This window comes from Canis lupus, assembly GCF_048164855.1.
Source record: "Canis lupus baileyi chromosome 16 unlocalized genomic scaffold, mCanLup2.hap1 SUPER_16_unloc_1, whole genome shotgun sequence".
Lineage (NCBI taxonomy): Eukaryota > Metazoa > Chordata > Mammalia > Carnivora > Canidae > Canis > Canis lupus.
In genome coordinates this window covers 2056254-2128342 of record NW_027326424.1, presented here as the reverse complement: position 1 = coordinate 2128342, position 72089 = coordinate 2056254, and the positions used below count along the sequence as shown (strand labels likewise).

At 36.0% G+C, this 72089-nt stretch overlaps 1 long non-coding RNA gene across 2 annotated transcripts; it reads left to right on the top strand.

Moving 5' to 3' along the window:
* Window positions 1-32714: 32714 nt before the first annotated feature.
* On the top strand, window positions 32715-59081 carry LOC140629536 (uncharacterized). Of its 2 annotated transcripts, XR_012027395.1 has the most exons (4): window positions 32715-33449; window positions 36335-36476; window positions 50945-51209; window positions 58549-59081. It is a non-coding gene; the product is annotated as an uncharacterized lncRNA (long non-coding RNA). The 2 variants fall into 2 exon arrangements; XR_012027396.1 differs by lacking the exons at window positions 50945-51209; window positions 58549-59081 and adding an exon at window positions 46607-46895.
* Window positions 59082-72089: the final 13008 nt, after the last annotated feature.

Below are 72089 nucleotides of genomic sequence, written 5' to 3'. Positions count from 1 at the left end.
TAGAAGTTCAGAAAGGGAATAAATTGTTCAGGGTACCCTATGAACCCCAAGTAATAAGGGTCCAGTGGGCAATCTAGCCAGGCTTTGGCTTCATTTAGAAGGCTACTATCCTCTTTGAGATTTGAATATGTACACCAATTGATATACAGGGTAAAGGCTTCATCCATTTCCCACTAAGTTTAGGAGAGACTATGACAGCCTTTAGAGAAAGAGGGACTGAGATAGGAGAAAGTGACACATTCCTTCTATATAACGACATAATAATTTACAGTGTAACATTGGGTCTAAAGTAGAAACCTCCATATCTCATTAAGCTCTATTGATTTTTTTTTTTTAAATCCAAACCTAGGACATAAGCCTGGAAAATATTTCAATTATACCAGCAAGAACTGCTATATAAAGTCCATAAATTATCAGCCAAACTACAATTTCATTATTAGACTTCATACTCTGGTAGGCTTTGTCCATTGGGTATTGTTTCCCACTCTTTAGAATCCTTGTTGCGATGATTGGTTAAGTTCTTATATAGTACTCTTAGTCACTCTGAATACAAAATCTATCTAGAGTTGGTTTTATATGTCTGTGCAACAAGTTAAACTGATTTGTCCCACTTAATTCCTGTACATCTACTTTTCCCTCCCCCCCCCCTTTTTTTTGCAAATCCTTATCATAGTGCAAGGGGGTGGTATGCACAAATATTTACCCACTAAAGTGGCCCAGGCTGGTAAATCACAACTGTGCCTGGGGTGCTGAAGCAGGTATTGGTATTGTTGCTGCTGGTAGGTGGGGAACCCTGAGAAGTCTTGGAGGAGGGAATGTTGGTGTGGCTAGAGTGATGGGACCCTTGTGAGTTTCAGGCAACTGGTTGTGTCTATATAGCCAGTATGACATGTTTCAGTATTGCAACACGCATGACTGTACTGCAGAGTCCTGACTAATGTTCCTCTGGCACCTTCTGATGAGCTCCTTAGAGCCATCCACCTTCCCTGGAACGTACAAGTCAGACACCAAAGAGGAGAGAGGCCACAGAGAGGTCATTATTTCAATTAACATTTAAATTTTAAAAAGATTTATGTATTTATGTATGTAAGTATGTATGTATGTATTTATTTATTTATTTATTTATTTATTTGAGAAAGAGAGCGAGAGAGAGGGAGAGAGGAGACACATTCACAGGGCAGGGGGCACAGAAGGAGAGAGAATCTCAAGCAGGCTCCCGCTGAGCATGAAGCCTGACTCAGGGCTCCATCTCAGGATTCTGAAATTATGAGTTAAACTGAAATCAAGGATTGATGCTTAACTAACTGAGCCACCCAGGCGCCCCTCAGTTAACATTTTATTTTATTTTATTTATTTATTTATTTATTTATTTTTTTTATTGGTGTTCAATTTACTAACATACAGAATAACCCCCAGTGCCCGTCACCCATTCACTCCCACCCCCCACCCTCCTCCCCTTCCAACACCCCTAGTTCGTTTCCCAGAGTTAGCAGTCTTTACGTTCTGTCTCCCTTTCTGATATTTCCCACATATTTCTTCCCCCTTCCCTTATATTCCCTTTCACTATTATTTATAGTCCCCAAATGAATGAGAACATATAATGTTTGTCCTTCTCCGACTGGCTTACTTCACTCAGCATAATACCCTCCAGTTCCATCCACGTTGAAGCAAATGGTGGGTATTTGTCATTTCTAATAGCTGAGTAATATTCCATTGTATACATAAACCACATCTTCTTTATCCATTCATCTTTCGTTGGACACCGAGGTTCCTTCCACAGTTTGGCTATCGTGGCCCTTGCTGCTATAAACATCGGGGTGCAGGTGTCCCGGCGTTTCACTGCATCTGTATCTTTGGGGTAAATCCCCAGCAGTGCAATTGCTGGGTCGTAGGGCAGGTATATTTTTAACTGTTTGAGGAACCTCCACACAGTTTTCCAGAGTGGCTGCACCAGTTCACATTCCCACCAACAGTGTAAGAGGGTTCCCTTTTCTCCACATCCTCTCCAACATTTGTTGTTTCCTGCCTTGTTAATTTTCCCCATTCTCACTGGTGTGAGGTGGTATCTCATTGTGGTTTTGATGGCAAGTGATGCAGAGCATTTTCTCATGTGCATGTTGGCCATGTCTATGTCTTCCTCTGTGAGATTTCTGTTCATGTCTTTTGCCCATTTCATGATTGGATTGTTTGTTTCTTTGGTGTTGAGTTTAATAAGTTCTTTACAGATCTTGGAAACTAGCCCTTTATCTGATATGTCATTTGCAAATATCTTCTCCCATTCTGTAGGTTGTCTTTGAGTTTTGTTGACTGTATCCTTTGCTGTGCAAAAGCTTCTTATCTTGATGAAGTCCCAATAGTTCATTTTTGCTTTTGTTTCTTTTGCCTTCGTGGATGTATCTTGCAAGAAGTTACTATGGCCGAGTTCAAAAAGGGTGTTGCCTGTGTTCTTCTCTAGGATTTTGATGGAATCTTGTCTCACATTTAGATCTTTCATCCATTTTGAGTTTATCTTTGTGTATGGTGAAAGAGAGTGGTCTAGTTTCATTCTTCTGCATGTGGATGTCCAATTTTCCCAGCACCATTTATTGAAGAGACTGTCTTTCTTCCAATGGATAGTCTTTCCTCCTTTATCGAATATTAGTTGACCATAAAGTTCAGGGTCCACTTCTGGATTCTCTATTCTGTTCCACTGATCTATGTGTCTGTTTTTGTGCCAGTACCACACTGTCTTGATGACCACAGCTTTGTAGTACAACCTGAAATCTGGCATTGTGATGCCCCCAGATATGGTTTTCTTTTTTAAAATTCCCCTGGCTATTCGGGGTCTTTTCTGATTCCACACAAATCTTAAAATAATTTGTTCTAACTCTCTGAAGAAAGTCCATGGTATTTTGATAGGGATTGCATTAAACGTGTATATTGCCCTGGGTAACATTGACATTTTCACAATATTAATTCTGCCAATCCATGAGCATGGAATATTTTTCCATCTCTTTGTGTCTTCCTCAATTTCTTTCAGAAGTGTTCTATAGTTTTCAGGGTATAGATCCTTTACATTTTTGGTTAGGTTTATTCCTAGGTATCTTATGCTTTTGGGTGCAATTGTAAATGGGATCCTTAATTTCTCTTTCTTCAGTCTCATTGTTAGTGTATAGAAATGCCACTGACTTCTGGGCATTGATTTTGTATCCTGCCACGCTACCAAATTGCTGTATGAGTTCTAGCAATCTTGGGGTAGAGACTTTTGGGTTTTCTATGTAGAGTATCATGTCATCGGCGAAGAGGGAGAGTTTGACTTCTTCTTTGCCAATTTGAATGCCTTTAATGTCTTTTTGTTGTCTGATTGCTGAGGCTAGGACTTCCAGTACTATGTTGAACAGCAGTGGTGAGAGTGGACATCCCTGTCTTATTCCTGATCTTAGGGGAAAGGCTCCCAGTGCTTCCCCATTGAGAATGATATTTGCTGTGGGCTTTTCATAGATGGCTTTTAAGATGTCGAGGAATGTTCCCTCTATCCCTACACTCTGAAGAGTTTTGATCAGGAATGGATGCTGTATTTTGTCAAATGCTTTCTCTGCATCTAATGAGAGGATCATTTGGTTCTTGGTTTTTCTCTTGCTGATATGATGAATCACATTGATTGTTTTACGGGTGTTGAACCACCCTTGTGTCCCAGGGATAAATCCTACTTGGTCATGGTGAATAATTTTTTTAATGTACTGTTGGATCCTATTGGCCAGTATCTTGTTGAGAATTTTTGCATCCATGTTCATCAGGGATATTGGTCTGTAATTCTCCTTTTTGGTGGGGTCTTTGTCTGGTTTTGGAATTAAGGTGATGCTGGCCTCATAGAACGAATTTGGAAGTACTCCATCTCTTTCTATCTTTCCAAACAGCTTTAGGAGAATAGGTATGATTTCTTCTTTAAATGTTTGATAGAATTCCCCTGGGAAGCCATCTGGCCCTGGACTCTTGTGTCTTGGGAGGTTTTTGATGACTGCTTCAATTTCCTCCCTGGTTATTGGCCTGTTCAGGTTTTCTATTTCTTCCTGTTCCAGTTTTGGTAGTTTGTGGCTTTCCAGGAATGCGTCCATTTCTTCTAGATTGCCTAATTTATTGGCGTATAGCTGTTCATAATATGTTTTTAAAATCGTTTGTATTTCCTTGGTGTTGGTAGTGATCTCTCCTTTCTCATTCATGATTTTATTAATTTGAGTCTTCTCTCTCTTCTTTTTAATAAGGCTGGCTAATGGTTTGTCTATCTTGTTAATTCTTTCAAAGAACCTACTCCTGGTTTTGTTGATCTGTTCCACAGTTCTTCTGGTCTCGATTTCGTTGAGTTCTGCTCGAATCTTTATTAACTCCCTTCTTCTCTTGGGTGTAGGATCTATTTGCTGTTTTTTCTCTAGCTCCTTTATGTGTAAGGTGAGCTTTTGTATTTGAGTTCTTTCCAGTTTTTGAATGGATGCTTGTATTGCGATGTATTTCCCCCTTAGGACTGCTTTTGCTGCATCCCAAAGATTTTGAACGGTTGTATCTTCATTCTCATTAGTTTCCATGAATCTTTTTAATTCTTCCTTAATTTCCTGGTTGACCCTTTCATCTTTTAGCAGGATGGTCCTTAACCTCCACGTGTTTGAGGTCCTTCCAAATTTCTTGTTGTGATTTAGTTCTAATTTCAAGGCATTATGGTCCGAGAATATGCAGGGGACAATCCCAATCTTTTGGTATCGGTTCAGACCCGATTTGTGACCCAATATGTGGTCTATTCTGGAGAAAGTTCCATGTGCGCTTGAGAAGAATGTGTATTCAGTTGAGTTTGGATGTAAAGTTCTGTAGATATCTGTGAAATCCATCTGGTCCAGTGTATCATTTAAAGCTCTCGTTTCTTTGGAGATGTTGTGCTTAGAAGACCTATCGAGTATAGAAAGAGCTAGATTGAAGTCACCAAGTATAAGTGTATTATTATCTAAGTATTTCTTCACTTTGGTTAATAATTGATTGATATATTTGGCAGCTCCCACATTCGGGGCATATATATTGAGGATTGTTAAGTCCTCTTGTTGAATAGATCCTTTAAGTATGATATAGTGTCCCTCTTCATCTCTCACTACAGTCTTTGGGGTAAATTTTAGTTTATCTGATATAAGGATGGCTACCCCTGCTTTCTTTTGAGGACCATTCGAATGGTAAATGGCTCTCCAACCTTTTATTTTCAGGCTGTAGGTGTCCTTCTGTCTAAAATGAGTCTCTTGTAGACAGCAAATAGATGGGTCCTGCTTTTTTATCCAGTCTGAAACCCTGCGCCTTTTGATGGGGTCATTAAGCCCGTTCACATTCAGAGTTACTATTGAGAGATATGAGTTTAGTGTCATCATGTTATCTATTCAGTCCTTGTTTTTGTGGACTGTTCCACTGAACTTCTTCTTAAAGGGGAATTTTAAGAGGCCCCCTTAAAATTTCTTGCAGAGCTGGTTTGGAGGTCACATATTCTTTTAGTTGCTGCCTGTCTTGGAAGCTCTTTATCTCTCCTTCCATTTTGAATGAGAGCCTTGCTGGATAAAGTATTCTTGGTTGCATGTTCTTTTCATTTAGGACCCTGAATATATCCTGCCAGCCCTTTCTGGCCTGCCAGGTCTCTGTGGAGAGGTCTGCTGTTACCCTAATACTCCTCCCCATAAAAGTCAGGGATTTCTTGTCTCTTGCTGCTTTAAGGATCTTCTCTTTATCTTTGGAATTTGCAAGCTTCACTATTAAATGTCGAGGTGTTGAACGGTTTTAATTGATTTTAGGGGGGGATCTCTCTATTTCCTGGATCTGAATGCCTGTTTCCCTTCCCAGATTAGGAAAGTTTTCAGCTAGAATTTGTTCAAATACATATTCTGGCCCTCTGTCCCTTTCGGCGCCCTCGGGAACCCCAATTAAACGTAGGTTTTTCTTCCTCAGGCTGTCGTTTATTTCCCTTAATCTATCTTCATGGTCTTTTAATTGTTTGTCTCTTTTTTCCTCAGTTTCCCTCTTTGCTATCAACTTGTCTTCTATGTCACTCACTCGTTCTTCCACCTCGTTAACCCTCGTCGTTAGGACTTCTAGTTTGGATTGCATCTCATTCAATTGATTTTTAATTTCTGCCTGATTAGCTCTAAATTCTGCAGTCATGAAGTCTCTTGAGTCCTTTATGCTTTTTTCTAGAGCCACCAGTAGCTGTATAATAGTGCTTCTGAATTGGCTTTCTGACATTGAATTGTAATCCAGATTTTGTAACTCTGTGGGAGAGAGGACTGTTTCTGATTCTTTCTTTTGAGGTGAGGTTTTCCTTCTAGTCATTTTGCTCAGTGCAGAGTGGCCAAAAGCAAATTGTATTGGGAAAAAGAGAAAAAGAGAGGAGAGAAAGAAGGAAATAAAAGAGAAAGAGAAAAAAAAGGGAAGAAAAGAAAAAAAAAACGAGAAAAAAGAAAAAAAAAAGAAGAAAAAGAGAACAAAAAAGAAAGGAGAAAAAAAGGGGGTGGGGGAAGGAAACAAATCAAAAAGCAAAACAAAACAAAACAAAACAAAACAAAACAAAACAAAAAAAAGAAGAACCACCGGGGAGTATCTTCTGATTCTGTGTACTTTAAGTCCCTTGGCTTCTCCTGGAGGTTGTCAGTCTAGCTGGTCTTCTGGGGGAGGGGCCTGTTGTGCTGGTTTTCAGGTGTTAGCAGTTGGGGGAGCTGCTGTGCCCCTGCCTGGTGCAGGGCTCAGTGGGGGTTGTTCACCCCGTGAGGCCGCAGGAGGAACAGCCCCAGTGGCGGGGCAGCTCTGGAAACCTGGATTCAGCTCCGGCAGGAACTCCGTCTGCAGGGCCTGGAGGCTCCGGGGCGGGGCCGCTGATCTGCTCAGCTGGGGCAGGAGCGTCCTCGCTGTCCTGGGCCCTCCCGGCCTCTGCCTGTCCCGGGGGAGGCCGGATCCTGGGCTGTGTCCCGGCGCCCTGTGCTCCGGAGCCTGCGCTGGTGGATTCGCACTCCCGGGCCGCGCAGCCCCCTCCGCGGAGCCGCCGCCCGAGCCCCTCCGAGCTGCTCCTGGAACCGCGCAGCCCCCTCCGCACGGAGCCTCTTCCTCTGCCCGAGCCCCTCCGAGCTGCTCCGGTCCCGCCGGGTCCCGCCGTGCGCGCTGCAGCCCTTAGGGAGCTCGGCGCACTCTCCTGGGGCGCAGGTGTCTGTTACTGCCCCAGGGAACCCGAGGGCATCCCCGCCCTCCTGGGTCCTGCTCCACCTCCCCGCGAGCCCCTTTCCCCCGGGAAGGTCGGTGCAGCTCCTGCTCCTCCGGGACGGGGCTCTCCTGTCCTGGGGACACTCGCCCCGGCCTCAGCCCGGCTCCTCGCGGGGCCCCTCCCCCTCGGAGGCCTTTGTTCCTTTACTTCTTTTTCCCCGTCTTCCTACCTTGATAGAAGCGCGAACTCTTCTCACTGTAGCATTCCAGCTGATCTCTCTTTAATTCTCAGGCCGAATTCATAGATTTTCAGGATGATTGGAAGGTTTTCTAGGTAATTTGGTGGAGACAGGTGATTTGGAGACCCTGCTCTTCCGCCGTCTTGCTCCTCCCCCCCTCAGTTAACATTTTAAAACAAACACCTTTTAAATACTGAAATTTTCTTCTGAAATCTTATAGTGATGTATGTACATTTCTTACCTTCATTGTATAGCAGAATAAATTATTTTAATTGCTAAAATGAGGTCAAAGAGTCACATATGTTTTTAAGTACTTTATTTATTCATAAGAGATACCGAGAGAGACAGAGAAAGAGAGAGAGAGAGAGGGAGAGAGAGAGAGAGGCAAAGGGAGAAGCAGGCTCCCTGCAGGGATCCTGATGCAGACTCCATCCAGAACCTGAGGATCACAACTTGAGCCAAAGGCAGATGCCCATCTGCTGAGCCACCCAAGTGCCCCAAAGAGTCACACATTTTTTTAAAGGATGTTATAATTTCCCTGCAAATTTTATCCATACTGGTGATTATTTTCACAACTGAACTTTAAAAGGAAGAGTCCATTTGGTGCATATGAATTGGTAACATTTTTAGGTTGTCATTACCTACAGAAAGAGTGAACCAATGTCTCAACATGAATGAGTGGTAAGTGGCCTTTAAAAATGTTTTTCAGAGCAAGACTTTCTTTATTTCTTCTGCTATTTTTAAATAAAGTAAATCTGGATTAGAAATAGGATAAACCCTAACTAACTAAAGTTGCTCAAAATATTCTCAGAAGTGAAAAAAGTCAATCATTTTCTCTTACATATCCCTTAGGGAAAGAAATGTTAAAATTAGTAGTTAACATGTAAATTGTATTTGTGATTTCTGGCTAAGAAAGAAAAAAAGTACTAAATATGTGTTTTCATCTTGTATTCAACTGACATTCATTGAATACTTGACATTTATGCCATATAGTCTTTAAAGTATTTTTGGAAATATAAAAAATATATAAAATCGAATTTCTTTCTCAAGCAAATTTTTATTAGAGCTGATAAAATGCATAACTATAAATCATTTCATGGTAATTGTAAAGACAATTGGAAATAAAGTAGTTCAGGTGGCTATTTTTCATTTTCCTCTTCAGACTCACCCTCTACCATTCTTCACTCTGCTGTGTTACCCTGCAATCTGATTTGTAGGAGAGACATTTAGAAGCTTTGGTTTTCATTGAGTGTGACCAATGTGGGGCACTGGCATGCCCTCACAAGAGAGAGCTGTGAGACTAAAATTGGAGTATTTAGGGCATAGTCTTTTAGCCTCTTCCTTATGATGTCCAAGTAGGCTTGGATGTATCCCTGAGCCAAGGACTCAATACTTGTCAAAGTGTCTTCTTCCTCTCAGTGTCTGGATCCTGCTAACTAATCTCTTTCAGGTCTGGAGATGGTAACTGGTAGAAGGACCATGGAAGGACCCCAGGATTCTGCAAATCCCTGCCTAATACCCAAAGTTGAGTATATCATCTGCTTCCTATCAGAATTCCAAAATGAAAGTTTTTGAGAAAAAAAATCAGTTCTAATTTGGAATAATTCTGTTATATTTGATTATACAGTAAGTATACAGTCAGTATATATATAGTTATATATATAGTTATATGTTTGATTTGATTTGGAGGGAAAATGAAAGTTTTTTTTCTCTCTACTCTTTTTTTCTCTGCTCCATAGCCAAAAATTCTTTCATTTACTATGAAAAAAAAAAAAGTAATGCCTCTTATTTTTAAAAATTCAAATATTAAATTTATGACTCCTGGACAATAGGGCCATGACTATTTATTCTTTCTTCCTTCCTTCCTCCCTTTCTTTCTTTCTTTCTTTCTCTTTCTTTCTTTCTTTCTTTCTTTCTTTCTTTCTTCTTTCTTTCTTTTTCTTTCTTTCTTTCTTTCCTTTCTTTCAGAAATTTTATTTATTTAACAGAGAGATAGAGAATAAGCAGGTGGAGTGGCAGGCAGAGGGAGAGGGAGAAGCAGGCTCCCCACTGAGCAGGGAGACTGATGCAAGGCTCAATCCCAGGACAGTGAGATCATGACCTTAGCCAAAGGCAGACACTTAACCACCTGAGCCACCCAGGTGCCCCTTACCACAACTTTCTATGCTTTTTAAAAATTGAGATATAATTAGCATACCATAAAATATATCCTCTTAAAGTGTACAGTTCAGTAATTTTTTAATCTATTTCCAACTTTGGACAACCAACACCCCTATATAATTCTAGAGCACTTTGGCCCCTATATAATTCTAGAGCACTTTGGCTCCTATATAATTCTAGAACACTTCCATCATTCTAAATTGAAATCTGACACCTCCTAGTTTTCTCACCTTATCTTCCTTAGCACTAGGCATCCATCAATCTACTTTATATCTCAATAGAGCTACTTATTCTATAAATTTTGCACAAATGGAATCATATAATCTGTGGACTTTTGTGTGTGGCTTCTTTCATTTAGAAAAATGTTTTCAAGGTTCATCTATGTTGTAGCATGTTTCAGTTTTTCATTACTTTTTATCACCAAATAGTATTCCATTTTATGGATATACCGCATTGTATTTATCATGAGGAGATGGACATTTGGCATATTTCACTTTTAGGCTATTTGAACATTTGCATACACATTTTTATGTGGACATATGTTTTTATTTCTCTTAGGTATATACTTAGAAGTGAATTGCTGGTTATATAAGTAACTCTGTGTTTAACTTTTTGAGGAAGCACCTGGTTACTTTCCAAAAACAACTGCCCCATTTTACCTTGTCAGCACTGTATAAGGGGTGCAGTTTCTCTTAATCCTCACCAAAACTTGTTATTAGAATGATTTTTTTATTATAGTCATGATGGTGGGTGTGAAGTGGCATCTTATGGTAGTTTCTTCACTGCTTTTTAAATTTATGAATAAAAGTGATTATATAATTCTCTAAGAGTGGTCAGTTAGCAAACTGATATAGCATGCAGCATGTGAAGATGAGTTGGTTTAATCCTGTGAGAAGAGGAAGTGGCAATACATTTGATTCTTCAAACTGGCATCCAAGGCTTTGACTAAAAAAGAAAGTATTATTCTCCCACAGTCAGAAACACCAGAAATACTTCCCTCAGGAAATTAATCTTTTCCCTGTGAAAAGCATATGGGGTTGCTGAGGATGCTCCCAAATCATAGATGTGTAACAAGAAAAAAAAAAGGAAAGAAAGACAGACAAGATTTAGCTTATAATTTCTCATACTCAGGAAGGAAAGGTTAGTATGGGTTCTAAGGGTGAAAGGATGGAAGTAGCAGGAGGAAAATGTGAAACCATCTCCTCAATAAAGCAGGAAAATGGAGTTTGGGTAAGAGCCCTTTCCGCAGGGAAACGTAGGTCTTTTGGTAAGTCTTGTAGGCAGCAAGGGCCATTTTCATAGCAGACTGTCTCATTGGAGTACTGGGGAAGGTGGAAGTTAGAAAATGGGGAGGACAGGAAATAGCAGGCAGGTACCTTGGAGGGTGGGCACCAGCACAGTCCTCACCTTTAAAAGAATAATGTGTCAGTAAACATGTCATAAAGACACCTGGATCCTTGTGTAGTCTTAAGGAGGGAAAGACTTCCATCAAAATCATTGAAATTTAATTTCTCACTATCAGGCAAAAAGGTGATTCAGTCCAATTTATTCTAATTTGGAAAAAATAAAGTAACATGGCATTCTTATAGGTAAGTATGTTGGAGCTAATTTCAAATGAACTACTTCCTGAAATTAAATTAAGACTCCTGTGGCAAAACCAATCACACGCTGTACAAGACAGGGGAATGTCATAGATTTAATATTGCCCTTGATTCAGAGCACTTTCTACTAAGTTTTCTTTATGACCATGACTCTGGCATTTTGGAGGTCCCTGGATGTAGATATTGTAAAAGATTCTCTTGGCTTGTAAAAATCATCTAATAAAAGTGGAACAAAATTCTTCTTTCATGCTTATAAAATCCTGTTCAGTGCTAGGTTGGAAGGCTGTCAAACTAATCACATACTTTGAAGGTAATATTTTGTGAAATGCTCCATGCTATTCAAAATAGTAGTTAATGTAAATACATTTTTGTCTTTTAAAAGATATAATAAGAAATATTTATAATTCCATTTTATTTGCAGGAATAAATTTCCTATGACCAGAAGACAAATATTTATTAGTCTGAGCCATATAGGGGAAACTATAATTGCTTTTTGGGGAAAGTATTGGTTATTGGTCAGCTTGGCTACTCTTTACCTAGCCATATAATTGACTTCTTTCCACAATACAGAGTACCCATAGATCTTGATTTTTCCCTTTATCTTGGTTTCAGTGTTAATAAGAAATCATTCCAATATAGCAAGAGAATAAGCAATGGGTAATGCATAGAACTTTCTTTCTTTTGGTAGCCATCCTATCAGCAGAAGCTAGTGTTTTTAATAGATACACTGGCGACTAATTCCTTTAGCATGCAATCGACATAAGTTCAGAAGCAGGATACATTTCCAGTATAATGCAAATGAACTCCATTTGCCCACCTCCACCCTCACCTTCTTTACAGAAGAAAACAACAACAACAACAACAACAACACCAATAACTGAGGCCCATGGAAGTCAAGGAACTTGTCTAAAGACATTAAATAAGTTAGTGAGAAAGTTGGAAATTGAACTGAATTTTTTGAACTTTTAGTCCAGTCTTGCCTGGCATGCCAGACTTCACTGTATATTATCACACACTATCAGAATATTCCAACGTTATCCACCCCCCTCAATGGAATTAAATTAAGATAAATTTCTTAAAATTTGAGATTTTATTTTTAAATTGTACATCTAGTTATTATTAATACTTACTGATTGAGAAGAATTGAGTAGAGAAGTTCAGATGAATAAAAATTAGAAGTAAGAATAAATAATTTATACAACCATAAAGCTATTTCAATGTACTACTTCCCACATTTAAGTGATAATATCTCTTCCTTTGGAACTATCACATTTGGTTTTCATCTCAATTATTTCCATATAAATGAATGAATGAAGAGATCGCTATTAATATATGTATCAAAGTGGGGCACCTGGTTGGCTCAGTTGGTTAAATGGCCAAATCTTGATTTCAGCTCAGGTCATGATCTCAGGATATGGGATCAACCTCTGTGTCTGGCTCTGTGCCCAGTGGGGAGTCTGCTGGAGATTCTCTCTCTCTCCCTCTGCCCCTCTCCACCAAGCAAGCAAACAAACAAACAAACAAACAAACAAACAAATCTTTTGAAATAAATATATCAAAGTGATTATTTTGGTATTTTTCAGATTCTAGTGCCTAAGCTTACATGACAATGTCCTCATTACTCTTTCTCAACTTCCTAAATGCTTTACCTTCAAGCACTTAAGGCACTAAGTCTCTCATGCTGAGGCTCATGAAATCATTTGACAGGCATAAAGGAATATCTCATTCTGATTTTAATTTGTATTTCCCTTATGATGAGTGATGTTGAGCATCTTTTCATGTGTCTGTTGGCCTTCTGTATGTCTTCTTTGGAAAAATATCTTTTCAGGTCCTCAGTTTTTTTCTTCAACACAATTAAATATTTCTTTAGCTTTGGTGGCATGTTGGCTAATATTTTAAATTTTAGAATATGCTTTTAACTTAAGTACTATCAAGGAATTCAAGTAAAAAGCAATTCAGTATTGTAGACTGAATTTTGTGATTTTTAAGAATGCTTCATTTTATGTTACTGCTTCCTTGATTTCTTACAAGAAGAATGACTGCTATTTTCTCTGAAATCTAAAATATGTTCCATTTAAAGTGTTTCACTAGTAAAGTGGCATTTGGAAACATCGCCAGGATAAGAATTCAACATCTCAATACTAGCCATTGGAAAAAAACAAAACAAAACAAGAAATTCCCAATTACTTCATAATGCAGGCTTTTAGCTGGGCACAAGCCCTTTTTCTTTTTTCTTTCTTTCTTTCTTTTCTTTTTTTTTTTTTTTTTTAATAATTTACCCGTTACATAACTTAGGTTTCCATAACAAGTTGACTCTCCTCATGGATCTTCATAGCATTCATTTTTTCCAAAAAACTTGACCTTTGAGTTATGAATAGGTAACACTTGCTATATGAGGTTGTTCCAAATAATGATCTGTGACAGATCTAGTCAATTAAATTGACATGTCCAGCTTTATTTTAAATATACTGTAAAGTCATTCCCAAGGGTGATGGAGATGTACATAAATCATAATAAGCAGACATGAATTTTAAAAACTTGAACATTGGGTATATTTGATAGTTACCACCTTTCTCATAGAATCATCTAATCTGGATTGGGTTAATTGGAGGCTGAATTTTTGTGAAATAGGGTAAACAATTCCTAAACATAACTGGTATATCAGCTGCTTAGTCCAATTCACCAAGTCATTTACTTTCTTCTTCCATTTTTTCTCTCCAGAAATTATGAGTTTAAAAAATTGTTAAAAATTCATATACTTGTACATGTGCCTGATTGTAAATTATGAAATTAAATTATGTAAATTAAATATCTTAGTGATAGGTACTGTTAGAGTAATAGAATTTGCTCACTTCCAAATGTTGGCCATCTATATTTAAATGTACATATACATTTTTTTCTGATGTAGTACATGAACACTCCAAAATATATTGAATGCTATTTTTTTCTTTTTAAAGTGTTACTCCAGGAAGACTAGAAGTAAAATGATAAAAAGAAGTAATCAGAGTCACAATACAAACAGAGTCACTTTATATATGGGAAGCACTTTACATATGGGAAGCAGATTCTAAGAAGTTATATAATATTTGTGTAAACTCTATGTTATTTTCTAATACTTAATGGTTTTAGCCACATTATTAGCACCCCTTGTCTTAGGTGGATATACTTGAAAAAATCATCTGAGATTCTTTTTGTACAAAATTGAAAAGGAAAAGAAAGCGGGGAAGGGAATAATATAGAAAAGGAGATGGAGAAGTGATGGAATAGGAGGAGAGGATGGAAAAGAATGAAGAAGATAAAGGCATTAAAAGAAAGAAAACAAAGGTGGAGACTAGAAAAATGACACATATATGACTCATAGTATATTACAGTATACTATATATTATATTAAATATACTATATTACTATATACTGTAGTATACTATACTATATATACCATATTATATACTATGTATACTATTATATGCTATAACATAATATATTATATTATATATGCTATACACTGTAGTATAGTATATGATATATATAGTATACATTTATATATGCTATGTATATATCATATACTACAATAGAACTTTAAAGTTTAAATGAAAATGATTAAAATAAGAAATGTAGGGGATCCTGGTTGGCTCAGCGGTTTAGTGCCTGCCTTTGGCCCAGGGCATGATCCTGGAGTCCCGGGATTGAGTCCCATGTCGGGCTCCCTACATGGAGCCTGCTTCTCCCTCTGCCTGTGTCTCTGTCTCTCTCTCTCTCTCTCTCTCTCTTTCTGTGTCTTTCATGAATGAATAAATAAATAAAATCTTTAAAAAATAAAAAATAAAATAAGAAATGTAGAACAGACATGCTGAACAGACATGTCTAACATGACTTTTTGGAAACAGTAGGCTAGCTACTTTAGTGCATTCAACTTTAGTTAAATTTTGTTTACTTTAAAATCATGGTAATGCTAAACATAATAACTATGTTGTACAGATATTCATTTTTCTCAGAATGGCCAAATAATTAAGAATGTGATGTTATAATACAGTTTAGAGTCAACTTAAGTCTACAAACCTATTATCTTTTCACTGACAAAGAAAATGGAATAGACAAAAATAGTCTAGAAAGTCTAGTCTAAGAAACTCTATAGCACTTTAACTAGTTTGTGCCATAATTACCAAAGATGTCATTAACTCTGAACACTTTTCTTTTATTGCTGCTATAATTTTATATACCAGCTACTGTCTTTCAATTCCAGAATAAACTGTTGGCTTCTCAAAAGTTTAATTAGTGACTTTAAGTTGTGATTCCATTTGTTTCAGTCACTGTATGTTAGAAAATATTTTTATGTGTTCATAACATTTTAAGTATACATATCCATTCAAATTGGTTCCATAATGTTTACTCTATGGGAATTGTCTAATATAAAATAGTCCAGGATACCTTTCAACATATAATATACTGATAGTACTGATGCTTTATAGTTTAATTTTGTGTCAATTTCATTCAGTTAAATATTTAAGTACATAATTGCTTTTCTAAAAAAAAGTACTTTCAAGTGAATAGTCTTATATTGTATGTTGTGTATGATGAAGCCATGTAGTGCTTCTCAAACTTTATTTTATTTATTTATTTATTTATTTATTTATTTATTTATTTCTCAAACTTTAGTGAATATTAGAGACACTTAGAGTGCTGGTTAAAATCCAGATTCCTTGATCCCCCCCCTCAGAGAATCTGATTCAGCAAGTCTGAAGGGGCCTATGAATGTGCATTCCTAGAAAGCTCCTGGGTGACACTGATACTGTCTGCTGACCACACTTTGAGTAGAGTCTAGAGTATGATTCAATCTTTAGAGAATTTTTTTCAGCTGCTAATATTTAGTTTATTCTTTAGGAGCAAATAGTGAGATGCTCTATGTTCAAGTAAGCCAATGCAGGGAAACCTGGGTGGCTGAGTGGTTAAGTGCATCTGCCTTCGGCTCAGGGAGTGATCCTAGAGTAGCAGGATTAAGTCCCACATCGGGCTCCCTGCTTCGAGCCTGCTTCTTCCTCTGCGTGTGTCTCTGTCTCTCTCTTTCTGTGTCTCTCATGAATAAATAAAATCTTAAAAAAAAAAAAAAAAAAAAAACGCCAAGGCAGTTTCTCTTCTGGTCTTCTGTGTTCTCTAATTTGTAAATGAGTGTTACCAGCATTGGAGAACAGAGGCTTACGGAGCAGTTCACTTGTCAGTATCGTTTAGTGGGAAAGAACATGAGATTTAGAAACTTTTAACATTTATTAGCTGTGTGCCCTTGGGCAAATCACTAAAACTTTCTGAATCTCATTTTTAACATTTGTACAGAAAAAATAATAAGATCTATGTGAAAGTGTTATTGTAAGCACTTAACAAATTAACCTATGCGAATACATTATGAAATCTGTCAAGCACTTCACCATATCCTTTGAGATCTCGCTCCATTCATTATGCCCTACATTTCCAACTTCTTCATTTTTACTGGCTCTATCTCCAAGACAAAAGGCAAACTTTTCCCTCCAATTTGAAAATAATCCTCTATGACCCTACATAACTGCTGACTTCTCTCCTCAGTCTCTCTTACAATCAACCTTTGAGAAAATTACCTATCTATGCTCACTGTGTCTAGTTTGATATTAACTTAGCCCTTCATCTTACCATTATATTTGCAATTTTGCCTCCACTCCTAAAATGAAATTGCCATCTTAATGATTATATTGACTTGCAAGTGTCCAATCAGCACCTATCATGAGCAATGTCTCTCAGGTGTGTGGCCTCTAGCCCTAAGTGCTTAGCATAGTTCACCACTCACAGGCCCTGCAAGCTCTCCTCCACCTTGGCTCTAGCAACACCTTTCTATCTTGATTTCCTTTTATCCCTGCCTTTGTTGATTCCTCTTCCAAGGTTTGCCCCTATTTTCCCTCAGTTTACATGCTCTCTCCAGGAGATCTCATCCTTACTCACTCTTGCAATTCCCATCTTTGTACTTTGACACTCCCCAACCCACACACCCAGTACAGACCTCTCCCAAGTTACAGGGCCATTCAGCTTCCAACTGAATATCACTATCTTGAAGTCCAAATTTAAATTCCACAAAACCAAACATGTAAGACATGCCCAGCATTTGCACCTGTATTTCCTGTATTCCCCATGGGAATGAGTGGCTTTCCATGAACCTAGCCCAAATGGCTATCTGGAAGAACTCTTTCTGCATGGAACATTTTCTACCCTTTCTTCATCTGGAAAACATTCATTCATCCTTTGGGTTAAAGCCTAGACATTAGTTTCTCAGGAATCCTTCTCTGACCACCCCAGTAACTCCTATGTATTTCTCTAGAACCCCATATCTCACCTACACAGGGTTCCTGGCCAGTTCCCATATTACACTCTCAACCTCATGGAGGAAGACACTACTCTGTCTCTTTAACTAATGAACCTTCAGCACACAGCTGACCTCATGGCACATGAAAGGTGCTTATTATTTTTTTTTTTTTTTCATGAAAGGTGCTTAAAAATGATGTTTGCTTCCCATTTTTGAAAATATTCAGTCATTAAACCTATGAACGCTGGCCACCACTTCTGTGTGTGGTGAGTAAACCACAGTGAGCAGAATAAACAAAACTCCCTCCTCGGGTGTCAGAGGGTCAGAGACAGACAATAAACAAGACAGACAAGTAATAAATAATCACAAAATTGCAAGCATTATGAAGAGAATTCACTGAGAAGGAGAACAGGGGAAAATCTGTATAAATAGAGAAGTAACAGAGTTGGGAGTTGTTTTTTAAACAGAATGAGCGGAATATGTCCTTGTGAAGAGCACACTGCATGAGCAAAGGCCCCTGGTTTGCTTTCATTTTGGGGAGGTCATCTCCTCCTTGCCTGAAAGGAGACGCTCAGCGAGTGAAGGGAACGACTGTGTAAGAAGAGGCTGAAGAATTCAGCGAAGTCCATTCTTTGCAGAGACTTGCTGTCAAATAATAATTTACTCCTCTAACTCAAAATAATAATAATAATAACAATAATAATAATAATAATAATTTACCCCTCTAACTCATGTTCAGTAAGTTTCAATCTTCTAGTTATGGTTCACAATCAGATTCTTACTGTGCATTATTTTTTATTCAGTCGTTTTAATTCCATATAGTAAACATTTTTAAGTCATACTTTAGTAGTGCTTTTATCTTTTCTAAAAATAAATTTTTATATACTTTGCTAGTCAGTATGTTTGTCCTTTGTTTAACACAACAAAAGAGCCTTGAAGATAGAGCCACATTTTTCATTAGATGATATATAAGAATAGCTCTGTGAATATAATTTCCATATAAAATCTCTCATAGATGTGTAATAAATCGGATTCATGTCATTACCTTAATTAAAAAAACCCTATACTCTTATAGTATCAATGAGAAACTGAAGTACAGAAGTGTTATTTTCCAGAAGTAATTTATTCCAGAAGAGATTTTTCATTAAACAATACTGAATGCCAAATTCTTGAGTCTATTTTGTTTAATCATAGAAACTTTAAAGAACACCGGCTCTAATCTTAGTATCATGTATTTACTTAACTTCAAAGTTTATAATATGAAGTTATCATATACATAGGTATCAACCTTAGGTTTAAAACTACATTTTAAAATTCTGAATCTAAGAAAAGTTTTTAAATATTTAATGATTTGCCCATTTAAGGCATCTAAGTTAATGAAATGTTTGATCGTTTTCTATATCAGGGTTTCTCAACCTTGGTATATTTTGAGCTCAGTAACCCTTTACTGTAGGGGACTATCCTATGAATTATAGGCTACTGAGTTGTATCCTTGGTCCCTATCCACTAGAAGCCATTTGCAACTCCTAGTCCCCCAAGCTGTGATAACCAAAAGTTAGGTTGAGAATCACTAGTGGATATATTTTAGCAACATGAGGCTCTAGGTTTGGAAAATAACGTTCCATCCTTTGCTACACAATTGGATATTGCTATTTTATGTCATTAATATCCAAAATAGTCCTTAGTAAATCTGTTATCTGTGTACATCTGGATGCTAGAGTTGGTTGACACTTTCATGAAAATGACACGGGTTTTGCTAAGTTGACTATTCTGACAACACGCAAAAAAGGATCAATTTAAGTTGTAGTTTTTGGGACGCCTGAGTGGCTCAGTGGTTGAGTGTCTGCCTTTGGCTCAGAGCGTGATTCCGGGGTCCTGGGATTGAGTCCCACATCAGGCTCCCGATAGGGAGTCTGCTTCTCCCTCTGCCTATGACTCTGCCTCTCTCTGTCTTTCTGAATCTCTCATAAATAAATTTAAAAAATCTTTAAAAAATATAGTTTTTTCTAATTATATCTGTGATTCATAATAATTGTATACATTTTAGAAATTGTTAAAATTTAGAAAACTAAAGCACACTGGAGAATGTAAAAGCTACTAAGGATAACTACTTAACATTTTGAAATATTTATGTTGTTTGCATATATACTTATATTTTATAAAATTGGGAAAATGCTGCTACACAATTTCATCTTTATAGAGTGTGATGCTCTGTTATATTCAATATCAATATATCAATATGATAATATGTGATTTGTATGTTATTAAATATTCTTTGGAAACATTAATTTATTATATTTGTATGTACTGTAATTAAAGAAAGATAATTTATTATTCTACCCTTCTTAGGTGATTTTCCAGTTTTGTTTTAAGGACTAAAATCTATAGCATAAAGAAAACAGTTTAATACACAGCAATCTAATGTTGTCTTTGAATGGCTATTTCTATGTGTGTTTTTCTTTTTATTTTAAAGATTTTATTTATGTATTTGACAGTGGAGAGCAGGAACACAAGCAAGAGGAGCAGGAAAGGGAAAAGCAGGCTCCTCGTTCAGCAGGGAGCCATGCAGAGCTTGATCCCAGATCCCTGGGATCATGACCTGAGCTGCAGGCAGACACTTAAATGATTGAGCCCACCCAGGTATCCCTCTATGGGTGAGTTTTTTCTTTTTTTAATTTTTTTTTCCCATGTAAGAGATACAGATTTTCAGGTAACTTTCTTGTCTTACACTTGATCTTTGATCATTTTCTTCCTGGTTAACAATGACCACAGATACATGAAAAAATATATATATATATACATAAGGTGATTGAAAGGACTAAAAGAAAATCTACACACAGACATACAATCACACACTGATCTAATTTCAAAATATTTTCTGTCTTTACAAGTGAAACAGGTTGGAAATAAGTTTTTCAGGTGCCTATTCACATATCCTGAAGAGGTGACTCAAGGGGCTATTGTCTCTCTAATGAAATGATGAGTTCATTATACTTTTCAAATAATTATATAAATATTGAAAGATAATTTGGTTAGTTTTCCATTTAAAACTAGTGTAGAAGAACAATCCATCTATTCGCTCCTTGGTATATACCCAAGAGAATAGAACACATATGTCCACAAAAATTTGCACATGAATTCTCACAGCAGCATGATTCATAATAGCCAAAAAGGTGAAAACAACCTGAATGATGAATCATCTGATGATTCAATCAGTCAACTGACGAATGTATAAAGAAGATAGAGTGTATTATTACTACAACAGGATACAATTCAATTGTAAAAGAGATTAAAGCACTGATATGTGCTATAACACGGATGAATCTTGAAAACATTTAATGAAAAGCTGATAGAAAGAAACAGTCACAAATAGCCACATAGCATATGACTTCATTTACATGGAAAGTCTACAACAGTCAAACTCATATTTAAAGTAGATTTGTGATTTCCAGGATAGAGGAGTGGATGGAATGACAAGTGACTGTTAATGGGTTCAGGATTTGTTTCGAGGATGATGATGACATTCTGGAATTAGAAACTGGTGATGGTTGCACAACATTGTAAATATAGTAAAACCCCTGGATTGCACACTCTAAAGGAATGGACTTATAGTATACAAATTATAGCTCAATAAAAATAAACATATAAAAACAATAAGCCTTCTACAATCCATTCTGCAATAGACCACATACATGTAGTACCTATGATGAGCAAAGGAGGAAAAAAATATAGATGGTATCACCAAGAAAGGAGAAAATGCTAGTGGGTAAAAAATTTGAAACCAATTCTTCAGTTAAGAAAATAAATTTTAAAAAATGGTCTGAGTTTTAGTTTTCCCTGCTTTAGAGTATAGAGCTTAGTAGAATATCTAAGGTGCCTCTCTGTATCTTCACTAGCAAGAAACATCTATTTCCCTGGAAACTCAAGTGTTTTAACCATAAACTGAAGTCTGGCATAAAATTATCTCAGGAGCATCACCTCCCATTTCCTAAGAGAAGAGATTTCTATCAAGAGTGAGTCTGGGAAAGTCAAATGATCACTATCTTGTGAACACAATAAGAAAGCAGTAGTTTAATATTTGAATTTTACAAATTACTAATTTACTGGGCCACCTGCTGAAATAATTCTGGTTGCTCTGGGTCAGGATCTGAACCTCTCTCTGTTACCAAGATTTATCTCCATTTTAAAGAAAGGAACAGGGCAGCCCAGGTGGCTCGGCGGTTTAGCGCTGCCTTCAGCCCAGAGCCTGATCCTGGAGACCCGAGATCGAGTCCCACATCGGGCTCCCTGAATGGAGCCTGTTTCTCCCTTTGTTTGTATCTGTGTCTCTCTCTCTCTCTCTGAGTCTCTCATGAATAAATAAATAAAATCTTAAAAAAAAAAAAAGAAAGAAACAATGGTAGTTCTATCATTTTAATAAATTGTGAGGGAGAGGAGTTCAGTTATAGACACATAGCATAATAATTAATATCCCTTCTCAACCTATGGCTTTAAGATGATATAAAGTTATTTCAGTTTTTAAATCATTCTAATATACTGTTGAACAATCCCCTAAGGATTTAAAGGCTGTAAGAGAAAAAGTAACAGTATAACTTTTAAAGGATGCAAAATAAAACATAAGGCCTATTTCTGTCAACTACCCATATGGGAAATCACTGTGAATATCTGGAGAAAAATATCATACTAATATGACATGTCAGAGGAAACAAATAGAAAAATCTTTGATCAACATTTTTTTTACGTACAGAGTGTAAATATCTTTCCCAGAGCCTATTGCTGACCTATTCTTTGGTTATGACTCCTCACACTGCAATACGTACAATGTCCATACAGGAAAAAAACTAAGTTGGTAAAGCATTTTAGCTGACATTTAAGAATGGATCAGGTCAGAGTGGAGGGTGACCTCATTTGAGGGTGTACAGGAGGGCAGTGTGGAAAATGAGACATAGAAAGAGATTATGGAAAAGCAACAAAACTTGGCAAAGATACTTCCGCAAGTAAAATTTCAGGTAAAATCCTCCGTGTTATGAACGATGCGAATATCACCGAATTGTTAACAACAAATATTATTTAACATTCAGTACTTTTTAGGCTTTTGAAGTTCTGGAAAACAATGATCTTTAATACAATATGCCATTTTGACAGGTACCACTATGTGTTTTCATTTGCAATACTATGCCCCAGTGAACATGGGGAAGTAATGTCAATCAGACCATGAAAAGGAAAAAGTTTGAAGAAAGAACAAATGCACTATTAACCATACAATCTGGAAAAAAAATTGGAGACAAGCTGTGAACAAATATTACTTTTTCAAAATGGACAAAATTTAGTTTTACTTCCACATCATTTCTTAGGCTTAATCCACTGCATTTTTTAATACACTGTTCATGTGTTCTAATCATGTCAGATGTGTGGGCGTCCAGCAAGTCTTTATGAGAAATATAGAATGCAAATAGTGTAGCTGTCTTCACGCTCACAGTTGGCTGCACTCTGTTGGTTTCCAATTTATCAGCTTTTAATTTTAACAGATAATGTTTATTGCTCTAGGAATGGTTTATCTTGTGAAGATAACATTGATGTTACCAAGAGAACATGGTAAAAAGCACTTGACCAATTACTAGGCTCTAAGACATTCTTCTTTGGCAGTGATAGTTTTCTATAATTCATTCAGCTTATTTGTCATAGTACTACTGTTTATTAAACTGCCACCTGGAACTACTGATAACTCTGCAAAAATAAATCAGTAGTTTGGACATAATTTACAATAGAGTTTCTCGAACATTCTTTACTTCAATGATAGGGAATATTTCTATTAATGGTGGCTCAGGAAAGTAAAGGAGCTCAATGGGGTGAAGTGGTGTAGCTCTTTCCAAGTGCATATATTAATATCCATCTTTTCTTTTGCTAGTAGGAGAGGAGAGGAGTTGGAAAGTCTAAGTAAAGCTCCCCAGGGGAGCCTTAGTCAAACTCCCAGCCCCCTAATTCCTCAAGAATCTTTATTCAGAATTTTTTTTGGGATACTTCTTCTTTATTGATGGTTAATATTACTATCAATTAACATAGACTAAAAGTTGTAAAAAAAAAACGTTTTTTTTCAAACAATGGTAACCCTCTGTATAACTCTGTTTAAAAGAATTAAAAATAAAATTAAAATATAATCGGCTACTTAAAGACCTCTCATAATTTAATAGTTAATTCATTTACTGAATAGTTACTATGTGTTAGGTGATATCTAGATGTCTTAGGGATATAGTATGGTTTAGACATGGATTCTTTTTTTGTGAAGATTATAATATAAGAAGAAAGCTTATAAATGCACATAAATAAGTACTATGTAAACTATAATGGTTAGTCTTGGAAGGAATATGGGTAAAACAAAAATTCATAAGAAGGAGAGATCATCAGTTAATAAAGGATTATTCCACAGGGTGAACCTTAATTCATATATATGTAAAATTATCTGCTACTGTTGTTAGCCTTTATCAAAGTCTACTGATGAACTGACCTCATATTAAGACAAAATGTGTCAAATATGCCACTGATAACTCCAGCAAAAGCCAACTTTTTGGTAATAATCTAAGATATGAGCATGACGTTATCTTTTCTTTTGCTGAGTAGTTAGAGGATCTTGTACTAGAGATAAATATAGACCATTAGAAATATCTGTGATCTATGTCTTTGTACATCAGGACTTTCCTGATCACCCTATCTAGAAAGCTTGCTGTGGCATTCTCTAACCCTTCTCACTTTCTTGAGCGTGCAGGCATTATTATTATTATTTCTATAGGCATTATTTTTTATATTTGGTTATTTATTTCCTTACTAACTTCCTCAAGATAATCTAAGCACTTTGAAGATAGAAGATTTTGTCTTATTCACTGTTATTTCACCGGTATCTGGCATATGGTAAGCATTCAATAACTATTACTGAATTGCAGAATAATTTGCTAACTTACCAATAAAATAAGTGCAGGTTCTAGGATCTTAAAGTACTGGGTAGTAAAAAGATTGTACACACACAATTTCATCCAATCTTTTGCCTTTAAATGGCATTTAGAGGAAGACAACTCCCAAATGACTATTTAGAGGACTGACTTTTCCCCTTGAAGTCTGTTTTGACATCTCTCCTGTGTTAACAAAAATCCCAAATTTAATATGTCAAAAAAGGAAGTTTTGATAGTCATTTGGGGCTATTCTTCAAGTATTCTCCATTTTGGTTAATGCTATTATCATCTAATAGTTTCAGCCCCAAACCATTCTTGGTTTTTCTTGTTCTTTTACCCCTCACATCTGATCCGTCCCCTGCCCAGGAATATTACATATTCCTCTACTTTTGTCCATCTCCAGTGCCCCTATCCTGAACTAGCTTCATTTCTTGATTCTTTATTTTGCCCTACCTTTGCCTTCCTACAATGCTTTCTCTACATAGCAACCAAATATATTTTCGAAGATATAATCAGATTGTTCCCCTAAAACCTGAAAGGCATCCCCCTGCACTTAGAATAAAATCCAAACTCTGATATGGATCATTCTTCATGATCTCCTTCTACTAATTTCTTTGACTTCCTTGCTTGGAACTTTGTTTCCTTCTACTCTAGTCTAGCACCATTGATTTTTTCTTTTTGTTCAATTCTAGGTTTAGTAGTCCCACTTCAGGCCCTCTTCTCAGCTGTTCTGGAGTTGAAGTCTGTTGTTTCTGACCTTCACTATTTTCAACACTAAAGTCTCAGCTAAGATCTCTTTTCCTCAGAGGGCTTCCCCATCACCTTTTATAATGTTGTCATCTCCTACCCCCAGCCCTGTTTATTCTTTTCTTATTTCTTATCACAGCCTGGAATTACCTGATATTTTTATTTATTTGTTTACATTACAATAGAAACTCCATGAAAAAAGGACTCCTCTGCCTTACAAATGTCAGAATGCTTTGCAAATAGCTAATCACTAAATATTTGTTGAACCAATTAATGAAGTAATCAATTAATCACCAGTCAATTGGTCATAAAATTGCCTTTTATGCAAATTCTAAATCGATTTAATTTTGAAGAATCTTCAAACACTATTCTAATTTAGTTTCATTAATATTTATTGTGCATCTCTTATAGGCAAGAGACTGAGATAAGGTCTGAATATATAAAATGAATAGGACATGAACTCAGCTTTTTAGAGCTGGTTGGTTACCTGGAGAAATATAAAGATAAATAATGGCAACATTGATGATAATTGTGACGATAGAATACAAAAATAGACAAGAAGATAAAAAGCATAGCAAAACAAAACATCATGATAAAGAGAAATATAAAATCCAAGTGTTCACAAATGTATAGGTAAGCCCAGCTGCAATTCAAACAGAGTGAATGACGTGGAAGTAAATACATCATGGCTATAGAAGTAACACAAGTTCAGTTTGGATTTGGAATGTTAGAGCTTTCTCGAAGTGATTGTTAAATAAATTATTAGAGTGGAAGGCAGATCTAGACCTATCCCATATTAAGGAGTTTAAAAGCCATTGCTCAAGATAAGAAACAAATGAAGAGACTTCCTTAAAACATCCCCAAATGTCTAGTACTACCAATTATGAAAATGGAAGGAAACCTCTCTAAAGGTGATTTTTTTTAAGACTTTATTTATTTATTCATGAGAGACACAAAGAGAGAGGCAGAGACACAGACAGAGGGAGAAGCAGGCTCCATGCAGGGAGCCCGATGTGAGACTCGATCCCAGGACCCCAGGATCACTCCCTGGCCCGAAGGCAGACACTGAACCTCTGAGCCACCCAGGGATCCTCTCTAAAGGTGATTTCTGATTTAAAGATGGATATACAAGGCAGCCCGGGTGGCTCAGCGGTTTAGTGCTGCCTTCAGCCCAGGGCATGATCCTGGAGACCTGGGATCGAGTCCCAAGTCAGGTTCCCTGCATGGAGCCTGCTTTCCCTCTGCCTGTGTCTCTGCCTTTCTCTCTGTGTCTCTCATGAATAAATAAAATCTTAAAAAAAAAAGATTGATAATTCACTAAACAATGACTCATAGATGAATCATGGTATTTTTAGTTTTTCTTTTCTTGTTTTTTAAGTAGCTTCTACACCCAATGTGGGGCTTGAACTCACAACCTTGAGATCAGATGTTGCACGCTCCACTGACTGAGCCAGTCAGGTGCCCCTAGAGTTTTTCTTTTAATCTTTTCCCATAAACATGGTATAAAACTCTCCTTAAGAAAATTTCACTTCTGGGCAGCCCAGGTGGCTCAGCAGTTTAGCACTGCCTTCAGCCCAGGGTGTGATCCTGGAGACCTGGGATCAAGTCCCAAGTCGGGCTCCCTGCATGGAGCCTGCTTCTCCCTCTGCCTCTCTCTCTCTCTGTCTTTCATGAATAAATAAATAAAATATTTTTTTAAGAAAATTTCATTTCTAATGAAAAACAATATTTTTGTGTCAAAATTCAGCACTAAATAGGTTCTATTGACTTGAACTATAGGAAACTGCACATTATCAGATTTTATTCATGTTTATCAGATTTTATTCTGACTTATAGAAGATCCTCAACAAATACTTGCTGAATCATGATCAACAATTAAATTTAATTGCTTACTATGATTTCCTAACTATACAAGAAATTAAGGGGTTTTTGGTTAACAGATTCACTAAAATTTCAGAGGAGTTGGTAATGTTACTGCAAGTATTGGCTGAATATCATAATACTGCTTATTGTAACATCTGTGTCAAGCAGTGTTATGGCACATCGTCTGTGCAGTTTGACAGATGATGAAAGAGAGGCTTAAAGAAGTTATGTAACTTGCCCAAGATTGCATAGGTAGTGATGCAGGGAGCAAAAAGTCAAATGGAAGGTTTAGTCCAGAATCCTTGCTTTTTAACCACTGCTATAATGTAGTCTTTCTTTGTTTCAGAAGAAAATTATAAGATCCTGGTTAAATATAGCAGAGATATACTCCACTAAGAAGACTTTAGATGGTGGTGCAGTTATTACAATTAAGGAGGAAGACACAGTTTTACATTTGGTTTTCTCCAAGAGCTTTGCTAAACCTAGCAGTTAACATCTAGTTATCTCTATTATGGAAAGAAAGGGACTACTTTCTATCCTTTCAATGACACACATTTCCCATTACAAATTCATCTTTCAAGGTAGCCTAGATGTTTTCATCCATATTTCCTCACAATTTTGAATTTTTTTCTGTTTTTTTTTCTTTTCTGGATAATCATGTAGGTTCATCAGCTCTACCCCCCATCTCATGAAATACATACTAGGAATTATATCCTGAAAGCTGGTTTTTGAGTGAATCCATGCCCCTCTTCCCTGTGTAAAGTAAGTATGTCTGCACTGTTGTCTTCCATGTTCCTGAGATATAATCCAAGGCACTGACCAAATTTAATTCTTAATTTTTCACTGCTGAAGAAGGATGATTTCAAGCCAACAGGAACAAGTCTAAGAACAAACATATTGGATAAGTTGAACTTCAATTAATTTTTCCTAAGTGAGAGTTTTTTTAGAGACAAAATAACCTGTTTCATTTTTAAACACAGAATGAGCATAACATAGCTAGAAATCTTTTTTTAATCGTTTCATAGGACACAGCAATACTATTGCTTTACATGAAACTTTAAAAATTATGCTTTAATGTTTACTTTATCATCTCCTTATAGTTATGGCTAAGTGCTTTATAATCTATTATTTTGTCTTAGAGAAAGCAAGAATAATCCAGTAAAACTAGAAATTATAATAATAAAACAGTGTGGTTACATTTTCTTTATTTAGAAATGATCTCCCAATAGGATTTTCTTGCTACCTTCACTTTTCTCATCATTAGTTTATTTAACAAACAAATTGTAACCATAAAGAATAAGATCTATGCTAGGAGATGTGGGTTTTAAGACTAGGACAATATTAAATTATGTCAAGAGGCTCCCTTCCCCCCTGATGTGCTGTAAGGAGTATAGCGTTCTTTGGGAACCTAGAGAAAGAATAATTCTCAGACTGAAATATATAACATAAATGTGGATATTAAACATAACAGTGAACAAAGAGGGTAACGTTACCACTCATTTTGGAAAAGACTAGTTTCAAAAAAAAAAAAAAAAAAAGACTAGTTCCCATGGCAATAGCAACTCCTGGCATATTCTTCTGTGCTTACCCTCAAGGCTTGTTTCTTTTCTTTCTTTCTTTCTTTCTTTCTTTCTTTCTTTCTTTCTTTCTTTCTTTCTTTCTTTTTCTTTTTTAAGATTTTATTTATTTATTGATGAGAGGCACAAAGAGAGAGGCAGAGACACAGGCAGAGGGAGAAGCAGCCTCCCTGCAGGGAGCCCGATGCAGGACTCGATCCCAATACTCCAGGATCATGCCCTGGGCCAAAGGCAGACGCTCAACCGCTGAGCCACCCAGGTACCCCTCAAGGCTTGTTTCTAAATCCCCTAGCCAAAAAAATAAAAAAAATAAAAAAAAAATAAATCCCCTAGCCTTTTAACACTGTATTCAGGTATGTATGTATTTCATCTATGTCTGCATGTAAATAAATATTGTTTAATTGTGCTTTTTTTTTAATCCTTATAAAAATTGTATTGCATGGTAGGGGGTCTTTTGATACTGTTTTTTGCATTAAATGCAATGCATGGGATTCATCCAGGTTGATGTCTGCAGTTAGAGTTCCTTCTATTATTTATTTTTTTTTTTGGTCCTCTGCTATTGCAGACAACGTGGTTATGTAAACATGTTCATGCATGCCTACGGTACAGATGTGCAAATTTCCCCATGACCTGTTATCTGTGCATTTTACACGAACATAAAAAAAAATAGTTTCCAAATTGTCTGTGCCAATATACACTCTTACCCAGTAGTGTATGAATTCTAATAGTCTTACATCTTTACAGATACTTTATATTGCCGCCTTTTTAATATTGTCAATGTAATTAAGGTAAAGTGTTTATATTATTGGAGTCTTAATTTACATTCCTCTTATTACTTATGAGGTTGAACATCTTTTCATAGTTTAATTGCCCAGTTGTGTTTTCATTCAGTGAAATGCCTATTCATTTTTTTCACCTACATTCAGATTGGGTTAGGAGTTTTTTGCATTATCATGGGTACCAATCTTGTCAACTATGTGTGTGACAAATACCTTCTCTAGCTTCATAAGAATGGCTTCTTTCTTTCTTTTTTCTTTTTAATGAACAAGAGGCCTCAAATAGGATACTTTTTCTACGTCTTACTTGTGAATTGTTTCCAGACACCAAGGTCACAGAAATAATCTTCTATGCAGTCTCCTAAGAATGTAAAATATTAATCTTTCTCTTTTAAGAATTTGATTCACCATGAATTGATGCTTGCATGTGCTCTAAAGAAGAGATTTTAATTTTTTCCATACATATAGTCACTTGTCTAATTGCTACTTATCGAAGAGCCCATCCTTTACAAACTAATCTGCAAAACCATCTCTAGCAAATATTACATTTCCCTATATATGTAGTAAATTTGTTCAATTTGTTCTCCTAGAGATTGGAGACTCTAAATGGATGGGCTTTGCTTACCCAAGCCTTTTAATGCAATATTGGATACGTAAAGAGCACTTAGCTGTAATTTGGGGAAGGGATAATGGGTAAAGAGTTCAATGGCTCTGCTTAAGAAATTAGAGGCATTCAGTGTTGGAGGATGGCAACTTGAAAAGATAGCAACATTGACTTGGGTTGAAAGCCAGTCCCAAGAAAATGGAGAGATAGGGCCAAGAGAAAATTCCTCTGGAGGCAAGACTGATTGATTTTTATAGAATAGTGGTGTATAATATTCAATTCCAAGTTGCTGTTCAAATGATCTGCTCAGTTTTCAAAGCCTTCAGTAAATGTCAGACGCACATTAATGGCTTGGAATTTGAGTAGTTTCCAGTGAGGAACACAGCAACACAAAGGAAAGGACAGTCACCTTTTTTTTTTTTTTCATTTTTAAAGATGTATTTACTTATTTGAGAGAGAGAGAGAGAGAGACAGAGATGAGGGATGCGGAAGGAGCAAAGGGACAGCATCCTCAGGCAGACTCCCTGTTGCGCATAGAGCCTGATGCCCACCCCTATCCAATGACACTGAGGTCATGATCTGAACTGAAACCAAGAGTTGGATACTTAACCAACTGAGCCACCAAGGCGCCCCTAGGACAATCATTTTAGATGCAAAGATACAGAGTTGGGGTCAAGAATTCAGCAGGATCAGGATATTAGATCAGGAATTGATGAGAGTAATATAAGCCTTCTCTTCCTTGGAAACAGTAGGGGAAGGAAAGGTGACTGCTACAGGATTTTTCCTCCTATGTAGGTCCAGATCATCTTATTGCACTGATAAAGGAAAGGTTATGTTGTTCCCCACAAGCACAATCTTATTGCTCCTGTAGTTCAGAAGCTTCTACATAGAAAGCTTTATGAGCTTTTTATTCATTTCTTTTGCCTTGAACTATATATAATATTAAGCTTGAAACTCCTTAGCACAGTATCCAGAACTGTACAGAATCAGTGCAGGCGGACCTGTGTGGATCATTGCTGACTTCTAGTCACCCCACCTTGGCTGTAAACAGTAGCCACAGTGGAGGACTCAGTCTAACTTTGGCATCTGACATTGTAGGCTAGGACTGAAAACAAGAATATCATAGCATGAGTATAAATATATCAAATTTTAGAGTCATCCATGGGATCATGGCTGATGGAACTATTTCAGGCAAGATAAGCAAGTATACTAGTAAACGAACCAAAAAATCTACCTGTGATACAATGTTCTCTATCTCTCTCCATATTAGAGTTTTTATCAAGAACAAGATAGAAATATATTCAACAGCTGGGATGCATCATTGGAAATTCATCCACAGTATTTTCTGGAGATTAAAGTGTTAGATGAAGTTAATGAAAGGAAAAAATAAATTTGTTGATAAAATCTAATAATATCATTCTATTTAAAAAGCTTCCTAAATTTGCTCCATGGAAACCATCTATACACCAGAAGAAGAAATACAACAAAATTCTAAAGTTTAAATCAAATTTTAGATTATATATTTAATATACTTTTAAACTTATTTCTTTAAAAGTGGTAGGTCAGTTTCTAAAGTCTATATATAATAAATATTAAGACATTAACTATGTATTTCAAAAGACAAATGACAGTTATGACCAAAGGTGAACCCTGTTGTACAACAGGTAAGGAGAGATTATTTAGGACTTTGTGTATATGAAATGTGTGAAGTTAAGAAAAATCATAAATAAATGTATCCAAACATTCTTTAGATTTATTGCAAGGTAACCTTTTTATATTTCATAAAAGTAGGAAATATTGAATGTTGAGTTTAAAATAGCCATCATAACTGATTCACTCATAAATTCCTTAGTAAAGTCTTTCTCAATCCTGGCAGACCAGATGCATTAGTTTTTACTCTGGATTCTCATATTGTTGACCATAGGTCTTATAGAACTCAATAGATCATATTATTTCATAGACATTGGAATAAAGCAGACATTACTACTTATTGAATGAATGAACTACCACAAAACCACTGCTTAAATTAATTGAGAATTAAAAATCTCAATTAAATTTAAAAAAGCACATACATTCTAGTTAGTATGCTCATGATCATTTCTATGTAATGTATAATGTGACGTCATGGACAGAATTGATAGGAGCTCTTAAGGAACAGAAAGGAGAAAGGATGGAACGAGGAAGGAAGGCAAAAAGGAAGGAAAGAAGGAAGAAGGGGAAGGTGGAAGGGAGAGAGAGAAGAGCAGGAGGGATATGAGAAAGAAAATTAAAAAAAAAAAGAAGTGTTTTGGAGAGACAAAATATTAATGGAATGGCTTATTTAAAAATTCATCTGCAAGTTTAATGGGAGGACATATTTCCAAATGAAAATTAACACATTTTAATGAAAGAAATCTTAAATATCACTACCTGTCTTAAGTAGACCATTTTAATTCTTTTATGTATAGTAATAGCAATGCTACATTAATTAAGACAGTAGTATTCTGATTCTGGTAGTCTGCGGATCATACTTTGAGAAACATTGGATTAAAAAACTGTGTTCGAAAAACAAAACAAACAATAGCAACAAAACTGTACATGGCATGAACATTAGGTATGAAATGAAAACATTCTTTCATACTGACTCTACCCAGTGTAATAATGCACTCTCCCATGTTGCTAAGCAGTGACAACATCCCCATTGTTGTCCCCTGGGAGGCATGGAAGGGAATCTGGTCTTTGGAGAACTAAAAGGAGAATAATTTAGCCAGTTACATAGGCCCATCGTATTTTTTCCCTATGATTTAACTAACTTCATCTTTAATACACAGGTTAGAAAACCAGGCTAATTATGAATAAAATGAGAAACACATCTAGACATTTGAACCAGTATCACTACCAAAAGTGGACTTTGTTTTCGTAGGAGGAACCGACTCTAATTCTTAATGGTTAGGATTGATGTTTATACTCAGGAGAAGTATACACTTATACTTGTTAAATTCAGAAGCAAATCTATGGCTCTGAGCATCATTGTTGATCCTGATTATTTAAAAGGACCACGAACCATCTTCATAGTAAATTAGACTGCATAAAAGTTCAGAAAGAGCACAGCGTTAGGAATCAAATTGCCCTGGGGTTGAACAGCTGTTTGCCTTGAGCAAATTATTTAATTTCTCTATCTAGGATTGCTTGTATATGAAACAGGCAATTGAGATATTTCTAACACAGGATAGCTTTAGAGCAAAAAGTGGGATAGTGCATAGATTCTTAAGTCTGTAATAGACTTAAGAATAAATAAATAGTAAATTCTAAGTTAAAACGAGTTTCTTCTACTCCAACATCTTCCACATCCTTTTGTAGTAGATTTTTAACAGAATTGACTGTACTTTTATTTACAAATTTGCCACAATTTTAAAAGGCTGGGCCAGGTTCTTCTTTTCATAGGCAGAGAGGTGAGTATTTTTTGAAAGGCGAACTAGTCCAAATCTTGCCTCAGTCATTTCTGGCCTGGGTGAAGTAGAAGAATGGGATACTGGTTGCTAAGGGGAGAATGTAATAGTTTGCAGTGGTCAGGGAGTGGAGTCTGGAGCAACTCATTTTTCTAGGGAGAGTTATACACATGGTCTTTTACAACTTCAGTTTGTCACCAATGCATAATTCATTATCATGGGATTAAAACAAATGACTCAAATAAGTTATGTCTAGCAGAAAAATCTGTTGCATGAAGCGAATTAAATTACTTATGAAAATTAAGTGTTTACCTTCAAATACCATTATTCCTCTTATTCTCCTTACTATTAACATATGCAAAGAAAGCAAAAGTTAACCATAAAGGGATACTATTTCATGCTTCTGACTTTCATGAAGTATATTCTTTGGTAAACAAAAGATGAAGAGCTTCATTTTATTATCAATATTTGCAAGATTAGGGTCAACTGGGCGCCTGAGTGTTGAGCATCTGCCTTCAGCTCAGGGCATGATCCCAGGATCCAGGATCAAGTCCCACATCAGGCTCCTTGCACGAAGCCTGCTTCTTCCTCTGCCTATGTCTCTGCCTCGCTCTCTCTCTATGTCTCTCATGAATAAATAAAATCTTTAAAAAATATATTTGCCAGAGTAATACTAATTTACCAGAAAAATACAATTTTCTTTCTTTCTTTCTTTCTTTCTTTCTTTCTTTCTTTCTTTCTTTCTTTCTTTCTTTCTTTCTTTCAGGGAGGGGCGTAGAGGGAGAGAATCCCAAGTAGGTTTCATGCCCAGCCTAGAGCCCTGGAACCCAAGATGGGGCTTGATCTCAGGACCTTGACCTGAGCCAAAATCAAGAGTCAGTTACTTAACCACCCAATTACCCCAATACCATTTTCTTTTAAAACTGTGATCCTTATATTCTAACCTTCAAAATGAAAACTTTTAAATTGAATATAGGAAATGACCAGTCACCACATTCCTTGGGTAAACCATTGATAATGCTCATGTAATCTGTAAAGATCCACACATCTGGTTCAGTTTGAACTACACCTTGATTTTACTTGTAAAGGCCTAAAAAACACCTTGGCAAGAATTTTGTTTCCAATTCTGAGCAACTGAAAATGAATTTCACTTCTCAGCAGAATTTGTACTGTGGACTCAGCAGGAGTATTAACCTTCCATTTTTTAAAAGAAAACAATCAATATCCATAACACATAGGGAGAATGGGTCATTCTCCCATCTGTTCGGGCATTTTACATGAGAAATAACATCAGGGCTCAGATAAAGAAAAACTTGTACCCATTTCTACCTTTCTACCCCTTCTACCCTTTGTCAATGGCCAGATTTATGGGACCTCCAGATTCCATTAAACACTCAAAGCAGGAGAGAATGGTGAGAAAACATCTCTTCTAAGTTTTACTTTGGTTTCTATTTATTTCTATAATTGTGGAAGATACTCTTTTGAATGATCAACTATATTTTCAAAGCAAAGATAAGATGCCAGCTACCCCGGCATCAGTGAACATTTTTTTAAAGATTTTATTTATTTATTCATGAGAGACTTACAGAGAGAGAGGCAGAGACATAGGTAGAGGGAGAAGCAGGCTTCTTGCAAGGAGCCTGATGTGGGACTTGCTGAGCCGAAGACAGATGCTTAACCCCTGAGCCACTCAGGCATCCCACGTCAGAGAACATTTTTAAACTTTGGAAAATGTTGGTGGACTTGAAGGAATGAATTAGTCTGAAAATAGAGTTTAATGAATAGATTAAATTATATAAATTATTTTCAAACTTCAGGATTTTAAAGATTTTAAAGATTTTATGTGTACACATGCCATAAAAGTTATTTTGTGTCTTCATTTGACTGTACATTTGGTTAAAATCCAATCCTCCGGTAAAATAATATTCTAAGATTATCTATCTATCTATCTATCTATCTATCTATCTATCTATCTATCTATGTAAATGCATATATGCCAAATATATATATATGAGGTGCACACACACATATATACTATATATTATACATAATTGGATTTAGCCTTAAAAGTTAATATATACATATTCTATATATAATGTAAAGTTAGGTTTTTGCTTCCAAATTGAAAAAAAATACTACTTTAGAATATATATGTGCACACCTACACATATACATGTATACACACACACACACATATAAGTACACGAAGTTAGTAAGTCAATGTGATTATAGTATTCTCTGAGAATGATTGAATTGTAAATACAATCATTTTCTCTTGGTGTAGTTACTTAAAATCTGAAGTTCTTGAGAGTTTAAATAGAAATACAAAGTCATTTTATTCTACCCTCTCTAAGGAGTCAATTTAGGTACAGCAAGTACAAATGCCCTATTATTGCAAGTAGTGCATTTAAGTGGAGCTTTGGTAAAAATGTTGGGAGGGTGGGAGGAGAGAAGACACTCAGTGAGCCTCCCACTCTGTGGAGTCTGTCTGCCTGAGTTCATATTCCAGTTCTGGCCCTCACCACTGTATGACTGGGCAAGTCACTTAAAACTCTGGCTCCAAAATCCCATCAGAAAACTTGAGTAATAATCCTCCAAATTGTGGAAGTCAGTATATAGCATTTACTTAATGCATGAATTATAATGGCATTTTTAAAAAAATGAAAATAAACGAATAGTGTGAAGATGACACAGATGATCTGCATTGTTAACTACAATGGTTACCCAGCAAGGAAGCCTAATAAGGTTTGGGCTTCTATTTCTATGCCCTTCCACCTCACCAAGGCAGGTTAAACCAGGTGGCCTGGTGAACTCTAGTACAAGGGGCTGGAGACCTCAATGTAAACTCTGCTGTTGATTCCCTCTTTCTGGTTGGCTTTTCTCTCTAGGAACTTGTCCTTCAGATGGCTGCTATGGTAAGAGAGGCACCTGGTAACCTACTGCTCTTCAGGATACACTTTCCTCCTGTTTCCTCTCTTCCTGTCCCCTTCAGAACTGTCCTTTTCCTTCAGAAGGACAGTGGGCACCAAGGTGGGTGAAGGCGGAAAGAAGTTAGCATGACCCCTTTTGCTAGAGTCAGTTTTTAGCATAAGAAAAGGAGCTTATGCACTTCACACATGGTCTAGCTTGGTTTACCTAGGAAATCATTGCCCATCAGAGTTTAAGGCCAAAGCAAGTTCTTACTAGTGTATATATATATATATATGTATTAGGATTATATATATATATATATAAAATCCAGGCTTCACTTAGCCTCTGGATACAAACAATATTAATATTAGTATTCAATATCCGAACACTGCTTCCTCAGTAAAGACCCACAAGACTTTAGCCCCAACATAAAGCCACACTCCAAGCAGTGTCTCCCATAGTACCTGGTACAAACCTACCCTCTCCCTGGTTCAGTGCAATTTTGCAGGTTGCTTCCTGCACCATTTGAGTGAAGCATTCCTCTGACGCTGCTGCCCTCCAGGAAAATGCTGTTTCCTGCTGCAACAGCTCTGCAGACTTAGCTGAAATGTGCCATTGTGTTTTATGTACTTTGTAAACTTGGGTATCCTGGACCCAAAATGAAAGTGGTCCTGTCCAGTGTTTCACAAGGCTTTGCTCACAAATGGCCTGAACAGCAGGCACAAAATGGTCACATTCATAACAAACTCAGGAGATGACCAGAATGTTAATCATTAAACATTATCAGTAGGTATCTCTGGATGAAGAGATTTCAGGAATTCCTTTCTTTCTTTTTTTTTTTTTTTTACTTTATACTTAATTTCATTGTTTGGAATATTGTTTCTAATTAGCTTATATCAGTTTTATAATCAGGAAGAAAATATAGCTCTATTCATTGAATAGAGCTGCTCCCTCCCCATTTTTTCTGGGGGAGAGTCAAGTGCTCTTACAAGCCAATTAGAGAAGAGAGGCTTTTCTGCCTTGATTTTATCACCTCCACCTCAGGAACTCGTGTGCAACCCTTCTCCCTTCTTTAGAAAAACAAAAATCCCTAAATGAATCAGGACTGAAAATACACTGAATGCTAGCTAGTATATACTAGCTGAACATAATGTTTATTTGGCAAAGTCCAAAGACAAAATTGAATTGCACACAAGTAGCACTAATTTTAAACTAGGTCTCTGACCTCAGATACATTCATTCAGTCACCTTGTTGCAGAGCTCAATTCCACGAGTGTAATTTCAGTTCATTATTATGGTCTTACTGGACTTCAATCATATAACTGACTGGCTAATTATTTCTAGTTTGGAGTCAACCATAAACTTGGTATGCAGTCTATGTTTCCTTAAATGCTGTCAGGAAAAATGTGGATCAGATGAAGTCTCTGAGTTCAATGACCCATTAATAATGAACTTACTAATTGGGTTGTTCAAGCAGATACAAATCCTCTTATCTTTACTATTACCCTGTATAATTTTTTTTTCATTTATCTATGATGGAAGATTATGAAAACTATCCTAACCACCTTGCTGAATTTATGTTAAATGAACCATTCTAGCAAGCTCTGAGACAAAGGAAAATTAATTTCATTTCTCATAATTTTTGTTCTGAGGATACTAGCTAACCATTATTGGTTACTGTTTTATTTTCTAAGTGTTCTAAAGAATCTGTTCAAGAGTTTAATCAAGAATATCTACAGAGATCAGAAACTGTCTAGTGTTTTTGACATAAACTTAAAGTTTTTTTATATTTTGAAATAAATAATTTCAAAAAATTGAAACTTATTCGAAATCACAAACCTATTTGCCTAGCTTCACTCTCCTGATATCTCTTCGTTCATATGATTTATAAAAAATAAATATTTATTAAAGCAATCATAATCACAACTTAGGTTGAAATACCTGAGTATTTGGACTTGGAGACTTGAATTTATTTTGAACATTAAGGAGAGATTATAAAGGAGACATCCATCTATCTATCTATTGCTTCAAGTTTCATTCAATCTTGTTCATTACATAATTTTTATTTAAAGATGATTCTTTTGGAATGAGTGTGCCCCTAATCTTTTCAGACCCTGATGCAAGATTACAGTTGAAGGTCTAAAATACCACACATGACTCAGCACCTAGGTGTAAAACGGAGCTGACACATTGTTAAAGTACTATACTAATCCTGCTACCTTCACAAATACACCTTTAAAACATTATCCTGAAAAACCAATTTGCAATTTAAACCAATTTAGCAATTTAGAATTGCCAGACCTCTCAGAGTTGTATGCCTTCTTCCCACGTTCAGATCTCTCTACACCAGACAGCTGGCACTAAACACCTCAATCCATACATGAGAGATCTGTCCACACTTTCTCCCACTGCAAGCAGTCATTCCAGGGAAACTGAACCCAGGGAAGAGGGCTGAACAAGTCCTCAATTGCTTGGGACCATTTTAGAAATTTTGGAGCGTGAGTAGAAGAGAGGGCATGGCTTCTGTCTATGGGGTCACATGGAATCCTGGCTCAGTGCAGAGAGGCCTCTCTTGTCCGGGTCTACAGACCATACCATCTTTGCAGTTGAAGAATGCATCTTCTCTTTGGTATATATTAATTTGGATCTTTGATTCTTTTATTGTGGTTGATGATTTTCCCCAAAACCTAGCTGGAAAGATCTTTCCTTTAGAATTGTACCTAATGCTTATTCTGGGCTTTTTTCCTTGAACATTCTTTTTCTTTCTTTCTTTCTTTCTTTCTTTCTTTCTTTCTTTCTTTCTTTCTTTCTTTTTTGTTTTTTCTTAAACATTTATTTACTTATTTGAGAGAGAGAGAGAGGACCTGAACAGGAGAGGGGCAGAGGGAAAGAATCTCAAGCAGACTCCCTGTTGAGTTCAGAGCCTGACCTGGGGCTCAATCTCACTACACTGAGATCACAACCTGAGCCAAAACCAAAAGTTAGATGCTTAACAGACTGAGTCACCCAGGTACTCCTGCCTTGAAGATTCTTTTTTTTTTTTTTTTTGCCTTGAAGATTCTTATAGATTTGAGAACCTCTTCTGCATTCACCCATCATTGTATATTTATATTTCAATATTTATATATGATTTCCCTCCTATCACCACACACACAGATAGACACAACTACCATATACTGTTTTTCAGAATACTTGGTGCACAGTAGATTAATATTCAAGCATCTGGCTTCTAATCCTCGACCTACTAGTCACCAGCCATATCATTGCAGGATCTCTGGATACATTTATTGTTTGATATTCAAAAAAAAAAAAAGTAATGATAATTGCCATGCTATCTTCACAAGTTTGTTTTAAGGATAAAATAAAAAATATATGGGAAAGTAATCTTTGAAAACCACAAAATGTCACATAAATGAATGGAATTGTGGCTACTACTACAAACTCGTCTCAGTAATTATGAAGTATTGCTCTTCAATACCACTCACTCACTCCACATTCACCTAATATTGAAGGTGAATAATTTGAAGGTGAATATTGAATAATTTGTCATTTTATTGCAAAACTGACCTGTGTTTATTCTTAGAATGTATGGATACTGTTAACTATTATCAACAGAAATATTGAGCTAACAGTAAGTTCTCTTCTTTATTGGCTCATTTATTAATATGCCATACAAATTAAAATAAAACAGATGCACATAAAACAAAAATTCACATATAAAAGAACAGAAAAGGACAGACATATATTTATGAATGAGGAACCCCCACTGTGTCATCTCCATAGCATAGGTCTCTAGGATTCTACTCTGATTTCTCTTTTGCTGTATTTATCATTACTATTTATACTAAGTAATTATTTAAGCTGGTTTTAATTTCTCTACTCATATTTGTAGCTACTAGTTTGGCAAAAATTTTCTAAGTGTCCAAGGTGGTTTTGGTTATGGATTTCCTAACAGTACTTAACTTTTACTATGCCTGAAGGACTAGTGAAGTTAGTCCAGGAAAGTTTTCTCAGTTCCTTCTTGTATTGGGTGACCTATATTTATGAATGAGGAGCCTCCACTGTGTCATCTCCATAGCAACAGGGCAAAATATCTTTATCTTCTCATTTCATTCATGAGTCTTCTGTCCTTACCAGGAATAAATCATGCTATCTCAGGCACAGAGTTCATGTGATGCTCTTAACTGAGGCTGATCTAAAAATGTATTAAAGGAATTAATAATACTCAGTGTTTACATAATCGCTTAATTCAGGTGTCAGTTTTGCTATGACCCATTACTGTCTGGGACTAATAGGACTATTTTGCTAAGAAATCACCCACACTATCCTCTTTATGTCACAAAGTTTCCACAAAAGGTTAACAATACTTTACGAAAAGGTGCCTAGATTAAGAGCTAATTTAACATGTTAAAATAAAAGACAGAAAGGCAAAAATTGGATGAGACTTCATTTTAAATCACTATTAACTTTCTTGGTCAGTTTAACAATGCTAGAAGAAACAAACCTATTATAAAGTTCTTGAAATCTGAGGTATTTGAACTCTTAACCCAATCAAACATTAGACAAGAGATATTAAAATTGTAATAACATGGATGGACCTAGAGGGTATTATGCTAACTGAAATAAGTCAGAGAAAGACAGATGCCATACAATTTCACTTATATGTGGAATCTATAAAACAAAAGAACAAACAGCAGAAACAGGCTTATACATACAGGGAACAAACTGATGGTTGCCGGACAGGAGGAGGTGGAGATGGGCAAAATGGGTGAAGGGGAGTGGGAGATACAGGCTTCGAGTTATGGAATGAGTAAGCCATAACAATGAAAGGTACAGCACAGGGAATACAGTCAATGGTAATGTAGTAGTGTTGTATACGGTGACAGATGGTAGCTATGCTTATGGCGAGCACAGCTAACATACAGACTTATCAAATCACCACGCTGCACACCTGAAACTAATGTAACACTGTGTGTCAACTATATTTCAATTAAAAACAAAACCAAAAACAAAACCTCCAAAACAGACAAGAGATTTTTTTTTAAAGATTTCATCTATTTGTTCATGAGAGACACAGAGAGAGAGAAGCAGAGACACGGGCAGAGGGAGAAGCAGGCTCCATGCAGGGAGCCTGATGTGGAACTCGATCCTGGGACTCCAGGACCACGCCCTGAGCCAAAGGCAGCGCCAAACCACTGAGCCACCCAGGCTGCCCACAAGAGATCTTTATATGGATCCAAATAAACTTGTATAGAAGTGGTTATAGAAAATTTAATTAATTATCACTAACTCAGAATATGATAGCAGTGCTTCCTATTTACCCTGTTCCCATAGGATTTTTGTTGTCCATGATAATAGGTATAAAAAGAAGCAGAACAAATGGGACACTTGGGATGCCATGGAGGGAAGTCATCTCTGTCCCCCAAATTCTATAAAACACTCTTGCTAGATGCCTGCCTAAGCTGTGGACTTGGATCAAAAATGAATATGGGATCCACTGGCTATACTGCAGGTCATTTTCTGAGCAGATAGAGGTTGAAGAGTCATTTTATGTAAAGCATTTCACTAAGAACACCCTTAAGGAAATGCTCAGGGTTAAGTGTTTCTCTTTGCCCACTTTTATCTTTAAAGAAAAATGTATCCTTTGTGCTCTGTTTTAATTTTTCCCACTTCTAAGGCAGAGCAGAATTTGGAGTACTCCTACTTTTCACAAACACTGAATTGGATTTTTGATCCTTAGAAGATGTGAGCATTTATGTAGGAAATTAGGTGCAGAGAAGACTAGTGTTTGATTTGATGAAGAGCTAAAAAAGGGTAAAAGTTAAGCTTTTGGTATAATCATGTTGAATATACGTTCCTGATAGTTTTTAATTACACAATGTATTTTTGCCTGAATAATTTCCAGTTGGAATTGTCTTATGGATGTGATACTGCTAACTAAACCTTACCAGCTTTTGATAGTATATGCTTTGGACAAGATTAGTAAAATACCGCCTTATAGATAAAAGGTTTATTACCCTGGGGTGCCCGGGTGGCTCAGTTGGTTAAATATCTGTTTCTTGGTTTCTGCTTAGGTCATGACTCACAGTTGTGGGATCGAGCCCCACATCAGGCTCTGCCCTGGGTGTGGAGCTTGCTTGTGATTCTCTTCTTCCCCCACCCTCTCTCTCTCTCTCAAAGAAAAGGCTTATTACCCTTATAACATTTTTTTAAGGTGCCCAAGAGAATATCTGAATTGTTTAATGTAGTTTTATACATGGCTCCCAAATGAAGATACCTCATAATTTCACATACACACACACACACCATTTTAGAGCATTGATGAAATATTATGTTAATCATTCATACACTAGGAATTGAAAATTAATTGTGCATTTTAAATATATATTGCCAAACTAGATTGGCATCCAAATGAGTGCTTAGATCATTGGTCTTATAAGAACCCATTCCTCTGGTGAATGGGTTAAACCGGTGCTGTCAGATTGAATAGAATTAGCCTTGCTGATATGCAAAGAATTGCTCTGTCAGGAAATGTCACTGTCATTGAGTGCTGTTCCTTGCCTGCATTGAATTTTCTGTCTGGCTCAGAAAATTTTAATAACAGGTTGGAATTCACATGTAAAATTTTAACCAATTTTCATAAAAATACCTTATTTCATTTTCATTTTGCTCATATAATTTTTGGTTGTCATAAAATAGGATACTAAACACATCTTATTTCCTTAACTTTCATTGCCTTTTGTCCTTTGAAGATAGACACTTATGGTTTATTTTTTCCCTTAGTACTTCTCAAATTTTAATGTAAGTTTAAATTTCATTGAAAAGAAGAGAGAGAGAGAGAGAGAGAGAGAGAGAGCAGTGAGATGCAAAAAGCTAAGGAAAAACATGTGAGCAAATTTACCTCCTCCACGTTTTGAAGGGGACTTTTTGAATCTTAGGTGTTCCAAGGACATAAAATCAGTGCTCGAATTTCAAATATTTCTTTTAATCAATAAAAATCTTGGTTTAAATCCTGCTATTAATCAGGGCCAATGCAGTTAAGAGAGCCAGGATGCTTTCATTACACAACTTACTTGAATATAAATTCTGGAATCTGTCTCTAGTGTATTAAAAATCCTTGGTAGGAAACTCAAAGTCTTGAGGGCAGAGTTTTATTTTAATCTTTTTAAAAAGGATTTTATTTATTTATTCATGAGCGATACAGAGAGAGAGGCAGAGACATAGGCAGAGGGAAAAGCAGACTCCATGCAGGGAGCCCGATGTGGGACTTTCCCTGAGTCAAAGACAGGCGCTCAACTGCTGAGCCACCCAGGCATCCCTGTTTTAATCTTCTTAAGTTGCAGTATATCATTTTGGGAAAAAAAAAAGAGATATGATGTAGGATTTAAAAAAAATCAGTTCTATAGAGTAGAAAAAGAGGACATTTCCTCTATTCGGCTCGTGATGCCAAAATTAAGGACTCCTAATAAGCAACAATGTAAGATAAACAAGGTTTTATCAAGACCCTCAGCCAATGAGACCCTAACAAATCTGACAAAAAGCATATAGTCAGAATTGAAATTCAAATTGTAAAATATTGACCGATACAAACAGAAAGGGGCGGTTGCTGATAGTTGGTTGTTCAAGAAGGAATCAGTATTATTTGTAGTGTTATATGCTTATAAAGTAATGCAAAAGAATGGATAACAAATAAAGGGTCTTGAAATATTACAGAAGAAGAGAAATTTATTTATTTATTTATTTATTTATTTATTTATTTATTTTTTAGAAGAGAAATTTAATGCAAGGTTTCACTGAGACTTAGAGGGATATGATTGAACGGAATACAGCAACAGGAAGGTATCTTGTTCAAAGGAAAGTGTTCTAATTGATAGGAGATATGAAGAAATGTCCAAGACTATGAGGTTACAGCTGGGAATATAGAAGTGACATCACTGTAGGGACAAAGAATTGAATATTTTAAAAAATTTTAGAAGGCAATTTGTCCAACTGTATTTCAAATCTTTCATACTACAGAGGGTAGACTAAACCGCAGAGAAATTCAAGCTTTCCTCTAACAAAAACTATTATATTCAGGACAAATTATGGTAATAACTTCACAAAGATCACAAAGCTTCACAAAATAGCAATATCCACTAGTGAGGATCAAGAGTGAGAAAGGCGACAGACTATTTAGCTATTTTCTAGAAAACATGTAATCTGACATATTCCTACTTTACTGTTCTGAAAATTTTGTTTCATGGAAGAGAAAGAGTATAATCAGGAATACTGGTGCTTACAAGCTAATTTTGACTAAGGAAATAAGTGAACTGGTAATTTGACTGGAATCCAGAATTCCTTAGTACAGAACATTATTATAGACTCCAAGAAAATAGGGTACTTTGTTACATGCAATTGTACTACACACTGACTACTTTAGAAACATCTTCATCTATCTTTAACTGGAACATTGTTAGATACATTATCACGTTATCTCCTCAGATATTCAGCTGCCTAATGGAGTGTGCAGAAAACCTGGATAGGGGAGCAGACTATATAACTTGACATCTAACAGAGATATTTTCAGAGTGAATAGGTATACTAATTATATGGGCATAATTCAGCCTGTCCTAGCAAATCCAGAGATATGGTCCTATACTTATAGGTAAGCAAGGAAACTTTATTTCTTCTCTTATGCAAAATCAAGAAGACCATTAATTGATTTTCTGTATTTATTTTCCTGCTTATTTTAGCCCCATAATAGCTTGTGGGTCCCAGACTTCTTTCTGGGTCAACCCGTTACTGTCCTTGTACTTATCTGCTTATTGAGGCTGCTGTGAATTCTGAAATTATACTATGTTACTGCTTTAAGATGTTGGACATTTGCAGAAATGAGGTCAAATGATGTCCTTGTCATCTGACATATGGTTGATTAAAGAGTTACTATAAATTTACACCAACTAGCTCTCTAGCTAAAGATAAGTGGAGAACACTCAACATACAATCAGGTGTATGAAAAGGGAATCAAAGTGCATCTACCTACATGACCTATTCTAATCCTTGTTGGGATCTGGGAGGAAAAACAAGAGGTTGGGTGAAGGGAGGAGGCAACAAGAGCCTGCTGCATAAGAGAAGAAATTTCCCATAAGATGTGGAGTAAGCAGCATTTTTGAGAAGGATCTACTATAGCCTACAGAAATAGATTTTTGAAAACATATGCGTTGGGCTTTAAATAAATTTAAGCATGACTTCCATGGGGAAAAAGAAAAGCATGGTATGAATAATAAGAGAGTGGTCAAATTGAAAGGAAGTGGTCTGAGAAGATGATGTATTGATACAACAAAAACTACAGAATAACTAAAATTCAGCAGCAGAATTTCAATCTGCATGAGAAGCGTTACAAAGAGATTATATATTGTAGGCATTTCAATGAGTGAGGTAGAGAACAACAATGGAAAGCAAATTTTGAATACAAATATATAATATATTAAAAATATGAGAAATAGTATAATTAAACATGGATAGTAAGCCTTAAAAATAGTCAGAAACAAACTGAGAAATAAATAAAGTAAATAAATAAATAAATAAAGTAAAATAGTTAAAACTGGATGTATTATTTACCATGCGCTCTACTAAGTGCTTTGACTCATCTGAAACTCATACAAAAGTATTAGTTGTCACAATACTATTTGTATTTTATAAATGAGGAAGTTGAGGGACAGAGAGGATAGGTAACATACTCAAAGTCACACAGTAAGTGTAAGATCAAGGTTTCCAACTCAGCCTAACTCTATTGATAAATCCAGCTGTGCTCTTCAGTGAAATCCAAGGCTTTCTCAAGCAATGTTTCTAGTCATTTGTGGTGTCTTACAATGCAGAATAGAAGAAAGTGTTTAAATAGAAAGTAGTTCATGACTAAAGAGAGAGAACGAATTATAATGCATCACTGAGCAAGAACTGTATACTATTTAAAAAAAGAACAGTCAAAGAAAAAAAGAGTACTTGGATATTAAAAATATGACGGTGGACATAAAATATTCAGACAGGAGTTGGAGGATAAGATTGAGCAAATTTCTCTGGATAAGAAAAAAAAGACAAAGAATTAGACAACAGAAGATTTAATTAATTAATTTAATTAAATAGAAAATCAACAGAAGAGGCCCAATATCTGACTAATTGGCTTTCTATAAATAAATAAATAAATAAATAAATAAATAAATAAATAAATAAATAAATAAAATTCTCTCTCTCTCTCTCTCCACCCCATATAGTTCTTATCTGAAAGATAGAAGATTCTAGATGTTAATGGCTGGTTCCCCACCTAAATGAATAGATATGGAGATGCAAGCAAAATATATCTTCATGAGATTTTTAAATCACCAAGGGTAAAGAAAAGATCCTAAAAGTTTCCAAGTAGGAAACAAATCTTACACAAATGTATAGAAGAAAAACAGCAACGAACTTACATATACTGAAAGCTTAAAGATAATGGAATGATGCCTCCACAGTTTTCAAGAAAAATTATTTTCAACCTCGGATTCTATGCCTAGCCAGATTCAGTCAAATGTAAGACTAGTTTAAATTTTGAAAAGTTTACCTTCCATTTATGATTTCTTATGAGACTGCTGGATAATATATATAAGGGGCGGTGGTAGAAAGAATACTTCTGTCATCTAGCAATATGGTGCTTGAATTTTGAACCATGTGAATCTATTTTTGATTCTTTTTAATTCAAAACAATTTAAAAAGAAATTGCAGTACAGGTGTAATGCTTATAAATATACAGAAAAATACTTGGGAAAAGAGCAAAAATGTCAACAGGCTATTTCTGGGGATGAGGGCTTGGGAGCATCAGTGATCTAGTGCTCTTTGTTATAAGACACTCATTAGGGCCTTTTTGTGTAATATTATTACATATGTTATCATTTATTTTTATTTATTTTTATTTTTTTTATGATAGGCACACAGTGAGAGAGAGAGAGGCAGAGACACAGGCAGAGGGAGAAGCAGGCTCCATGCACCGGGAGCCCGATGTGGGATTCGATCCTGGGTCTCCAGGATCGCGCCCTGGGCCAAAGGCAGGTGCCAAACCGCTGCGCCACCCAGGGATCCCCAACATCATAGTTTTTATGAGCTGACTTGACTAAAAACAATTCGTTGATTAAAGCACTTATTGAATAAGGGCTCTAGGGTGGCTAAATCAGTTAAGTGTCTGAGTCTTGATTTTGACTCAGGTCACGATCTCAGGGTTGCAGGATTGATCCCCATATTGGGCTCTATCCTCATCGAGGTGTCTGCTCCAGATTCTCTCTCTCCCCCTCTCCCTCTGCCTCTCCCCTCCCTGCTCTTTTTCTCTCTTGTCTCACTCTAAAATAAATAAATACAATATTTTAAAAAATAAAGGAATTACTGAGTATAACACTCACTTAGCATTTAATATTCCATAAGTTGCATTACAGTTTTATATGTATATATATATCTTACATCCTCTGAATAAGGACTTGATTAGAGTCTCTTCTGAGATTATTATTATTTTAAATATTTTATTTATTTATTCAGGAGAGACACAGAGAGAGAGGGAGAGACACAGGCAGAGGGAGAAGCAGGCTCTCCCTGGGGAGCCTGATGCGGGACTTGATCCCAGAACTCCGGGATCACAACCTGAGCCAGAGGCAGGTGCTCAACCACTGAGCCACCTAGTCATCCCCTCATCTGAAATTAAATCCCACTAGATATATGACCTATTTTCTTACCTCTTTGAGCCTTTTCCCCCATTAAACTGTAAATAATAGTATCCACCCTACAAAGTCATTGTGAAGATTAAATGAGATCATTTGAAGTAAAGATCTTAGCACGTTATATTTACTACGTAGAAATGTTCGATACATATTCCTTTTTGTCTCATTTAGGGCCAGTTTCATAGGTGTACATGACTTGTATAGCCACAAAGGGCCCCTAACACTCAGAAGGGCCTCATGCTTGGTTTTATGGTTTGCTGCTGGTGTCTTGAATTTCTTATTAATTTTTGAATAAGGAGTCTTGCATTTTCATTTTGTACTGAGCCCCATAAATTATAAAACTGGGTTCACTCAAGTAAGTTGTAAGTCCTTTTTGAAGTATGTATAGTTGACTTTATACCCCTAATATGTTCTTCAGTTCTCCCAGTTTTTTGGCTGTGGATTCACATTTATTGAAAATAATATTAGTGGTTTATTTAAGACAGTTTCATTGGTAGATAAAGAAGACCTGCCTGGGAGCCATATGCAATTATTTCATGCCTCAGTATCCAAGTGACTTTACTTACTAGCAAAAACAAAAGTTAAATGAAGATAATCTTATGAATTAATTTCAATCACAGTGCTTATGCATTTCTAAAATAATATCAAGATTTTAATAAAAAGCGTATCTTCTTCAAGGAGCAAAAACTCTTTATAAAGTTCATCTTTGAGGTGTATATTCCTGTAAATTCAAGAAGAATTATTGTCGACATTTGGGTTATGTTTGCTGAGATGTATAAAGGGGCCCTTCACTGCCTGCCAGATGTGCTTATAATAAAGCAGTAGGGTTTTAAAAAGCCTAGCCTCTGGGAAGCCCTACTGGTGCTCATTTTGCTAGAAATACCCAGTTATTGGTTCCTGATAAGTTATTCTGGCTCCCACTGAGTTCTGTATGGGGGTGGGGGTGGGGCACAGGACCCATGGCAGCAGTAATGCAGAGTGATGACATAAAGACTATACTGGGAATACATACTGATCAGGGTAGTGGAGTCCCAGAGAGGCTTAATGGGAATTTTACATATCTGGTATGGTATGCATATTCTTACCAGATTCAGAGCTTCTTTCTTGGATTCTAAAAACATAATCTTCGTTGTTCTGGTTGGGCATATATTACAGGTCTAGAATGTGTTCTTTGGTTGCACTTAATCAGAGACTCAGAATCTTGAATAAGAAAATCTGTCTAAAATGAAGAAATCAATATGAATTCTATTCCTATTGGAATGTTGCTCTCTAAAGTGGGTAAACTCACTGGCCAGTGGGCAGGATGCTCAGGATGGCTAATTCAAAGCTCTAAAGGGTCTTACACCATCTGGAGGCTTTATATTAGATACTATACTGAGGTTAGGCATGACAATGCCTCAAGCCATTTATCTCATATGAACTTTTAGTGGGACACCAAGGTCATTTTGCAAAGAGAATGGACCAGTGTTAGAACCAGTACTCATTTGTAACAGTCAGCTCAGAGGGTATCCAGGCATCCCTAAATGCAGGGAATCTGGTGTATGTGTGTGCACGTGCGTGTGTGTGTGTATGTGCGCGTGTGTGTATTTTGTATGAAATATATTTACACTTTTCTATGTATACAAATATACACATACTTCAAAATTTAAATTTACCATAACATATATACTTTTTTTAAACCAGCTACCTTCCTTCTAGTTGTCGAGTAAAACTAAATTAAATCAGCATTCTTCACCATCTGCCGGGTATAAATCACTACTTGCTCTAGAAGAAAAGCTAGTTCTCAGCTCAGCACATAAAACCTTTACCAAAACATATTTCAGCTCTTTGGCATCATGGCTGAAGGACAGACTGTGCTTGCTGATCCCCTACCAAATGATTTGACTCCAGTTGATTGATTCTGTTTAAGGGTAACAAACCAATCCACCGCTGTAGAACAGCAAAAATACAATTGCCTGAAATCTCCTAAGACAGCTTCTCCTGAGATGTGAATATAAAGGAGCAGCAGTCCATGCATTTGCATCAACAAACTGCCCAAAGCAATTCTGCATCATACCCTTGTACATCCCCTGCAGATGTATTTTACTCCACCTTAGAATATGAACAAGTTAATTTACATATTAATGAGAAACAACTGAAACTATGCAATTAGGCAGGTGAGGCTCCAGTTAGGGGGACAAATATTTTAAATACTGTTAAGTGGAAATCCAGAACAATCTAAATAGACTTTGTATTCTTTTTCTTCTTTGACCTGGGCTGCATTAATGAGAAATTAATTGATTCTTGACAACTATAATGAGTCTTTATTAACTGCATAATTGGAAAGAAAAATCCATGGATGTAATGAGCATCTTAATTTCTTGGAGCCAATGTGATTGACTGACTCAGTCATGAGAAATCCTCACAATGTGCTATGTACATTTCCCTACAAATACCTAGGTAAGAGTAAACCAATCTAGTTCACGTTTCCTCTATTTCTTTGCCTGCTTGGTAAGAGGAATATATTGTCTGCAGACTGCATCAAGAGTAGAATATACTGGGCTGATGATTCTAGCCTCTTTTATCTGGAACTTTCCGTGTGACTTTTATAATTATATATTTTTTTCAGTAATTATTTGTCACTTATCTCCTCTTGGCATCCATTTTCTCATTTGGAAAATGATGAAGATTAACTCTAAATTCCCTTTGAACTCTAAATTATATGTTTCTAATGGCAAATTACATGGTGACTCTGGTATTTTAAGGACCCAATCAGTAATCGCCATCCTGTCATCTAATCCAAAATGAAGTCGCCTTTCAGCAGAGTAAATGCTAGCCAAGTTTTTACACTATTGACCAACTGGAATTTTCTGATGTTCCTCTAATTTACAGTCTACATCAGTTACTCTCAAAATGTGGTTGCTGGATGTAGCTTCAAGTCACCAGAGAATTTTCTAGAAATGGAATTTCTCAGCTCCGTCATGACATACTGAATCAGAAGTTCTGGCAGTGAGGCCCAGCAGTTGATGCTCTAACAAGACTTTCTGGTGATTCTACATGATAAAGTTTTAGATCCATTGACATACAAAAATATTTTCTCTGTTTCACATCTTTAATTCATTTGGTGGAAAAATACTTTGTGAATGGCTGTATCACAGTAAGTGGCCATATTCCATGAACAAACTTATCAATTGGTCCTGTATGGGTCTTTGTTCAGATAAACATTCTTCTTCCTCCACCTCCCATCCCTGGCTTGGTTTCTTATTTCCTCTTTGAAATATAGTTATGTTTTATCAATTGAACTTACTCACAAAAATGTAAGTGACAGTTATAGAGCACTTTAGAATTTCACATCACTTCTCATAGGTAGTATCTTATTATCACCATCACTTCATAGATAATGGAGTCTCAAGGAAGTTTAATGATTTTACAAGGTTACATGGCCAATAAATGCAAAAAAATGAGATATAAAATCATGATTGAAACACACTGCATTTAGTTTTCAATCAAATTTCCAACCAAATAATAGGAAGAAAAAAAGAATAGCTAGACAATTAAAAAAAAAAAAAAACTTTCGTCCTTAAAACAGGAAAAAAAATGAGCCTGGGATTAAGAAATAGCATTTCCTAAGGGAAAAAATAATCAATCTTGATATTCACATACCTTTTATTAAAACCTATGTCTACATTTATAAAGATGACTGATGGGAGCACAACTCAAGAAACTCATTTCATTCACAAGTCATCACACAAATGCAAATTTTCTCAAAATCTCCATAAAATCAAATTAAATTTAAGATTTAAAAAAACAATCTGATGAAAGATGATTAGGATATCAACATGTAAACTAAGAAAATAATAAATAAATAAATAAATAAATAAATAAATAAATAAATAAATAAATCAACTGGCATATTTTAGAAAATATTCTGAACTCAAATGTCCAAAATGAGAATAGAAAGAAAATATGCTAGAAAGAGGTGACACATTAGACTTAATCTCTGTATTACTATTTAAGTCAATTTATCTTTCACTATTTACCCTACTATTTAGCAATTTTAACTCAAGTGACAAATCTCCAAAATTTTGAAATAGAGATCTTATGTGAATAGAAAACATCCTATGTTCCCTCCAATTTTCCAAGATTTTTTTCTCTCAACCAAACTTTTTAAGATTTCAAACTTGTAATATTGAAGGACTCAAAATAGGACACGTATTAACAGAAGTTGTTTTACAAAACATTTATACAGACTCTTAAAAAAAGAAAAGTGTCTGTACTCAGTGCAGAAGACAGCAGTGCTATAAATTAACCCCAAGGCCCACATCTCATGATTCACTTGACAGTTTATCAGTTCTAGGAAATGTATGCAGGCAATTTAGATGAAAGATGAAGGCAAAGGCTCCAAGGGCCTGCTGTTCAACTCAAAGCACTATTTGTGCTAAATGTCTTCATATTCCAAAGGTTGAAGGAATTTGGTCAACTCTATTCACTTGGTTTCATTAACAGAAACAGCAATATGGAAATCTCTGTATTACCGAGTTAAAGGTTAATAGTTTTGTTGAAAAAAGGTGTTCAAATTAAACAAATTATTTCATTTGAATCAAATGAAATGAAGTAACTTTATAACCCTCCTAAAATACTTATGTATAATGAATTAGGAGTAAACATACTGAATTATATGAGTATTTGGCATTTGAAGGATTTTTCAATCGTCATATGTTTTAAGCTAAAGAAGAAAAATGATGCATTTCAACTCAGATTGGTAGGTTTCAATTAGAATTAACTTCTCAAAATGAAGTTTAGAATAAAATTACTTATTAATCTCTATGACAAATCGAGTTAATTTAAATTGATAAAGCCATTTCTCGATTCTTCTGCACTCTGTATAATGGCCAAGCAATTGGTCCCTAGACACAGAAAGGATCCCAAACTTGAAATGATAGAAGGAACATATATACTCATTAAGAATAATGCATCCAAATAGAGTTCAAAAGTAGTCAAATTCTACCTTGCAAAATGGCATTTCCAAAACCATTTACACTTAAAAAAGGAAGAAAGGGTAAAATAAAATATCAGAAAATAAATTCTAGCATATGCCTTACCTGGGTACAGAGGCAGACTGTTCGGATGTTTCCAGAACTTAGTATTTAGAACTAATCTTCCTAGATATTTATTGATGATAATGCTCAAAAGACTTCTAGTACATAGTCTTCCACTTGACTATTAATATATTTATTCTTGAATTGCTTGCCAAATGTATGATTCTTTAAAAAAATTATATAGACTTGTCTTCTGTAAATCCTTATTTCTGATGTACAAATCTCAAAGTTAAAACACTCCTGAATAGAGAATGCAGTTTGTAGGGGAGGGGTGGGGAGAAGCAGGAAGATGACGTTGGGAAGTATACAAGTATTTCCTATAGTATTGGCAATTTTCTAGTTATTTATATTGGCAGAGAGTTTGCTGCTTATTTTAACATTATGCTTAATGACTTACATTTACTATATATTGTTTTTTATGTAACAATTGTCACACAGTAAAAATGTTTGAAAAGAAAAAAAATCCTGTGCTGCATATCTGCTAGCTGGGCATTTAACTTTTATAAACCTAATCTACTATATAGTCAAAGTATGAATATTTTCCTCATAAAATTTTTGTGTGTTTTATATGACACATATGTAAAGAAGAGGTCCTGCAATCTGACTGAACACTAAAACCACCTGAGAGTTTTGAAAAAACACTGATGCTCAGGGTCACAATCCTAGAGGTTTTAATTGAATTGATCTGGGAAGGAGCTGGGCCTCAATATTTTAAATCATATTTCCCCAGATGATTCTATCATGCAGTCTGTGTTGAGAATTACTGTTCAGCTATTATTAAGAGTGCTTCAACCCATCATACCATGAAATTGTCTATACAATTACCAAAGGGCAAAGGTACTGAGAAATACAGGAGAAAATATGTTTATTAATTTGTTTACTTGCCAAAACAGCTCAGAAATTAGAGGTTTCCATACTGTTCTCACTTAACCCTTCAATGAAAGTAGAGACACAGTTTAAATCTTTTAGTGCATTTGAGAGGGCCTTCTAAAAGTGGTTGTGTCCTACGATCCATTTTTTCAGAGTGGAAGAGGCCACAACCTTTTAGCTTATTTTAAATGAATCCCTTTGCTTTTGTGTTACTTTGTGCACCTAACTTAGTGAAACTCTTGAATTAATCTCCATTTCCACCAAATTCTGTTATAGCCACACAAGTTCAAAACACCACCATGTCTAAATGAGACTGTTACAAGTGCTTCCCTGTGTGGCCTTCATGCTGGCACTCATGTCTAACCTCTAGTTCATACTCCTGGTACCTGTCAGGGATCTCTTAAAAACACACAGCAGATTTTCTCGTTCCTCTCCTCAAAACTCTCTTTTGATGTTTTCTTATCACCTTCAGATATAAATCCAGAGTTTATCCCTACAAGGGTTTTTGAGCAAGTGCCTGGTTTCCTCTACATCTAATTCATATGCTTCTTCCTATCCTCTACTCCACCCCAGCCTCTCTGATCCCTTTCCTAATCCTTGAACAAACACATTGCACACTCTCCTTAGATCCTTCACACTCGTTCTGCCCTCTGCCTAGAACATCTATTCCAAATGGTTTGTCTTTCCCTCCCCTTCATTTGAATATCTACTCAAATGTCATCTCTCCAAAGACCTTCCTGATCACCCTACCTAAGATTATAACTTGATTCCACAACTATTGTCACTCTTCATCCATTTATTCAACTCTATTTCCCTTTATAGAACTTAATCACGTTAATTATGTCACATATTTATTTTTTTATTGTATCTTTTCTCCATAGAGTTTGTGGTATGTGAGAGGATGAACTTTGACTCTTTGGTTTGTGACTGTATCCTCAGCATACAAACACAGACAAATACAGAGTAGGAACCCAATAAATAATTGCTGGATGGATAAATACATATGTAGTCAGAATGAGCTGTCTCCAAGTCCTGTGACTCCCAGAAAATTCTAGAGTTCTTTTGGTTCATTGATTAAAACAGCAAGACCAATTAGCTTCACAACAGATGGTAAACCTAAAACCAAGCAGCCATCTTGCTAATTCTGGCATCTGTCACAAGATGCATTATGCAGGAGTGTGCATAGATTAGCTAAGATTCAGCAGCATTATAGGAAGCACACCTCAAACCCTAGTCATTCCACCATATATATTTTGATGAACCCTAAAGGAGGCCACCTTTTAATATTCATAAATCCAAGGGGCATGGATTATATCAATTTTAATTCTGTTCTGTTAGCGATTTGAAAGAAAAAAATGCACCTTCTATTATAATATGTAAGTTGAAAAATTCGGATCAATATAATATAATTTGGCTATGTTTTTCCTATTAAGTTTACCATTTGCAAATCAAACAATATTATAGGTGGTTCAACACACTGTGTAGTGAATGAATGAATACAAGTATGTGACAGGATGCTTTCTAAAGAAGAAAGAGAATACTCTTTTCCTCTTTACAGTACTGAAGATACCTGCTCGGAAGTTTAGAAATAGATGCCACCTAATATTATTATCATCATTGTTAAGAAATAATAATGAAGCTGATGTGTTTTTTTTTTTCTTTCTTTCTTGGCAGTGGCAGAACAAAATATTACCTGTTAGAAATTGTCAAGCAAGCACCCTGGTTATTTCGGTGCACTATGACAAAGACACAGAATATTGCATGTGTTCACCAATTTTGTTTTGTGTCATATAGACATAGCCAGACTCAAATGAAATATACTTTTATTGGAGTAAGAGTGCTCTTATTCACAATACAGGAAATTAAACGATAAGTTCTTGTCAAACAAAAAGCAAGTTGCTTTAAGGAAAAAGAATTTTTCTGACATTTAGTCAAATTTTATTCTTTCAGGAAACAAGCAATTCTTTGACAGAAAAATATGTTATTGCCAGAGGATATGTACTTCTCTGTTAGATTTCACTAGTTTTCTATTTTATCAGCACATAAGGAACAGATGGAAATAAAGCTGATCCAATGAAATAATTTCTTTTACATCCCAGCAATAAGGAAAGCTAAATTTCAATGAAATAATCTAACCAAATTTACCACATGTATGGATATGTAGTTTGGAAACCTTGTAGGAAGTGTAAAACCTAGGAAAAATCATGGAAATTAGTAAAATAATATTTACCTCTTCATTTCGTTTCAGACAACTTTACAGTTGTTATTTGTATTCTTCTCTAAATTCTCATTTTCCCCTAAATATGAATGCAACAAGCTATACTGCTTGCTCCAAAAATGATGTTTAGCATTCTTAGAGAGTTTTTCATACTCTGAATAAATTATACTCACTTGGGCTGGGACTTATCATACTATTCTTTAAAAAGGAATATGAAAACTTTAAGATTGCTGGCTGAAAAAAATAACCTTTTCCAGTGCACTGTATGGGCATGTTTACCTCATGATTCTATATCATTCAGATTTCAAAATATTACAATTTTACAATAAAATTATATGTTGTCAAACTCTCACAGTGTCAAGGTCATCAAAACAAATAAAAAATGATAGCAGCCATTGACATGGGTAGAACTCTTTCAGATGCCAGTGTTGCTGAACTCTTAACACAAGGAAACCACAAGAAAACTGGCAAATCTCACTCAGAGAAGACCAAAAAATTTCTTTGGTCAGTTGCTTGTGTGAAGTATGCAAGCTTTCCTATCATTCTTTAATTAGATAATATGGGTTATACTCTTTAATTAGATAATATGTTAATGATACCAAACGCAGTATCTCAGTTGGATCCCTGCTGGATCCCTGCTGGCAGTTCTCCCAGGCAACCAGCAGATGCAAGTGCTAGGATCCATGCAGTTAAACAGTCAGGGAAGAGTACAGAAAGTGTTGGAGATAATACACAACATATTTAAGTATTTTAGAGTCTGGATCCTGGAGAAGAGCTGTGTCCTGATATATAGGTTCCCAACTTCAGTTCCCCTTAGCCAGATCCCCCAAATCCCCATGGTCACTCCCTTGCCAGCAGACTCGAGGGAAGATATGACAGAGGAAAGAGAGAACGTCTTGACAGATTGCCATTATACAGTGCCTTTTGCAAATTTTACCTAATCATATGGACATGGTGGAGCGCCTGGGTGGCTCAGTTAGTTGAATGTCTGACTTGATTTCAGCTCAGGTCATAGTTTCAGGATTCAGGGACTGAGCCCCAGGTGGGGATTTGTGCTAGTGGCAGCCTGCTTCTCTCTGTCTCTCCCTCAGCCCCGACCCCTGTTCACATTCTCTCTCTCTCTCTCTCAAATAAATACATAAATCGTTAAACAAACATCTTAACTGATTGCCATTAGAATATCTTTGGCAAATTTTGTACAACCATGATGGGGCTCCTGGGTAGCTCAGTGAGTTAAGCATCTGCCTTGGGCTCAAGTCATGATCCTGGGGTCCTGGGTTGGAGCCTCGCATTGGGCTCCCTGCTCAGTGGGGAGTCTGCTTCTACCTCTGCCACTCCCCCACCTTGTGCTCTATCTCTCTCAAAAATAAATAAATCTATACACAAACAAACAAGAAAATGTGAACACATTGCTAGGCCCCCTTACTCAGGACCCATGCAAGTAGGAGTCCCCAAATCTTAAACTATATTACTTCATAGTACATCTGTCACAATCTGTGAAACACCACGGTAGTAAAGAAACAATGGAGGAAAAAGTAAAACTTTTTCATACAGAACAATGGAGGAAAAAGTAAAACTAAGGCCATAGCTTTTACTGTTTATGTTACTTCTAAGAATTTGATGCTGTATCTTTAAAATACCACAGACAGACTTTAAAAAAATATATATATATAGTTAGTTGAGAGAGCAAAGGCAGGGAAGAGAAGGAGAGAGTTTTAAGCAGACTTCCCATAGTACAGAGCCCAATGTGGGGCTTGATCTCACGACCCTGAGATCAGGGCCTGAGCTGAAACCAAGAGTGGGAGGCTCAACCCACTGTGTCAACCCCAACTGATAGACATTTTTGGCCAAAAACTGTTTAGTCACCTCTCTATATACTACTACCAGAAGCAGAATGTGTGTGAATGTGTGTGAATGGACACAGGAAATTATGTGGTAATTTGCTCTGAACAAATTGTGGAATTAGCTGCACAACTTGAGATATTTAAGACTAATTACTACATATTTAAAGATGTTTAAGGATCCTCTTCTTTATCAGTACTACACAGTGAAATCTACCTATTAGTCACTCATACTCATTAGCCAATAAGGCATTTGATATGTAAACTGGGAGCTGGAGATTTGGGAATCTTACAAAAAAGATAGCTGAATTAACATGGTTAAATTCTGAAGTTTCAAATATCTTAAGCAGCACCAAATTATTGTCTATATGTTCTTAAAATTTCAAAATACTTGAGGGCTGAACATAAATATATATTCCTATGTGATTTATAAATGTCATTCTGCTTTCTTTTTAATGACATTTCTAGAATCCACTTCATTTGGGTCTATGATAAATGGAATGGCTAATTCAAAGAAGTGTAGAAGAATTCACCACAATTAAGCCAGTGGCTAAATCTTGACTATGTTTTGCTGAGTTCTCAGCCAATGACATAACCATCATCTGACTCTAAAGGAGAAAGACGAAGTCTACACATGGAGAAATATGATTTTGCCAGATGAGCAAAAGATGCTAGAAGCTGCAGATAAAATAGGAAGGAATTTTCAGATGATGAAGAAAGATGAAGGAAGGAAAATCGAGAAAATATGGAACTCAAAATTAGGCTAAGGCTTTAAATTTCTATGAAAATGAGAAATAATACCAGGGTACCGGAAGAATGGGAGAGAACATTTTTCTTTTTTCTCAGGTGGAGATATGGTTAAGGGTAAACTCTGTGCCCTCTGCCACTGTTATGTCATCATAAATTTATAAGTTACTATGTTTCTCTGTAACCTGTGGTTAACACTGCATTTATAGTATGCAAAATAATAAAGCCATTTTTAAACAATCATTGTTCACAAAAGTTCCAAGAGAAAGAATGTACCATAAGACATAAAGAAGATCTTTAATTCTATACAGTTTCCTTGTTTTTCTCTCACTTTTTGAACTACTTACTTTCTTTCTGTGATTCCCTTCTTTTTTATTTTTTTTTTTTTTTTTTTTACCCTTTGTATGATAATGATCTTTAAGGCTTCATCTCTGCACGGATTCTCTTCCTTTTCTGTATACTCTCCATAGTAGCCACCCCAACATATCCTGTTACATATGCTGGTGGCTCCCCGAGTTTTATCTCTAGACTTACCAAACCTGAGTTTCAAACACTCATTTGTCACTGGCTACTTCCAGCTAAATACCCCATAAGAACCACATGCTCAGCATTGTATTTATTCTCCCTCCAAACTCCTTCTTCTTATATTTCCTATCTTCATTATTGATACTATGTTACCCAAACCAAAAATATTTGAAAACTATCTCAAATTCTCCCTGCCTCACTTCTTCCATCCTATTCCCAAGATCAGAAGCAAGATTAAGCAACAGTCAGGTGCTTAGTGCAAAGTGTGACCATTCACTTACTAGCTGTATGAAATTGGATAGGTCCCTCACCCTCCCTGTGCCTGTGTCTTATCAGGTTGTTTACATGATTAATGGATAATATACGTTCAGTGCTTAGAGCATTGCCTGGCGCTTACTAAGTGCTCAGTAATTTATTATTGCTCACCTCCATGCCTTCATGCGTACTGTTTCCTCATTTTGGAATGTCCTTCCTAGGATTTTACTATAATTTAGATGCCAGGCAGATCATATAGAGCAAAAGCATCTGGGATGCTGTCTTTGCTGATAGATGGGCTTCTGGTTGTAACAAGTGTCCTAAGAGTTTTAAGCAATAAATCTCCTCTAATTTAAGGAACAAGTTATTTGGCCTGTTGACTTTGCTTCTGGAAAATTAGTGAAGAGGAAAGTGAATGTAATCAGTCTGGCGTGGAAAGAATGGGTCACATACCAAATACAATATCTAACCCCTTAGTAGGGTATTTTATAGGCCTTACATACTTCATCTACAAGATCATACTAAATCAAAGAAGATACTTTGAAGGACAGAAAAGTATGCCTTACCTAACTTTATGTATTCAACACCCAAGAGTGTTCCTTGCTTATAGCAGCAAAACCTTAACACTTAGAAAAGAGAAAGGAAATCAAGGGGGAAAAGGAAGGTGGAAAAGAGAGGAAAGACATGAAATATAACGGCATAATTAACAAGTATGAAAAGATTTTTCTGACTCTAGTGAGCTACTACTAACATGGAAATGGGATTACATAAAAATGTGGAGATGTGGCTGTTATTAGGAAACAGAAAATTCAACGCAAGTGTGCTATGTTTCTCACATGTTAGAGACAAAAAAATAGGAGGAAATATCTATTCCCAAAGATGGCACAAAAAAGTAGAAGGGGAATTCAAATAAATAAGTCCATTTTTAAAATAAGACGATAGATTTGTGGTTTAAAATTTACTTTTAAAAATTATAGAACAAAAAGAATAGTGATTAACTAATCAAGACTATCTTTTTTTTCTTTTAAGTACCTATTGGCTTCCCAAATGGAAGGAAATGTAAACCAATGGGATTAAACTCACAATACATATTAAAACATCAGCTAAATCAATTCTAGAACACCCAAAAGAAAACAAGTACCCCTTTTTTTCTAGTTTTTAGTATGAAATATAATTCAAATAGTGACTAATATTTACAAAAAGTGTAGAAATTCTGGACACAGGTGAGTAGGAGGCCAAACATTTATATTCTTTTGGAGCTCTGGCTTTTAGGCTCTCAGGTGGGGATCAGAGGTATCATGGCATTGTGGTTATTGGCTGAGAGTTCTCCCTGATGTAATTGTGGGAATTCCCTCACTACTATGTCTCTTTTTTTACATCCCTCAAGTAGCTAACTGAATCTGTCTCAGCTAGAAAAGTTCTCCTTTGACATCTTAAGTAGCTGATCTTCACTCTTTATTTTCTCTTAGATTCCACTGCTTTTGTCTATTTATATTTTTGATGATGGTAGCTGAACCTCTCACTGACTTTTGAGTTTGCAGAAGATATTTGTTATTACTTATTTTTTATCACCGTCAGTGTCCTTAGGGACTTGGATAATGATGTTGACTTCATTTTTATCACTACAGAATAATTTTAGCCACATCTCTACTTCAATAGTTACCATCTCTGAGGGTAGAGGAGAATCTCCCTTCCAACATGGTTTCTGTACAATTTAATTTAGCTTTGAGACAGCTTGTTTCTTGTCTTTTTCTGTAATATTCCTAACTATATAAAATTTTTAGTTTATACATTCTCCAAATTTGATACTTCTCTTCAATTTATAAAGGAGCCTGGATTGTATCTAAGCTAAGAGTGGTGTTGTCAGATAAAGTGGTGTTTCACAATTTAGAGAGTTTATCTCTAGAGCCAATTTCTAAATGGGAGCTTCATATACACACATTTGTATATATTACATACACAGGTACACACAAATGTATGTGTATATATACAAATATACACACATGTATGCATACATATACATAAAGTAACTAAAAGTAATTATTAAAAGTCATAATTAAAAGTAATGGTCATAATTGCTCTGTCTTAGGCCACATGGTGGGTTGGAGAAAAAGCCTAAGCAGGGATAAGTGTGTTGCTATATTGCTGTGAATTCAGCAAAAGACTAGAGCCACTAAATAATGATTAAGGAAATGCATACAAGTGTTAAGAAATTATCATTGCTGAGGCATCTGGGTGGCTTAATCAGTTAAGCATCCAACTCTTGATTTCCACCTAGGTCATGATCTCAGGGTTGTGAGATTGAGCCCCGTGTTTGGGATCTGCTTGAGATTTTTTCTCCTTCTCCTTCTGCCTCTCCCCTTCCATTGGCTTGCCTGTATGCTCTCTCTTTCTCTCTTTCTCTCTCAAATAAATAAATATATCTTTAAAAAAAATCATCATACATCCCTTAGCTGAAGCTAAGGGACCAAAAACATCAGGAGTAGAGGTGGATGAAATGAGAGGGGTAGGGAGTTACAGAAGACCCAGCAACATGAGATGGGAAAACCTTGGCCAGAGATTGCTTCCAATGGAGGACAGAAGCCCATCAACCCTTTAAAAGGCCTGGGTTTCTTTGTTTCATTGAAGAGCTTACTCAGGTGAAAGGATCCCTTTGTTATCTTTTTGGTCTGGTTCTTTATGACAGATGCTAAACCTTCCTTTTCTTGGGTTTGAGGAAAAGGGGGATATTGTAGAGATAATCATGTTTTCATAATGCCTGGTAGAGATTATCACCCTGGTGTATGTATGCTATTTTTTCTTTAGACTATATTAATTATTGAGTCTCACATTTTCCTAGATTAAGTTGAAGTCTGGATGAGTGAGTCCTCTGGGATTCTGTTTTTTTCTGCTTGAAATTGGATTTGGAAAGAACCGTGGGTCTATTGGTAGAGCAGCAGAAAGTGAAATTAGAGTAAAATACTATATGTACAGCCTCATGGATCATAGCACGGATGCCAGAATAACTACCAATTAACTGTAGGAATCTAGATTCTGTTAGGAAAGAGAATAATGTGCAGATATCCTTTGCTTTCCAAAAGTTGTGTGACACCACTTTGCTTTTATGAAAGACCTGCAGTAATATCTGTTTTTACCAATGGAAAGAAATATGAAGAGGATTTTCACTTGTGTGAAAAAGTGGCATCCCCTATGTTTACTGTGCAATTGTCTGCAATAGCCAAGATCTGGAAGCAGCGTGAGTGTCTATCTTCAGGTGAATGGATAAGGAAGATATGGTACATATTCACAATGGAATATTACTTAGTCTTTAAAAAAAGGCTTGCCATTTGTAACAACATGGATGGACCTAGAGGGTATGATACTAAGTGAAATAAATCAAATAGAAAAAAGCAAATGCTGTATTTCACTCAGGTGGAATCTAAAAACAACAACGACAACAACAACAAACGAAACAAATAAACAAAAAACAGATTCATAAATACAAAGGACAAAATGATTGTTGCCAAAGTTGTCCCCATTTGAGGGGATAGGCAAAATAAGTGAAAGGGACAAAGAGGTACAAACTTCTGTTATAAAATAAATAAGTCACTAGGATGAAAAGTGCAACATATGGAATACAGTCAATAATACTGTATACAAACTTTGTATGGTGACCAATGTAACCATAGGGTGGTAAGAATTTCATAATGTCTATAACTGTCAAATCATTACATTACACCTGAAACTAATATTGTATGTCAACTATACTTCAATTAAAAAAAATTAACATGGTATAACACAGTTTTCAGAAAGCAAAGAATACTCTTACAAAAGCTTTCATAGGAATATCTTACTTTTGGATAGCGAGGTGAATCTGTAATTTGATTTATGTTATAGAAATAGTCTCTGACACAGAAGTATATCAGCTCTTATATTCCTGTATTTCATGGAATCCTTTCCATAGTTGCCACAATTGACAGGAATTATTAATAATAGCTGCATATGAACTCTGAGAAGCTTACTGGACATGGAGAGAATCTTACAGCTTTTTTTTTCCTTTAAATTAACACGTTAAGACTTCAGTTTTCTGATTTTGACACAAAATTACTGCGCTTATTTATATCTTAAAATGAGAAGAAAGGATATATGGTGAGAAATTAATTACAAACAATATTCAGAAGTAAATCAAATAATTTCATTTCTTTAACAAATTCACATTGGTGTTTGTTTTGAAGCCTAATCAATGGAGAAAGAAAATAAGCTGATATTGAAAGCACTAAGAACAACATTAGATTTAAAGAAGCAATTTCATCATTGAATGCTTTGTGAACTTTGGCAATTAATTAAATATTTCTGCAACAAATTAATATGCATTTTTCGAGAACATATTATATGTTCAATTTTCGGATAAAAATACATGTGGATAACTGAAATAGAGTGCTAAGCAGATGGAAAATAGAAAAAAATGCCTCCTCTTCCCCTCTGCCCAAAGGAGAAACTTCTACATGTCTGGCTATTAAACCTTGAGTTTAGATCCTCAGAGTGATGGAGAGTCCGGAGATTGTTTGTGGCAGGGTAAGTTTATTTTAGCACTTCCACACCTAAGATGTTAGTCATGGAATATATGTTAGCCAACTTTCCAAAAGCAAATGTGTCTTTTTATAGCATGATGTGTGTATACAATGTTTTGCCATAAATATTGCCCAATGTGGGACACCTGGGTGGCTCAGTTGGTTAAGCATCTGACTTCAGCTCAAGTCATGATCTCAGAGTCCTGAGATCGAGCCCTGCATCAGGCTCCACACTCAGTGGGGAGTCTGTTTCTCCCTCTCCCTCAGCCCCTGCCCACTGCTTGTGTTCTCTCTCTCAAATAAAATCTCTAAAAAAGTATATTGCACAACGTGTTTAGCTATTTACCATGGAAGAAGAAAAGCATCAAATAATTAATAGTATAATCGCATTCCAACAAAGTGCTTAAGAAAGTGTTAAATAGGTTTGAAGCCAGGATTCAGGAATACATAATCATATTAATTGGAAAGAGTCTATTGGAATCAGTTAAAAATGGACTTATAGAACATTTTAATTTACATGTGGTTTTATAACATGATAATTCAAATGATGGAACTGCTACCAAAATTACTAAGCAGAGGTTTTACTCAGCTTAGGTTAAGGAAAGAAGTGACTCATTTTTAACAGACATATTAATTATATGCAAATGCATACTTTAAAAATTCTAAAACGTAATATGCATCTTAATGAGTAAGTTAAATATTTCTTCTTAAAATTTTACTCATGCCATCCATTCATTTCCAGTTCTTTCATGGCTAGTGCAAAAGTAAATGTTGGCTCCGTGATTATGTATGCAGTGAGGCTTAAATTAATAAGATTTTATTACCTAGGTAACCGGCATCATGTTTAAAGTTATTGATCATGGTTCAGGAACCTTTACAAGAAGTTCTGTTGCTTACAATACTGGGCAAGTCCCTGGCCTTGAACTTCCTGTCAAACTCAGAATTCACCTTAAAACTTTTCATTAAGCCTTTAGAGAGAATCATAAAGATGAGTCTCTATGACTCTATAGATATAGAATCTATCTATCTATACCATTATTTTGATAACATGGAGACTCCATGATTACAAGGAGTCTTGATAAGTATAGCATAGCATGGACTCTGTGATCAGAATTGAGTATGAATCCATATAGAGACTATGTGGCTTTGGGCAAATTATTTAACCTCTCTCTGTAGTAGCTGAAAATGAGGGAAATAATAACAGAGGATGGCTGTAAGGATTAAATGAATTAACAAATATCAATTACTTAGAATAGTTTCTTGAATGTGGAGAGTGTTCAATAAATGTTTGCAATAATTATTATTAACATTTATTGTCCTTAGTTTCAATACTAATTCTATAAAGCTTCCTTAATGATCTACAGTTGAATACTCATCTTTATAGCATTAAATTGGCAATTATCTTTTCTTCACTTACATTGATGTGGTAAAACCATATTTGTTGTTTTAAGAGCAAAATTGATTGAATTAGCTGAGATTTTAGGATGGGGAAATACATTCATTACAGTTCTCAACATCACCAGATGAAGAATACTTTAAGGAATATAAAACACTTGAAAATTTTATCTCTTGGAGAAGGACTTACTTCACTTTTTTAGTGTTTTTAGTATTCGATTTAGAGATGAAATATGAAGGCACAATAATCCAGGATACAGATATAGCCAAAGAGAAACCTAAAGAAGATACCTTATCATTATTTTTTTTTATGGCTCATAAATGTATCCTTGCCCCAAAGCAGACAACCATGTTCAGCATGGTTTTAGATCTTCTGACCCATTAAAAAGTAGGCTTCTTTATATTTGTTATGTACTGTGCCTGGTTTAATTCAACAAACTACCTTCTCACCCCTAATGCTCCCCCCCAATTTAAAAAATTTCCCCTTTCCTAGGGATTGAACTCTTATTTTTTCACTCAGAATTTCTTTTTCGATCCATCATAGGTAAATACACTTTCACAGATTTCTTTTTTCCCCTATAATCTTTTCTGCAAATGAAAACCTTTTCTTGATATTTCTAAGATCAGTTACTGCCAGCAGCAACGTCACTTGTCTATTTTCCAACTCATTTGAACCTACGAGGAAAATGTACACGTGCAGGGGATAATGAAGGACAACGTATGAAGAAATTCCTCATACAATGTTTGTAGACAGAAAGAGAGGTAATTTAAAGTTTAATTAGTTAATCAAATAGTTAATCTTTTGCTTTGAAGGTGGAGATGTGTTCACCTTAAACCTTTTTTAATTGAAATGTAATTGGTGTACAATGTTATTTTTGTTTTTGGTGCATAGCGTAGTGATTTGATGTTTATATACATTAGGAAGTGATTACCACAATGAATCTAGTTGCCATCTGTCATCATATAAAGTTGTTACAATATTATGGATTATATTCCTATGCTGTACATTAGATACCCACATCTTATTTATTTTCTAACTGAAGACTGTTATTTATTATTATTATTATTATTATTATTATTATTATTATTATTATTTTAACAGATTATATTTATTTGAGAGAGAGGGCGATAGAGTGTGTGAAAGCGGGGGAAGGAGTTGGCGTAATAGAATCTCAAGGTGACTCCCTGTGAGCAGGAGCCTGACTCAGGGCTTGATCTCATGACCAGGAGACCATGACCTGAGCTGAAATCAAGAGTGAGGGCTTAACAAACTGAGCCACCCTGGCGCCCCTGGGTAGTTCTCAATCCCCTTGTCCTATTTCACTCATCCTGCACTCCCTTCCTGCCTGGCAACCACCAGTTTGTTCTCTGTATCTATGAGTCTGTTTCTGTTCTGTTTGTTTGGTTTGCTTTTTAGGCTCTACATGTAAGTGAAATCATACAGTATTTGTCTACCTCCTGTGCCTGGTTTAAACAAACTACCTCCTCTCACCCCTACTGCTCCCTACCGATTTTTGGCTTCTTGTTTATATATTTACTTAGAGTTTATTTATTTATTTTTATTTGAGAGACAGAGAGTGTAAGCGAATAGAGCATAGGCAGGGGAGCGGCCGAGGGACAGGAGAGGCAGGCTCCTCACTGAGCAGGGAGTCTGATGCAGGGATCCATGCAGGACTCCATCCCAGGATCCTGGGATCTGACCTGAGCCCAAGGCAGCTGCTTAACTGACTGAGCCACCCAGGGGCCCCTTTGGCTTCTTGTTTAAACAAATTAGTAGCTGTCACTATGGCCTTTTATTTTAAATTACCAGCCTTTCACTTTTTCTCCTCTCCACATCTTCTCATCTGAAATATTTTGAAGTCAAAGAATTAGCCTCTATTTACCTCTTTATATTCAGCCTAAAATAAATTGCTATAAAATGTAGGTAGGATGAACCACATCTGATCTGTCACAAAGTACTACTTTGCATTAGAGTATAAAAATCAAGAAGCAAACTCAAAATATCATGTTGTTTAATCTTTTCACGCAGGATTTAAATCCTTGAAGGTGTTAATTTCATTACTTAGCTTCCCATTGTGACGAACTTGAAAAGCAAGAGGCTTCCTTGGTTCCTAAATTGACTTCCATCGGGCATAGCCTGTGCCTAAACAGCGACTGGCTGTTTCTGACACTCCTGAGGGTGTTCAGGTTTTAAAGTTGATTACAATGTAAAATCTTGGGTTCTTGATTCTTGGAATTCCATGTCTCTGTCTGTGTCTTCAACTTCTCCTCCCCAACGCTGTCTCTAGGCAAGTAGAGGGTCATTAGAAAGGCTTCACGAGGTAAACTCTTTTTATACTAATATTATCCAGTCAATGTTTATGCTACCTTTCTAGTCCCTGCTCCTAATATGATAAAAAGACAAAAATAGCTTCTCTACTTTGTCATGTATAAAAACCACTTGCGAGAACATTTTTAAAAAATGTATATTGTTGTGTTCAACTTCCCGATATTCTAATTCAGTAGGTTGGGTGAGACCTTAGAATTTGCATTTTCAATAAGCTCTTCTGGAGATTCTGATGTAGGTGGTCCTTCCGCATGGTTTCAGAAAACCTGCCTTAGAAAGCTTTAATCAATACAAAGCTTTCTGATTTCTGGCAATCAGAAACAAGCACAGGTAATCACAGTCAGTAAAGTTGCCCATTATACAGGATTTATCAATCTTCATGAAGTCTTAATATTCTGAAACCGTTGCCTCCAGCCAGAGTCATAACCTTTAACTACATTGGAAATAACTTCTTACTTTAATCATGAGGAAATGTGATTTTTTAGGTTAGATCAAGATAATCATCAAGAAAAAACAATGGAGGGACTGAGCCTGCGTGGCTCAGGTTGGGCGGCTGCCTTCAGCTCAGGGCGTTATCCTGGAGTTCTAGGATGGAGTCCCACATCAGGCTTCCTGCAAGGAGCTTGCTTCTCTCTCTGCCTGTGTCTCTGCCCCTGTGTCTCTCATGAATAAATAAATTAAAAGGAAGAAAGAAAAAAAATGGAAGACACTTTATCAGTTGGCTTGTTACAAAGTTAAACCTTGGAGAATCTACCTGACACTCTATGGTCTGTGCCTATTGCCAGTGAAAGCCCAGTCCTATTATTATTATTTGTTGAATAACATATCCCCCTACTGGCATACTTGCTGAAATCTTCTTACATCATCATCATCATCATCGTCATCATCATCATCATCATCATCATCATCATCATCATTTATTTTGGAAGAAAGCACTAGAGTCAAAGTTCAAAGTTCAATATTTTCACATCAGCATCATGCCAAAGGATTCTGCTCTTCAGGTTGGAGCCACCCTTTGAAAGCTAGGTGGTAAAAGTACGTTCATTGATGTGATTTGCCCAATGCAATTAACCTTAAAAGAAAATGAGAGATTCGGCTCTTAGGCCAGAGGTCAAGTCTCGAATTTCAGATCTGGATTGGACATACTTTTGTTTTTAAGTAAGCAGTGTGTTCCCTTTAACCAGTCCAGATTAGATTGGCCAGAACTGCAGGGGGAAGTACCCTTCAGTTGGCGATGCACTGTTCAGGATTCATCACACTGATTTTTCTATCCCTCTGGCATGACCTTGAGGCATTTCATAAAAGGTGAAACAACACATGATATAAGAATAAATAAGATCTCTGCTTCCCAGATACGAACCAGTATACTCTGGAAAGTTAGGCTTTGTGGTTTTAAAGTTCAGGAAAGTGGTCTTTTTTCTAACAATGTGTGGAATTTCTATGCTCTTCTGGTAATTTTTGGAGATACAAGTGTTTCTGAACATTCCAGTCATTTCTTTCACTATGCCTATATATTACTACATCCTATACCCTATTCTCTGATCCAGCAGGTCTTAAAGTGTGGTCTGGGGAATACTGTGCAGTCACTATGTTTATAGTAAGATGTTATATGCTTTTTAAATTTTTATGAATGTACAATGAAATTTTCCAGAAATTCATGATGTGTGTGATATTTCAAGAGTGAATGCAGAAGCAAATATTACCATCCATTTATCTTGCTTCTATTAATCCAGATAATAGAGTTAAAAAATTGTTTTTCTCTGGAAAATATAGTTATTTTCATAATAGTATGTTAATTATATTAAAATGTAATGGGTTATTAGTGTTATTTAAACAAATTAATATTTTTAAAAATGATCAGTTTTAATTTCTAACAAGCAAATATTGATAAATATAACCAATAGACAGATTGTTGAGATCCTAAATCACTAAGAATGCTAAAAAATGTGATATATATGTACATATATGTGTATATATGTACATATGTGTATATGCTTGTATATATGTGTATATGTATGTGTATATATATATATAAAATTATGTCATAAAAAAAGAAATAAATCCTGCCGTTTGTCACTACACCAGTAAATCTTTAAAGGATTATGCTAAGTGAAATAAATCAGACAGAGGAAGACAAATACTGAATGAACTCACAGACATGTGTAATCTAAAAACAGACTGAACTCACAGAAACAGAGTACATTGGTGATTGCCAAGGGTGGGGGTTGGGTTAGGGTTGTGTGTAAGAGTGGTGTAAGGGTAAAAAAGTTTAAAGATGAATAGATTCTTTTTTTTATTTGATTAGTTTCTGTGACAGCACTTTAACAATTCTTTTTTAAAAAATATTTTATTTATTTATTCATGAGAGACACAGAGAGAGAGGCAGAGACACAGGCAGAGGGAGAAGCAGGCTCATGCGGGGAGCCCAACGTGGGACTCAACCCCGAGATTCCAGGATCACACCCTGGGCCGAATCAGATGCTCCACCGCTGAGCCACCCAGGCATCCCCAAGATTAATAGATTCTAAGGATCTAATGTACAGCAGGTGACTACAGATAATAATAGTGTATTTTTGTATACCTGAAAGTTGCTAAGAGAGTGGTCTTAAATGTTCTCATCTCAAAACCAACAAACAAAAAAAAGGTAACTTTGTTGGGTGATGGTGTAACCTTATGGTGGTAATCATTTCCCAATATATCTGTGTATCAAATCATCAGGCTCTGTACCTTATACTCACAAAATGTCATATGTCATGTATATCTCAATAAAAGTGGAGGGGGAAAAAAAGTGTAACGGTGACGTGAAACCAAAATATTTGACTCGGGCTCTTATCCCCACACTGGTTCACTATCCTGTCTAAAATACTTCTTTTGGCTGAAATACTTGTAAAATTCTTCATTTGTCTAAAATATTTTTTAAAGGCTTTCCATTTTCTGTATGTAAATCTTCACCATCCTTTGAAATTCTTTTCAGCATCCACCACATCTAAAATTGTTTTCCTGTTCACCTCTACTCCAATTCTGCGCCATTAATCATTTTCACCTTTTTATTATAATTTATTTTTCTTTATGATTGGTTTTCATATGAGCTTGTAAGATTCTTGAGGAAATTAAAAAGCAAGGTCTGCTTATTATTCGTGGATCTTTTTTCCCTTTCTCTCAGACCTTAGTTTAGTGCCTTGTACAAAGTAGGAACTTTATAACTGTGTTTTGGGTATGGCCCTACACATTTTCCTCCTTAGTTCAAAGAATTCTTTGTAATCCAACTGCAGATTTGATTCAAAGGCAAATAGGTAAAGCAATGGACAATGAATGTAGGGTCATCTTTGAGCCCAATGTGGAGCTGACAGTATGGCCTGTAGTTGCCTGCAGTCTCCCTGTGACCCTTCACCACCCAGAGAGTTCCTGCCTCCCATCCCTACTCCCTCCCCTACCATATTCCCTTTGTCCTTTCTGTGCAGGTTCACTTCTCCTCAAATATTCAGGAAAAAAAATCTTATTAAATATATATATATACATATATATATATTTGTTAAATATTTATTTATTCATGAGAGACACAGAGAGATTGAGAGAGAGAGAGAGAGAGAGAGAAAGAGAGAGAGTGAGAGGCAGAGACACAGGCAGAGGGAAAAGCAGGCTCCATGCAGGGAGCCCAACGTGGGACTGGATCCCAGGACTCTAGGATCACGTCCTGGACTGAAGGCAGATGCTCAACCGCTGAGCCACCCAGGTGTCCCTTATTAAATATTTCTTTTTAAAAATGGACAAATAATAGACTAATAACATTTAAAGCCTCTTTATGAACCTCTGTTTTTTTTTTTTGTTTTTTTTTTTTTGGAGGGGGTTGTTTGTTTTTTTATGGAATGAGATTGGATATAAGGAAGTAAATATACCAACAAATGAGTAAACAACTTATTTTCCTCCCTAGTACTTCTATTTTAAATAGAGAAAAAGATCATCTCTTTTTGTAATTTGAATAAATAAAAGAAAATATCTATATATATTTGGAGGGGTTTGACAGAAGAAGAGAGATTGGTTTTCTGTTTTTTTTGTTTTGTTTTGTTTTCTGTTTGTTTTGTTTTTAAAGATTCATTTATTTATTTTAGAGAGAGCATAAGCCCGCATGTGGGGGGGCAGGGGTAGAGGGAGAGAGAGAAAATCGTAAGCAGACTCCCTATTGAGAACAGAGCTGGACTTGGGGCTTGATC